At 40.8% G+C, this 72,089-nt stretch overlaps 1 protein-coding gene across 1 annotated transcript; it reads left to right on the top strand.

The window, feature by feature from the left end:
• The first annotated feature begins 22,412 nt into the window (after window positions 1-22,412).
• Window positions 22,413-55,602, top strand: NMS (neuromedin S). Its single transcript, XM_057497522.1, has 10 exons — window positions 22,413-23,300; window positions 45,255-45,601; window positions 47,757-47,812; window positions 48,134-48,172; window positions 51,238-51,261; window positions 52,132-52,478; window positions 53,142-53,247; window positions 53,491-53,532; window positions 54,562-54,611; window positions 55,454-55,602. The coding sequence occupies exons 2-9, from the start codon at window positions 45,526-45,528 to the stop codon at window positions 54,598-54,600; spliced, it is 729 nt and encodes a 242-aa protein (XP_057353505.1). The 5' UTR covers window positions 22,413-23,300; window positions 45,255-45,525; the 3' UTR covers window positions 54,601-54,611; window positions 55,454-55,602.
• Window positions 55,603-72,089: the final 16,487 nt, after the last annotated feature.

Raw genomic sequence — 72,089 nt, 5'->3', positions numbered from 1 at the left:
CTCCCAAGAAGATATACAAATGGCCAATAAACACAGGAAGAAATGTTCAACATCCTTCATTGGTAGAGAAATCAAAATCAAAATCACAATGAAATACCTCTTCACACCAATTAGAATGGCTAAAATAAAAGACAACAAGTATTGGTGAGTTATGGATGCAGCTCTCATACATTCTTGGTGAGAATATAAAATGGTGTAGTCACTTTGGAAAACTTCTTGGAGTTACCACATAACCCATCAGTTTCACTCCTGGATATATACCCAAGAGAAATGAAAACATGTGTATGCAAAAACTTGAACATGAATATTCACAACATCTCTATTTATAAAAGCAAAGATGTGGAAACAACACAAATGTCCACCAAATGATGAATGAGTAAACAAAATATGGTATATCTATACAGTGGAATGTCACTTGGCGAAATCAAGGATGAAGTCCTGACACATGCTACAACATGGATGGGATCTTGAAAATATTATGCTAATCGAAAGAAGCCAGACAGAGGACCATGTAAATGTGTGATTCCATTTATATAAAATGTCCAAAATAGGCAAATCTATAGAGACAGAAAGTAGAGTAGCTGCCTGAGGCTGGAGAGGGGATCAGGAATTGGGAATGTCTACTAATAGATACAGGGTTTCTTCTGGGGGTAATGAAAATATTGTGAAATTAGCTGTGGTGATGGCTGCACAACTCAGTGAACATACTAAATGCCATTGAACTGTACATTTTAAATGAGTGAGTTTTAGGGTATTTTTATTGAATTATATCTCAATAAAAATGTTGATTGTAAACATGGATATGTAGTGATTTAAAAAAATACTCTGACATATACTGTAGCTCACATCATTGTATGTATCCAGTGAACAGAATGGTAGGTGGAAAGAATGCTCAGCTAACAGTTAGGAGATGTGATTTCTATTCTGGCTTTGATGTAGATTGTGGCAAATCACTTAAGCTTCTGGACCCCAATTTTCTAATATGAAATCAGTCTGTTATTTTGAACCACTGCTGTGTTTTTGTCCAGCTCTAAAGGCCTGTTATGCTATGAAAGCTAGAATTGAATCTGTGCAGAGTTGTTTTGGGGAATGTACACTTATATCTGCATTTAAGTCCTTGTAACCAAAGTAGCAAAGTGGAAGGAAAAAAAATGTCAGAAGCACTGTGGGTAAAATTTCAGTATTTCCAGAATCTCTCCCCTGGCCTTAGTACATCTCCATACCAATAGGTGTTTTCAAGGGGTGGAGAGAAGTAGTGCATCTCCGTATCAATAAGTGATTACAGGGGGGGTGGGGAGTGAGCGAGCACCTGGACTGGAGAGGTTTGGTGGGGCCGTTCTGCAGCCAGGTTGCGAGAGACTCGAGCAAGCAGAAGTAGATGACTGCTTGTAAGCAATACACAGGTTTCTCCCACTTTATTTCTCCCTTTGACTGATTTTGGCTTCAAAGGTTTATTTGTCCTGAGCTGGGAACATATTTTCCCCCTGGAGTTGCAAGAATTTATCTAAAAAGAAAAAAATAAGGAGGAGCAATAAGAAAAACAAAAATGAGTAAGTAGATTTTTCTCATGTATGTGGCATATAGTAAGATAATTAACTACCCAAACAATTGGTTGAATATATAATTACTATTTTCTCTGCAATCATGGAAGAATGGAACCTGTTTTTATGTCTCTTGTGGTAAGGAGAATGCCAATTAAAATAAAGTTACTGTTACCTTTTTTCATACAGGGTATGCTGCTCAGAAGGCAGGAGTGGGACCTTTCCTTATGATAAGGTAATGTGATGCTAGGTTGCCACTTTGAAAATTGCTCCTAAATCTCTTCTAATACTGAATTCACAAAGCATGGAAAAATGTATTCTTCTCAGATAAGACCTATGAATAATAGAGCATGAACAGACAGTGTCAGCGAGTAACAAACTCCTATCTTATTGCTAAACATTGTTTTAGGATTGTTATCAGAAAGCTCTACTTCAAGTGGAAAGTTGGAAATTGACTATGCGTGGGTTCTATTTTCTTTACCATCCAAATCTTTCCCTTGTAATGTTAGTGGCAAGAGTGGTGCATTGATTCTTCAGACCAGGAAGGAACCAATTGGTTGCCACCTACTATTGATTCTCAAACCTGGCTTATCATCAGGAGAATGTGTAAAGAAAATGTGGATCCATGGGTCTGTCTCCTAGAGTTTCTGGTGAGGCCTGGTGACCCCAACCTGGGTTCTCACTGGAATCATCGGGCTCCCCAGATGATTCCAGTGAGAACCCAGGCTCGGGATCACTGGTCTAATCAGGTCTTGAATTACTGGATATCCTTAGTATACTCAGATGTCACTGACTATAAGATACCATGTTAATTTAGGAACAACATTTTGTGGGGACAGAGCAGAGAAACACTATATTAATTGTGCTGATACTCTTTCTACTAAGTGAAAATAGCAATCATGTATTCATACAATTACATACTCTTTCTTTTTCATTACCACATTCAAAATTTTAGCCTAAATCCTTTTTGTTTCTAGAGGCTAAAGATTCCCTGCCAATGGTGCCTGGCATTGTGGAAGCAAGCTGACATTATTAACTTGTGCACATGATGTTAATTGCTTGCAAATTCCTGGGACTGGGTGATTCTAAACCACACCAAAGAATATTAGTGTTTTATTTGTATTTTCATTTGGTCAAAATCTGTTTTCTTCCCCCTTCTTCCCTTAATTGAATCACTTATGACTGGATGTCTAAAAGCTCTTCTTCAAAGTTGGCCAGGGGCTTTGGCAGCCAGTAGTTCAGTGCAACAGAATAGACTTGTAAAATATCTCTTAGTTAGAATAACTCTCCCAGCTTTGGAAATTCTGTGACTTGAGAAGTTTGCTAACTCTTCCTGCCATTAAATGACTTTCTTTATATACCCAAAGACCCTGTTTCAATGCTGTGTCATAGTTGCAAACCTTGTCTTTGTTGACAAAAATTAGGAATCCAAATTCAAGTTAAAATTCAGTCATATTTGGGGCCACCAAAGTAATTTACCTTACTAAGGTGGCACTGTGCTGAACACATGCCTTGCCTGCAGGAGCAAGTTTGGACATGCACAGCCAGTGACAACTACAGAACAGCATGTCTTCCTCTGGTGGCTGGCAAAGTGCCTTTGCTGTCAACTGTAAGAGGCAAACATGGGTCTAGGTGATACCCTAGTTTTAATCAGAGTCAAGACAAAGAATGTCTTAAGAGCGGGTACTACTCCCAACTCTCTATTGAAACCACTTTCTTAAAGGCCACTTTCTTTTTTTTTTTAATTCATTTTATTATCATTAATCTACAATTACATGAAGAACATTATGGTTACTAGACTCCTCCCTTCACCAAGTCCCCCCACCACAGACCCCATTACAGTCACTGTCCATCAGCATAGTAAGATGCTGTAGACTCACGACTTGTCTTCTCTGTGTTGCACATCCCTCCCTATGATCCCCCCACATTATACATGCTAATTGTAAGGCCGCCTTTCTTTTTCCCCACCCTTATCCCTCCCTTCCCACCCATCCTCCCAAGTCCCTTTCCCTTTGGTAACTGTTAGTCTATTCTTGGGTTCTGTGATTCTGCTACTGTTTTGTTCCTTCAGTTTTTCTTTGTTCTTATACTCCACATATGAGTGAAATCATTTGGTACTTGTCTTTCCCTGCCTGGCTTATTTCACTGAGCATAATTCCCTCTAGCTCCATCCATATTGTTGCAAATGGTAGGATCTGCTTTTTTCTTATGACTAAGTAATATTCCATTGTGTATATGTACCACATCTTCTTTATCCATTCATCTACTGATGGCCATTTAGGTTGCTTCCATTTCTTGGCTATTGTTAATAGTGCAGCGATAAACATAGGGGTGCACCTGTCTTTTTCAAACTGGAGTGCTGCATTCTTAGGGTAAATTCCTAGAAGTGGAATTCCTGGGTCAAATGGTATTTCTATTTTGAGCATTTTGAGGAACCTCCATACTGCTTTCCACAATGGTTGAACTAATTTGCATTCCCACCAGCAGTGTAGGAGGGTTCCCCTTTCTCCGCAACCTCGCCAACATTTGTTGTTGTTTGTCTTTTGGATGGTGGCGATCCTTACTGGTGTGAGGTGATATCTCATTGTGGTTTTAATTTGCATTTCTCTGATGACAAGTGATGTGGAGCATCTTTTCATGTGTCTGTTGGCCATCTGAATTTCTTCTTTGGAGAACTGTCTGTTTAGCTTCTCGGCCCATTTTTTAATTGGATTATTTGCTTTTTGTTTGTTGAGGTGTGTGAGCTCTTTATGTATTTTGGATGTCAACCCTTTATTGGATCTCTCATTTATGAATATATTCTCCAATACTGTAGGGTACCTTTTTGTTCTATTGATGGTGTTCTTTGCTGTACAGAAGCTTTTCAACTTGATATAGTCCCACTTGTTCATTTTTGCTTTTGTTTCCCTTGCCCGGGGAGATATGTTCATGAAGAAGTTGCTCATGTTTATGTCCAAGAGATTTTTGCCTATGTTTTTTTCTAAGAGTTTTATGGTTTCATGACTTACATTCAGGTCTTTGATCCATTTTGAATTTACTTTAATGTATGGGGTTAGACAGTGACTCAGTTTCATTCTCTTACATGTAGCTGTCCAGTTTTGCCAGCACCATCTGTTGAAGAGACTGTCATTTCCCCATTGTATGTCCATGGCTCCTTTATCATATATTAACTGACCATAAATGTTTGGGTTAATATCTGGGGTCTCTATTCTGTTCCACTGGTCTGTGGGTCTGTTCTTGTGCCAGTACCAAACTATCTTGATTACTGTGACTTTGTAGTAGAGCTTGAAGTTGGGGAGCAAAATCCCCCCAACATTATTCTTCCTTCGCAGGATTGCTTTGGCTATTTGGGGTCTTTGGTGGTTCCATATGAGTTTTTAAACTATTTGTTCTAGTTCGTTGAGGAATGTTGTTGGTAATTTGATAGGGATTGCATCAAATCTGTATATTGCTTTGGGCAGGATGGCCGTTTTAACAATATTAATTCTTCCTAGCCAAGAGCATGGGATGAGTTTCAATTTGTTAGTGTCCTCTTTAATTTCTCTTAAGAGTGTCTTATAGTTTTCAGGGTATAGGTCTTTCACTTTCTTGGTAAGGTTTATTCCTAAGTATTTTATTCTTTTTGATGCAATTGTGAATGGAATTGTTTCCTGATTTCTCTTTCTATTAGTTCATTGTTAGTGTATAGGAAAGCCACAGATTTCTGTGTGTTAATTTTGTATCCTGCAACTTTGCTGTATTCCGATATCAATTCTAGTAATTTTGGAGTGGAGTCTTTAGGGTTTTTTATGTACAATATCATGTGATCTGCAAATAGTGACAGTTTGACTTCTTCTTTACCAATTTGGATTCCTTGTATTTCTTTGTTTTGTCTAATTACTGTGGCTAAGACCTCCAGTACTATGTTGAATAACAATGGGGAGAGTGGACATCCCTGTCTTGTTCTCGATCTCAGAGGAAAAGCTTTCAGCTTCTCGCTGTCCAGTATGATGTTGGCTGTGGGTTTATCATATATGGCCTTTATTTTGTTGAGGTACCTGCCCTCTATACCCATTTTGTTGAGACTTTTTATCATGAATGGATGTTGAATTTTGTCAAATGCTTTTTCAGCAACTATGGAGATGATCATGTGGTTTTTGTCCTTCTTTTTATTGATGTGGTGGATAATGTTGATGGATTTTCGGATGTTGTACCATCCTTGCATCCCTGGGATGAATCCCACTTAGTCATGGTGTATGATCCTTTTGATGTATTTTTGAATTCGGTTTGCTAATACTTTGTTGAGTATTTTTGCATCTATGTTCATCAGGGATATTGGTCTGTAGTTTTCTTTTTTGGTGGGGTATTTGCCTGGTTTTCATATTAGGGTGATGTTGGCTTCATAGAATGAGTTTGGGAGTATTCCCTCCGCTTCTATTTTTTGGAAAACTTTAAGGAGAATGGGAATTATATCTTCTCTGTATGTCTGATAAAATTCCAAGGTAAATCCATCTGGCCCGGGGGTTTTGTTCTTAGGTAGTTTTTTGATTACTGTTTCAATTTCTTTGCTGGTAATTGGTTTGTTTAGATTTTGTGTTTCTTCCTTGGTCAGTCTTGGAAGGTTATATTTTTCTAGGAAGTTGTCCATTTCTTCTAGGTTTTCCAGCTTGTTAGCATATAGGTTTTCATAGTAGTCTCTAATAATTCTTTGTATTTCTGTTGGGTCCATCGTGATGTTTCCTTTCTCGTTTCTGATTCTGTTGATGTGTATTGACTCTCTTTTTCTCTTAATAAGTCTGGCTAGAGGCTTATCTATTTTGTTTATTTTCTGGAAGAACCAGCTCTTGGTTTCATTGATTTTTGCTATTGTTTTATTCTTCTCAATTTTATTTATTTCTTCTCTGATCTTTATTATGTCCCTCCTTCTGCTGACTGTAGGCCTCATTTGTTCTTCTTTTTCCAATTTTGATAATTGTGACGTTAGACTATTCATTTGGGTTTGTTCTTCCTTCTTTAAATCTGCCTGGATTGCTATATACTTTCCTCTTAAGACTGCTTTCGCTGCATCCCACAGAAGTTATGGCTTTGTGTTGTTGTTGTCATTTGTTTCCATATATTGCTGGATCTCCATTTTGATTTGGTCATTGATCCATTGACTATTTAGGAGTGTTGTTAAGCCTCCATGTGTTTGTGAGCCTTTTTGCTTTCTTTGTACAATTTACTTCTAGTTTTATACCTATGTGGTCTGAAAAGTTGGTTGGTAGAGTTTCAATGTTTTTTAATTTACTGAGGCTCTTTTTGTGGCCTAGTATGTGGTCTATTCTGGAGAATGTTCCATGTGCACTTGAGAAGAATGTATATCCTGTTGCTTTTGGGTGTAGAGTTCTATAGATGTCTATTAGGTCCATCTGTTCTATTGTGTTGTTCAGTGCCTCTGTGTCCTTATTATTTTCTGTCTGGTGGATCTGTCCTTTGGAGTGAATGGTGTGTTGAAGTCTCCCCAAATGAATGCATTGCATTCTATTTCCTCCTTTAGTTCTTTTAGTATTTATTTCACATATGCTGGTGCTCCTGTGTTGGGTGCATATATATTTATAATGGTTATATCCTCTTGTTGGACTGAGCCCTTCATCATTATGTAATGTCCTTCTTTATCTCTTGTTACTTTCTTTGTTTTGAAGTCTATTTTGTCTGATACTAGTACTGCAACACCTGCTTTTTTCTCCCTATTGTTTGCGTGACATCTTTTTCCATCCCTTGACTTAGTCTGTGCATGTCTTTGGGTTTAAGGTGAGTCTGTTATAAGCAGCATATAGATGGGTCTTGTTTTTTTATCCATTCAGCGACTCTATGTCTTTTGATTGGTGCATTCAGTCCATTTACATTTAGGGTGGTTATCGATAGGTATGTACTTATTGCCATTTCAGGCTTTAGATTCGTGATTACCAAAGGTTCCAGGTTACTTTCCTTACTATCTAAGAGTCTAACTCTACTCACTTAGTATGCTGTTACAAACACAATCTAAAGGTTCTTTTCTATTTCTCCTCCTTTTTCTTCCTCCTTCATTCTTTATATATTAGGTATCAAATTCTGTACTTTTTGTCTATCCCTTGATTGACTTTGAGGATAGTTAATTTAATTTTGCATTTGCTTTGTAATTAGCTGTTCTACTTTCTTTACTGTGGTTATTACCTCTGGTGACAGCTATTCAACCTTAGGAACACTTCCATCTGTAGCAGTCCCTCCAAAATAGACTGTAGAGATGGTTTGTGGGAGGTAAATTCTCTGAGCTTTTGCTTATCTGGAAATTGTTTAATCCCTTCTTCAAATTTAAGTGATAATCTTGTTAAAGGCCACTTTCTTAAAGGCCACTTATAGGCCATATTCATTCATTCGTAGACATTTATCAAGTGCTTACTGCATCTAGGTTTTGTACAAGTACTGAGGATCCTTAAATGAATAGTAATAGCAATAATTTATATTAAGCTATTATTAAACAATTTCTATATATCATATATTAAACATTTTATATATCATATAAGCTATATATTATATATCATGTATAAGCTATATATTATATTATAGTAATTTATATATAATTAATGTATTAATATAATATATTAAGCAATAATAGCAAACATTTACCTAGTAACTACTATATGCAAGCAATGTTTTGCAAACTGCAGATAGCAAACTCAGTGGCTCATGAGATCAGTTTAGTACTTCACAGCCATCATTTTAAAGAATAGAAGAAAATTGAAATAATAGCGTGCTTCCCTCCTATTAAGGATAAAAATTTTTTCATAAAACTTTTATTTCATACACACATATACTCACACCTCTATATGCACTGGCTCACAATATAAAATGTATTTTCTATTGTTTTGGCCAAATAGTTTTAGAACTACTGATCTAGAACATTATTACAAGAAGTATTAATATGCATTTTTCACAGTTTTAACTCTTCTCAAGCCAGTGCATCTCACACACATTGTAAGAAAGTAAAATTATAGATCAGTATTTCTCCCAACACAGAAATAGCCTAAGTAAAATAATACTAAATTGAATACAGCAATCTATAAAAAAGATAATGCATTATGACAAAGTGGAATTTATTCTGGAAATGCAAGTGGATTTAATATTTGAAAAGCAGCTAATAATAATTCAGTATATTAATGGAATAAAGGAAAAAATAAGACATCATCTCAATAGATGCAGAGAAGACATGTAATAAAACTTAATACCTACTCTTGATAAAATTGTCAGCAAAGTAGACATAGAAGAGAATTTCCATAATATGATTAAGGAAATCTGCAAACAAAAACAAAAACAGGACCAAAAGCAAATACACAAAAATCTTGTAGTCAGCGCCACCCTGACTAGGGTTACAAGGCAAAGGCATACACTAGCACTGTTCCTATTCAGCATCGTTCTGGGGGGCTGAGTTAAGAGAAGAAGAAGTAAAATTATCTTCATTCCCAAATGAAGTGATTGTATGTATAGAAAATCCAAAGGATTATATATATTAATTTATTTAATCTTCATGATGATCTTATGAGGTAGGTAGAGATTTTGTTAGGTTGTTATTAGCTCTTCAAGTGTTTTGAAGACTTCACTAGGGCAGTCTGTTGCTAGTTTTCTTTGTGAGATAGTGTTTAATTATGGATTCAATTTTTTTGAACAGATAAGGCTATTAAGAATTTTTATTTTCTTTCATGTAAGTTTGGGTTAGTTGTGTTTTGGGAGGGGATTTTCCATTGAAGTTTTCAAATTTGTATAAAGTTGTTCATAATAATATCTCTTTTTTTCATATCTTTGGAATCTGCATTAATGTCTCCCTTTTCATTCTTTATATTGGTCATTTGTGTTTTCCCTCCTTTTTTCTTGCCCAGTCTTGCTAATGTTCTTAATTTATTAATATTTTTCAAACAACAACTTTTGATTTCATTGATTTTCTCTGTTGCAGGTCTGCTTTCTTTTTTATTAATTTCTGCTCCAATCTTTATTATTTCCTTCTTCATCTTTTTATTTATGTGTTGTTCTTTTTAATATAGAAACTTAGATCATTTACTTTCAATCTTTCCTTTTCTAATATTTACATTTAAAGCTATAAGTTTCCCTGTAAGTAGTTCTTTGGTGGAATCCCATAAATTATGATGTGTAAGTATTCCAGGTCATAACTCAATGCTTATTCTCATATTTTGACTTGATTTTTTTCTGTCAATGCACAGTGTTTCTTTTTCATTTTGGGGAACTGTGGCAGCAAAATTTTGTGACCATCCAGAGCAATATTCATATAACTTCTCAGATCAATTTAACTTAAAATACATCTAAGGAGACATCTTTTTTTTTTTTTGGTATCACGAATCTACAATTACATGAAGAACATTATGTTTACTAGGCTCCCCCCTTCACCAAGTCCCCCCCACATACCCCTTCACAGTCACTGTCCATCAGCGTAGTAAGATGCTGTAAAATCAATACTTTTCTCTGTATTGCACAGCCCTCCCCGTGCCCCCTCCCACACTATACATGCTAATCGTAATGCCCCCTTTATTTTTCCCCACCCTTATCCCTCCCTTCCCACCCATCCTCCCCAGTCCCTTTCCCTTTGGTAACTGTTAGTCCATTATTGGGTTCTGTGATTCTGCTGCTGTTTTATTCCTTCAGTTTTCCTTTGTTCTTATACTCCACATATGAGTGAAATCATTTGGTACTTGTCTTTAAGGAGACATCTTTTGGCATTGAGTCTTTTGAAAGGGTTCTGATCTGGAGAGCATTATTTTGGTTTTTCCCTGCTTCTATAAAATCTATGAGAAATAGCATCTCAAACTCTTTTAAAAACATTAGCTATTAAGTGTTGCTTGTTCTTAACCTCCTTGTATTGGGGCAAATAAGGATGTTATGATGATGATGCTCTTTTGTCCTAATAAAACTCAAAGTGTTAAGCTTTCCAGAAAATGGAGATGCTAAATATTATAACTAGGGCAACACACTGTTAAGACAACCAATTAGAATTATAGACTACTTAGATACAAAAATTTACTTTCACAGTAACAATTTCTGAAGTCCAGTTAAATTTGCAAGCACAGCTTTATTATGATAAACAATCTGTTCTCCCAGAGGATGGAGAAAAACAAAATCCTTTCTTTTCTTCCTGAGATATCTTTCACCTACTGTTAAGAAGGGCGTGCAGCCCCAAGGCTAACTGGAATTCAATCAGCACTGAGAAGAAAGGGCAGGTCCAGGAGACTCAGAACTTATCAGAATGGGGCCAAATAGAATTACTAACAAATGGTATGTGGGGGCTGATAAAGTTTTGCCTCTGCAATTCTGAATCATTTTCTTATGTCTGAAATATGCCTTAAAGAATAATTTTACCTCCTGATGCACTCATTGACTTATGGCACACAATGGGGTAAAATCTGGCCTTGTTAATTGCAGTACCAGGTTTTTAGGAAGGGGAAGGACATTTTCTTGGTTGTTGGAAGCCTGAACATTTGCTTCAGAAGCGTTAACATTTTGCGATCCCTTGATTCAGCAACTCCACCTCAACAGGTTTGTTCTAAGGAAATAACCACCTGCATGTGTGAAGGTTTAACTATAAAGATGTCCATCATAATGTTGCTTAGAATTCTGTAAAACCTGCAAAAAGCCTAAGTGTATTCAATTAGTTAATATAAGTTTATTATATTGGGATATGATAGAGCAAAAAATAAAGAGATGGTGATGATGAATACTTCATGACAAACACCATTCATACTATAAAGTTTAGAAATATTATGTATGACAATTCAATTTTCATTTTTTAAAAAAGGCATATGGTATATTATTATATATTGAGTACACTGATAAAATACCAGAAGGAATAAACCAAATGTAACAGTGGTTATTTCTTGGAATGGGGATAATAGGTGATTTTATTTTCTTTTGGCTATCTGCAGCTTAAAATAACTACTTAAAATATCCATGCCTTATATTTGTAATATTGGAAAATAGAAGCTATTGCATTATGAAGCTATTGCTTTAGAGCAACCATGAGGAATGAATACGGACCCTTGGTATGAGAATTTCCAGATATCTAAAGTCAGGTAGCTTGGTTTTTGTTTTTCCTCTGCATCTTCTGGATGTACATCTTGCTTCCCCAAACCCTCCCTGAATGGGGATGACCGAGGCTTGGGCAACAGTCACATGCGTTCATTCATTGTCTGCAGGGCTGTCACTCTGCTCCTATTCTCTTTTTTCTCCTGTAATAACTTTGTACGGGATTTAACCTTGATCCTTTTCTGTGGCTCCTTATTATGAAGAGAGGTTTTCTGGACGTTTGGAATGATGGAAAGATTCAGGAAAGTCTTTCTAACTCTATAATTTACCCATTTTCTGATGTTTTTGTGTATGTTCCAAAACAGGGCAGTTTAAATTGGCACAGCCACTGTGGAAAACAGTAAGAATTAAGGGGCTGGCACAGAGTAGCCCTCAATAACCCTCAAAACTGACTTGCTGGGGTTCCCTTCTAGGATGGGGTCCCACTCTTACAATAAATTGTTGGTTGTGGAGTCAAAATTGAACCAGATAGGCATGACAAGGATGCAAGAAAGAGGAGATCCAACCCAAGTGGGGAGGAGAACAGAGCCAAGAAACATCAGAAAGCCACCTGCTCTGTGTTTTTTTGTTTTTATGGAGATATAGTTGACATATAGCATTATATTGGTTTCAGGTATGCAACATAATGATTCAATATTTGTATATATTGAGAAATGATCACTATAATAGGTTTAGTTAACATCCACCACCAGACGTAGTTCCAAGATGTTTTTCTTGTGATGAGAACTTTTAAGATCTACTCTCTTAGCAACTTTCAAATACACAATACAGTGTAATTAACTGTGGACATCATGCTTACATTACATCCCCAGGACTTGCTTATCTTACAGCTGGAAGTTTGTACCTTTACCCATTTTACCCAACTCTGGCAACCACCAATCTGTTCTCTGTATCCATGAGGTCAATTTTGGGGTTTTTTTTTTTAGGATTCCACATACGAGTGAGGTCATACAGTATATGTCTTCCTCTGTCTCACTTATTTCACTTAGCCTAATGCCCTCAAGGTCCATCCATGTTATTGCTTATGGCAAGATTTCCTTCTTTTATTTCACTGTGTGTGTGTATATATATGTAGATATGACATCTTCTTTATCCATTCAGCCATTGATGGACTCAGGTTGTTTCCATATCTTGGCTATTGTGAATAATGCTGCAATAAACAGGGGGATGCATACAACTTTTCAAGCTAGTGCTTTTGTTTTCTTAAGATGAATATCCAGAAGTGGAACTGCTGGATCAATGTGGTAGTTCTATGTTTAATTTTTTGAGGAACCTCCATCATACTGTTTTCCACAGGGGTTGCACCAATTTAAATTGCCCTGTTTTAGAACATACACACACATAAACAAACAGAAAAACAGAAAGAGGGCCAATTATGGAGTTAGAAAGGCTTTCCTGTATCCTTCTGCCATTCTAAAATTCAGAAAAACTTAACTCCTCATAATAAGGAGCCACAGAATAGGATCAAGGTCAAATCCCATACAAAGTCATTGTAGGAAAAAAAAATAGCAGAGTGACAGCCCCACAGACAATGAAAGCATGTCATAAAGCTGTTCCCCAAAATAGAATAAAAGTGCGTGCCATTATTTCAGAATTTCCTAAAGGCATTAAGAAAAGGATATGAGATATGATGGAAGAACAATATCAGAGTTAGAAAAACTCAGAACTGAGCTGACAGAATGTAGGAAAGAATTAGAAATAAAAGAAAAAAGTCGTTTCAGAAATGAAGAATATATTAGAATGAACACAAGAGTAAATAAACAATAAACAAAAAGATAAATAGAAGGTGAAAAAGAAAAAAATTCCTATTAGTTTAGCGCTTTGTGGTTCCTGGTACTGACGCCTGTGCATTCTCATCTGCGAGCCTTGGACACCCTGCAGGCTGGCGCCTGCATCCTTGGGCACGGTCCCAAGGGGTCTGAGCACTCCCTTGCTATCTGGTGGTTAAGATATTCCAGGATTATCCTGTGCATTTCCTGTCCCAGAGTCGTTTTGCTAAGAAGCTCTGGTCTTAGTGATGAATAGCAATGTGAGACCACTGTTTGGGAACCTAGGGATGCTCCTTGCTATGAGGCTGCCCACTGCTTTTGGCCTTTTTCAGCAGAGCTAAGGAAAATATATATATACCTATAATATGTAAAAAATTTTTAATATATAAGTTTACACAGACACTTCCAGTTTTAATTTGAGACTAGAACTTTTACTTATTCTTGTCTTATTACATCTGAATTCCCTTTCTTCTATATTAAAAACCCTGATTGTCACCTTAAGCTAGGAATACACATTTGGGTGACAAAACTATGAAGAAACAAAGATGTGACTACCTTTAAGTCAGAATACTAGTAAGTTATATGGGGTGGGGAGGTTGTGATTGGGATGGACACAGAGAGAGCTTTCAGGGTAGCTGTCAAAATTCTACCACTCAATGTGGGTAGTGTTTGCCTTATAATAATTTACTGAGGTATACATTTGATTTATGTGGTTTTCTATATGTTTTACTCTATGATACAAACATTAAAAAATAATGCAGTGAATCTGCTTTGTTGTTAAAAATGCATGATACTGGAGAGGGGCGGAAGATGGCGGCGTGAGTAGAGCAGCGGAAATCTCCTCCCAAAACAACATATATATCTATGAAAATATAACAAAGACAACCCTTCCTAGAATAAAGATCAGAGGACACAGGACAATATCCAGACCACATCCACACCTGAGAGAACCCAGCGCCTCGCGAAGGGGGTAAGATACAAGCCCTGGCCCCGCGGGAGCCGAGCGCCCCTCCCCCCAGCTCCCGGCGGGAGAAGAGCAGGCAGAGCGGGAGGGAGACGGAGCCCAGGGCTGCCGAACACCCAGCCCCAGCCATCCGGGCCAGAGTGCAGGGCCCTCGATACTGGGAAAACAGGGCAGCAAGAACAGTGAGCAGGCACTGGAGGCTGGGCGACAGAGGACATAAGAAAAGCGCGCGACCATTTTTTTTTTTTTTTGCTTTTTTGCTGCTTTGTTTTGGCGAGCGCTTTTTGGAAGTCTTAAAGGGACAGGGACCCCAATACTAGGGAAACAGGGCAGAAAGACCAGTGAGCAGAGGCCTGAGGCTGGCACCGGAGAATAAAGAAAAACGAACGACCACCTTTTTTTTTTAATTAAAATTTTTTTTTTTTTTTTTAATTAAAAAAATTTTTTTCTTGTTTTTTTTTGTGGTCGTTGTTTTGTTTTGGCGGGTGCTTTTTGGAAGTCTTAAAGGGGCAGGGCGGGTCACTTAATCCAGAGGTAGGGAATCCGGGATCTCTGGGCACCCTAACCCCTGGGCTGCAGGGAGCAGGGAGGCCCCTTACGGAGATAAATAGCCTCCCAGCAGCTCCTGCTCCAACGCGACTCCACCATTTTGGAGTAGCTGCCCGAGCCAGGCCACGCCCACAGCAACAGCGGAGATTAACTCCATAGCAGCCGGGCAGGAAGCAGAAACCCTGTCTGCGCGCAGCTGCGCAGCACAAGCCACTAGAGGCCGCTGTTCTCCCAGGAGAGGAGGGCCACAAACCAACAAGAAAGGAAGTCCTTCCAGCCGTCACTCGTCCCAGTTCTGCAGACTATTCCTATCACCATGAAAAGGCAAAGCTACAGGCAGACAAAGATCACAGAGACAACACCAGAGAAGGAGACAGACCTAACCAGTCTTCCTGACAAAGAATCCAAAATAAGAATCATAAACATGCTGACAGAGATGCAGAGAAATACGCAAGAAAAATGGGATGAAGTCCGGAAAGAGATCACAGATGCCAGAAAGGAGATCGCAGAAATGAAACAAACTCTGGAAGGGTTTATAAGCAGAATGGATAGAATGCAAGAGGCCATTGATGGAATTGAAATCAGAGAACAGGAACGCATAGAAGCTGACATAGAGAGAGACAAAAGGATCTCCAGGAATGAAACAATATTAAGAGAACTGTGTGACCAATCTAAAAGGAACAATATCCGTATTATAGGGGTCCCAGAAGAAGAAGAGAGAGGAAAAGAGATGGAAAGTATCTTAGAAGAAATAATTGCTGAAAACTTCCCCACACTGGGGGAGGAAGTAATCAAACAGACCACGGAAATACACAGAACCCCCAACAGAAAGGATCCAAGAAGGGCAACACCAAGACACATAATAATTAAAATGGCAAAGATCAAGGACAAGGAAAGAGTGTTAAAGGCAGCTAGAGAGAAAAAGGTCACCTATAAAGGGAAACCCATCAGGCTAACGTCAGATTTCTCAACAGAAACCCTACAGGCCAGAAGAGAATGGCATGATATATTTAATACAATGAAACAGAAGGGCCTTGAACCAAGGATACTGTATCCAGCACGACTATCATTCAAATATGACGGTGGGATTAAACAATTCCCAGACAAACAAAAGCTGAGGGAATTTGCTTTCCACAAACCACCTCTACAGAACATCTTACAGGGACTGCTCTAGATGGGAGCACTCCTAGAAGGAGCACAGCACAAAACACCCAACATATGAAGAATCGAGGAGGAGGAACAAGAAGGGAGAGAAGAAAAGAATCTCCAGACAGTGTATATAACAGCTCAATAAGCGAGTTAAGTTAGGCAGTAAGATACTAAAGAGGCTAACCTTGAACCTTTGGTAACCACGAATTTAAAGCCTGCAATGGCAATAAGTACATATCTTTCAATAGTCACCCTAAATGTTAATGGGTTGAATGCACCAATCAAAAGACACAGAGTAACAGAATGGATAAAAAAGCAAGACCCATCTATATGCTGCTTACAAGAAACTCACCTCAAACCCAAAGACATGTACAGACTAAAAGTCAAGGGATGGAAAAACATATTTCAAGCAAACAACAGTGAGAAGAAAGCAGGGGTTGCAGTACTAATATCAGACAAAATAGACTTCAAAACAAAGAAAGTAACAAGAGATAAAGAAGGACACTACATAATGATAAAGGGCTCAGTCAAACAAGAGGATATAACCATTCTAAATATATATGCACCCAACACAGGAGGACCAGCATATGTGAAACAAATACTAACAGAACTAAAGGGGGATATAGACTGCAATGCATTCATTCTAGGAGACTTCAACACACCACTCACCCCAAAGGATAGATCCACTGGGCAGAAAATAAGTAAGGACACGGAAGCACTGAACAACACAGTAGAGCAGATGGACCTAATAGACATCTATAGAACTCTACATCCAAAAGCAGCGGGATATACATTCTTCTCAAGTGCACATGGAACATTCTCCAGAATAGACCACATACTAGGCCACAAAAAGAGCCTCAGAAAATTCCAAAAGATTGAAATCCTACCAACCAACTTTTCAGACCACAAAGGCATAAAACTAGAAATAAACTGTACAAAGAAAGCAAAGAGGCTCACAAACACATGGAGGCTTAACAACACGCTCCTAAATAATCAATGGATCAATGACCAAATCAAAATGGAGATCCAGCAATATAGGGAAACAAATGACAACAACAACACTAAGCCCCAACTTCTGTGGGACACAGCAAAAGCAGTCTTAAGAGGAAAGTATATAGCAATCCAAGCATATTTAAAAAAGGAAGAGCAATCCCAAATGAATGGTCTAATGTCACAATTATCGAAATTGGAAAAAGAAGAACAGATGAGGCCTAAGGTCACCAGAAGGAGGGACATAATAAAGATCAGAGAAGAAATAAATAAAATTGAGAAGAATAAAACAATAGCAAAAATCAATGAAACCAAGAGCTGGTTCTTTGAGAAAATAAACAAAATAGATAAGCCTCTAGCCAGACTTATTAAGAAGAAAAGAGAGTCAACACAAATCAACAGTATCAGAAACGAGAAAGGAAAAATCACGACGGACCCCACGGAAATGCAAAGAATTATTGGAGAATACTATGAAAACCTATATGCTAACAAGCTGGGAAACCTAGGAGAAATGGACAACTTCCTAGAAAAATATAACCTTCCAAGATTGACCCAGGAAGAAACAGAAAATCTAAACAGACCAATTACCAGCAACGAAATTGAAGAGGTAATCAAAAAACTACCAAAGAACAAAACCCCTGGGCCAGATGGATTTACCTCGGAATTTTATCAGACATACAGGGAAGACATAATACCCATTCTCCTTAAAGTTTTCAAAAAAATAGAGGAGGAGGGGATACTCCCAAACTCATTCTATGAAGCTAACATCACCCTAATACCAAAACCAGGCAAAGACCCCACCAAAAAAGAAAACTACAGACCAATATCCCTGATGAACGTAGATGCAAAAATACTCAACAAAATATTAGCAAACCGAATTCAAAAATACATCAAAAGGATCATACACCATGACCAAGTGGGATTCATTCCAGGGATGCAAGGATGGTACAACATTCGAAAGTCCATCAACATCATCCACCACATCAACAAAAAGAAAGACAAAAACCACATGATCATCTCCATAGATGCTGAAAAAGCATTTGACAAAGTTCAACATCCATTCATGTTAAAAACTCTCAGCAAAATGGGAATAGAGGGCAAGTACCTCAACATAATAAAGGCCATCTATGATAAACCCACAGCCAACATTATATTGAACAGCGAGAAGCTGAAAGCATTTCCGCTGAGATCGGGAACTAGACAGGGATGCCCACTCTCCCCACTGTTATTCAACATAGTACTGGAGGTCCTAGCCACGGCAATCAGACAAAACAAAGAAGTACAAGGAATCCAGATTGGTAAAGAAGAAGTTAAACTGTCACTATTTGCAGATGACATGATACTGTACATAAAAAACCCTAAAGACTCCACCCCAAAACTACTAGAACTGATATCGGAATACAGCAAAGTTGCAGGATACAAAATCAACACACAGAAATCTGTGGCTTTCCTATATACTAACAATGAACCAACAGAAAGAGAAATCAGGAAAACAACTCCATTCACTATTGCATCAAAAAAAATAAAATACCTAGGAATAAACCTAACCAAAGAAGTGAAAGACTTATACTCTGAAAACTACAAGTCACTCTTAAGAGAAATTAAAGGGGACACTAACAAATGGAAACTCATCCCATGCTCGTGGCTAGGAAGAATTAATATCGTCAAAATGGCCATCCTGCCCAAAGCAATATACAGATTTGATGCAATCCCTATGAAACTACCAGCAACATTCTTCAATGAACTGGAACAAATAATTCAAAAATTCATATGGAAACACCAAAGACCCCGAATAGCCAAAGCAATCCTGAGAAAGAAGAATAAAGTAGGGGGGATCTCACTCCCCAACTTCAAGCTCTACTATAAAGCCATAGTAATCAAGACAATTTGGTACTGGCACAAGAGCAGAGCCACAGACCAATGGAACAGACTAGAGAATCCAGACATTAACCCAGACATATATGGTCAATTAATATTTGATAAAGGAGCCATGGACATACAATGGCAAAATGACAGTCTCTTCAACAGGTGGTGCTGGCAAAACTGGACAGCTACATGTAGGAGAATGAAACTGGACCATTGTCTAACCCCATATACAAAAGTAAACTCAAAATGGATCAAAGACCTGAATGTAAGCCATGAAACCATTAAACTCTTGGAAGAAAACATAGGCACAAACCTCTTAGACATAAACATGAGTGACCTCTTCTTGAACATATCTCCCCGGGCAAGGAAAACAACAGCAAAAATGAGTAAGTGGGACTATATTAAGCTGAAAAGCTTCTGTACAGCAAAAGACACCATCAATAGAACAAGAAGGATCCCTACAGTATGGGAGAATATATTTGAAAATGACACATCCGATAAAAGCTTGACGTCCAGAATATATAAGGAGCTCTCACGCCTCAACAAACAAAAAACAAATAACCCAATTAAAAAATGGGCAGAGGAACTGAAGAGACAGTTCTCCAAAAAAGAAATACAGATGGCCAACAGACACATGAAAAGATGCTCCACATCGCTAATTATCAGAGAAATGCAAATTAAAACTACAATGAGGTATCACCTCACACCAGTAAGGATGGCTGCCATCCAAAAGACAAACAACAACAAATGTTGGCGAGGCTGTGGAGAAAGGGGAACCCTCCTACACTGCTGGTGGGAATGTAAGTTAGTTCAACCATTGTGGAAAGCAGTATGGAGGTACATCAAAATGCTCAAAACAGACTTACCATTTGACCCAGGAATTGCACTCCTAGGAATTTACCCTAAGAACGCAGCAATCAAGTTTGAGAAAGACAGATGCACCCCTATGTTTATTGCAGCACTATTTACAATAGCCAAGAATTGGAAGCAACCTAAATGTCCATCAATAGATGAATGGATAAAGAAGATGTGGTACATATACACAATGGAATACTACTCAGCCATAAGAAAAGGGCAAATCCAATCATTTGCAGCAACATGGATGGAGCTGGAGGGTATTATGCTCAGTGAAACAAGCCAAGCGGAGAAAGAGAAATACCAAATGATTTCACTTATCTGTGGAATATAAGAACAAAGGAAAAACTGAAGGAACAAAACAGCAGCAGAATCACAGAACTCAAGAATGGACTAACAGGTACCAAAGGGAAAGGGACTGGGGAGGATGGGTGGGTAGGGAGGGATAAGGGGGGGAGAAGTAGGGGGGTATTAAGATCAGCATGCATGGGGGGGTAGGAGAAAATGGAGGGCTGTACAACACAGAGAAGGCAAGTAGTGATTCTACAACATTTTGCTATGCTGATGGACAGTGACTGTAAAGGGGTTTATAGGGGAGAGCCTAGTAAACATAATATTCGTCATGTAAGTGTAGATTAGTGATAGAAAAAAAAAAAAAAAAGGGCAGTTCCTGTGTGGTAACCTCCAACGAGTTCTACACAAGGGTATAAAGGGCATATAAAAGTGTAGGCAAAGGGTCTGTTTGTGTTTATACAGAGGATCAAAGCCTAATTGGGCTACCCCGAAAATGAACTAAGATACGATATGAAAAAGAACTTCCAACATCTGCACTCTCTGGAAGACTCATGCCAGAAGATGATCATCAAAAAACCCCAACAAAGATCCACGCACTGCTACAGCTGTAGATGCATTCATCCCACCAGTTCCTGGACTTGCCATGGGAATGAGGAAGGAGATATCTAAGCTGGCCTGTGCATACAGTAAAACAACAAAATTGGACTGGATCTATACTGTTGGAACTCAACCAAGAATTTGGAGAAGTGCAAATTGTAGCGCTCCAAAGTCTTACAACTACAAACTATTTACTGTTAAAAGAACATATGGCATGTGAACAGTCCCCAGGAATGGGTTGTTTTAATTTGTCTGATTTCTCTCAGACTGTTCAAGTTCAGTTGGACAATATCCACCATATCATAGATAAGTTTTCACAAATGCCTAAGGTGCCTAACTGGTTTTCTTGGTTTCACTGCAGATGGCTGGTAATTACAGATATGCTTTGGTTATGTAACTATACTCCTATTATGTTAATGTGTGTGTGCAATTTAAGTAGTAGCTTAAAACCTGTACATGCTGAAGTTACTCTACAAGAAGATATGTCAAAGAAATAATCAATCTTCCCATGTTTTCTTCCACCTGCTACTTCTATAGCTTTTCTTCTTCCTTCCTAATTACAACCCTTAAATAGAATTCGTGCCTCATATCAAATTTACCGAGTATCATAATTCTTCCAAGTGGTAAAGATACCTCAAGACAAATGCTGGGCATAGAAGCCACAGGGCATAAATATGCAAAGAAGTAAAAAGCTAACTTTTTCAAACAATAAGGCTTCTCTCTCACTTACCAACTTCACATTTCCCTGTATGGCCCCGGAAGATGACTGGTTAGCCAGAGACGGGTAAGATTCCTCAAGGGAGGAACAACCTAAGACAGGCACAGTCGCAGGGGGGCCATCAGGTGAGAAATTGGGGATCAACAGAGGTGAGGCTTAGAACCTCACCCCCCCTGTTCTGAGAGAAATGTTCTGCATACGTGGATGTTTTATTGCCCTGGTCTAGCTTGGATTAACACATAGTCTACAGGCACACACCTGATCATCTACATGTGCTCTCTTACAACACTAAACTATGTTTTCTACCTTTATCTTGTATCTACCTACCACTTCAGCATTTTATTAAAAATAATAATAATAAAGAGAGAAATGTGGTATCCACATATAAATCAAGTATAAAAACCAAATGAGTATTCATATTTGAACTGACTGTTTAGAGTTCATAATGCATGAGCAAAACCGAAAGTTTCTGTGATGACTGCCCTTGTACTGTTCACTATGTAACTTATTCATTATGTAAGAATTTGTTCTACATGTAAAAACTTGTTTGTTGTGCCTCAGAAGATTGGAGACTGACAAAGGTTGGGCTTGGGGTGGATTAATGATTGTGCATTGAGCATTGACTCCCCTATACAGAATTTTATTGTCGTTAACAACCATTTGATCAATAAATATGAGAGATGCCCTCACAAAAAAAAAAAAAAAAAAAAAAAAAAAAAAGGACAAACTTCCAATGGTAAAATAAAAACCGGGATGTAATGTATAGCATAAGGAATATAGTCAAGATATTGTAACAGCCTGGTAGGGTGATAGCACACTTGAAACTCATGTAATGTAATACTGTGTGTCAACTACCCTTCAATAAAAAATATTTAAAAAAAAAAACAGAAGAGGAGAAATTTAGCATAGAAATGATGCAGGAAAAGTTCCTAAAACTGCATTTCAAATTGATTGGAAAAAAAAAAAATGCATGATACTGAACAGTGTCCAGAAAACAATAGATAATGAATCTCTTGTGTATGTACGTAAAACACAGACATACATTATAAAATTGTAGACATAGCATGGTCCCATTTGTGTTAACTGGAGGGAGATTTTTAAAGAACTGAACTTTCAAAATTATATGACTCAGACATTAGATTACCCAGGAACATGAGACTTCCTATGAGAATATCTAAAGATTTCTTGTTTGTATCACATCTTCTCACAGCTTTGTAGAAATGGAGATAGCCAGACATTTCAACCATTGACAGAGATATGCTGCAGAGAGTCTGAAACAATTTACCACCATGTTACCCAAGACACATAGAATGAGCAATTACAAAATTATAGAAACAACTGTGACAATTTCTTTATAAATTTCTTTTAATTATATATTCATCTATAGTCTCTTTACTGAGTATACATTTTTAAAAGTGATTAATTGGCTTTCAATTACTCTTTCTGTAGGCATAGACTATCATAAGAAGGTATTCAACAGAGTGCTAACCATGATTATAGTTATGAAAGATGGCAAAACCTGGATATTTCCCCATGGTCGTCAGAGTTAAATCAGCAGAGCACAACCACTAGGAGTGATAGAGAATATAGGATTTATTATAGGGATCTGCTCTTACACGATTGTGGGAGCTAGTTAAACAGCTTATATTCGGTTGTTTCTGCATCTGGAGATGAGCCTGACGTCCATAGGGCAGGAGTCAGGAAAAAGTAAAGTGCATGAAACAGAAAGCAGGGCCCTACACATGTGAACTAAAACCCCCACCCGTCTCCACTGCCCAGGCCTCTGACTTCAGTGATGTGGGAGATACTCTTGCCCTTGTCACAGAGCTGATGTGCGCCTGGACCAGGAGGCGGAAGTCCCAGAAGCTCAAGAACTCCAGCTGGAGCTAAAAGAGTTACGGGTCCAGCTACTGCCTCACACCAAGGTGGGTAGCAGATCTGCAGCAACGCTAATGACCTGCAACTACATCTGACTCTCTACAAGCCAAGTAGAAAGGTACAACCAAGAGTCAAGGTATACTTCTGAGTATAACTAAACATGGCTGCTGCATGTCAAGCCCCACACAAGGGTCCTGTGGCCACATAAGAAATGAAATTCTAGCCATAAGCTTAACTAAATTAATATAGTATAAACCACTACGTCCTCTTTATTTGGTACCTCTCTTCTCAAAGTTTACAACGGCACCTAAAAAGGTCCATGTAGTTTGCTCCTAAGGAATAAAGTTGTGAAGTATGTGCTTTTCATACTAAATAGATACCAAGGTACCAACTATAGGTCACACAAAAATAGATCATGCCAACCCTGACACAGGAGTACATTCCTAACCAGGATCTGCATAGCCCAAGTCCAGCTCCCTCCCTGGCCCAGCACCCACTTTTCCTTCTCCTCCCAACCTGGCTGCCCCCGCCCTGATGAGCCTCTGTGCTTCCCCAACTCCAGGGCTCGCTCCTGCTGCTTTCCCCACCTGACATGTCTTCTCTCCACGTTTGCTCTTGCCAAAACCTATTCATTCTTCATGTGAAGTGTCAGCCATGACACATCTTTCCTGATACATCTTGGCTAGAAATTCTAAACCCCAAAGGACATTATTTTCTCTCCTTTAGGGCACTTACCACTTTCTGTCTTGAGGTAATATTTATCTAAGACTTTCTCTGCCCTAATAGACTGTAAATTCCCTGGGCAGGATGCTTGTCTCAATATTCAAGTATCCCTCACAAATGCTTAATACAATACCTGCCACCCAGTTTTCAATAAATAGTTCAGTTCTTCCTTCCTGGCTAATAGCGTTAAACGTTTTTCATGTGCTAAATTGGCATCTGCATATCCCCTTCATTGAAGTGACTTTTCATGTCTCTTGCGCATTTTCTAACTGGATTTTTTATTATTGAGTTTTGAGAGTTTTTGTACAGGTTAGATCTTTTGTTATCATCTCACAGGTCCCTAAGGCTCTGTTCCTTTTTCTCAGTCTCTTTTCTTCCTGTTGTTCTGATTGCCTCATTTCTGCTGTTCTGCCTTTCAGTTCCCTGATTCTTTCCTTTCTCCATTCCATTCTGCTGCTGAGCCCATCCACCGAGTTTTAAATTTTGATTATCACATTAGTAAGTTCTAAAATTTCCTTGCTGAGACTTTATATTTCTTTCTTGAGATTTATTTATTTTTTCATTTGTTTCAGATGTGTTTGAAACTGCTTTTTAAAGCCTTTTTATGATAGCTGCTTTAAAATCCTTGTATGATCATTGTAACACCTTTGTCATCTTGGTGTTGTATTTACTGCTCGCCTTTTCCTTTCATTCAGCTGAGGTCTTCCTAGTTCTTGGCATACTGAGTGACTTTCAGTTGAAACCTGAACATTAAAAAAATCATTGTAAATCTCTGGATCTTCTTAAACCTTTCATTTTAGCTGGCTTCTCTGACGTTACTCTTGTGGGAGAAGTGGTAGCATTACAGTTACCACCAGGTGGGAGGAGAAGTCCAGGTTCACTACTTGGTCTCCACTGACATCCCAGTAGGCGTGGCTCTTCATTTCTGCTGGGTAGGGTAGGAGTTCTGGCTTTCAGCTGGTCCTGCCCCAGCTGGGTGAGTCAGGAGCACTTTGTTACTGCTCTTCATGTGGCCTCCGCTGACACCACACAATGAGGTGGTGATAACTTTCCCCTAGGCCTCCTCTGATACCACCTAAGTGAGGAATGGGAGGAGGGCCTCATTTCTGCCAGGTGGAGTGGAAGCCCAGGCTCCTCACACAGTCTCCACTGACACCAGAGGAGGGTGCTTTTTACCACCCAGTGGAGATGAAAGTCTTGACTCCCTACTTAGTCGTGTCTGACGTCACCACGGCAGTAGGGCTGGGCATCTTACAGCCTGGCCAGGGTAAAGTGCAGGCTCCCACTCAGCCTTGGCTTCCAGGGCTTGCAATGGGGCAGTAATATTTCCAGTAGTGTTTTACTGCAGTAGAGTAATTATTTTCTACACATTTTCTGTCTTTTTAGGCTGACCCTTCTGAGGTTCTCTGGGTATAGAGAGCAGGCTTTTGTGGGAGCTTTTTTGTTCTGCGCTCATTGGTGTTTCTGGATTGCTGGCTTCTCGAGCACCCAGTCTGAGATATCTGAGGCAAAAGGGAAACCCAGAGAACTCACTACTGTGTTGTTCTTTGGGTCCTGAGTCTCTGGTAATTCTGCCTTTTCATTGCCACCTTTCGGAGTCTTCTTATATTTTATATATTATGTTCAGTGTTTTTTGGCTGTTGTACATGGTGCAAAAAATAGGAAAAGTACCTCTGCTCCATCTCTCTGGAAGAAGGCATATCTTCCTTTTTCACTCAGCATTGTGTTTTTAGATCTACTTATGATGATATATTTACAGTGAATTCATTTATCTAATAAGTCCTGTATAGTATTCCATTGCATAGCCAAACCTCCATTATTGACCTATTCCCCTAATGATGGACATTAATATTGTTTCAAACATTTTGTTGTAACAGAGCTTCATTGAACAATCTTGCACATATCTTCTTGTGTACATGTGAATCTCTCTAGAGTGCATACCTACATGTAGTATGAAGTCACAAAGGAGGTATGTCTTCTCAGCTTTATTAGATATTCCCAAATTAATTGCAAAGGGGTTGTACTAATTTACTCACCCACCACTTCTTTGCCACACACAATGTAGTCAGACTTTTTGACTTTTGCCAGTCTGATGTGTGTAATTAATTGTTTTAATAGTACTTAATTGTTTTCATTTCTACCTCTATAATGCTAATCTACTGGTCATTACATTTCTCCTCTAGATTGCTTGCTCATATCCCTTCCTGAGTCCTGGCTCAGGGCATTACCAACTGTGTAATATTGAGCAAGTTATCTAAATTCTTTGTCTCTAAATTTTGTTGTCTTAGGAATGAAAAATATATAATAAGATTAATTTATAACTATAGGGTGATTACTAGGGTAAAGTGCTTTCGTTTGTGTTTAAAACGGTGTCCAGATTATACTAAGCATTGTATAATTGTTAACTATTATTAATTCATAGCATATGTATTAATTTGTATCTGGATATAAATTCCTCATCTGTTCTGTTATAAATATGTTCTCTGTGTGTGTGGCTTGTTTTTAAATTTAGTTTATAGCATATTATAAAAGTGTTTAACATTTTTATGATAATATATATCAGTATTTTCTCTAGTGATTTCTGTAGTCTTTATAAAGAAATCAGCTTCCCCCCAAAATGATAAAATATTGCATGCTTACTTCCAGTTGTTTTTAAATTTTGAATTGCACATTTAGATATTTAGTCTGTTTGGAATTCATTATTATATATTGTGAAGAAGTATATGCCTAATTTTCTTTCCATGTAGAAAGCTGAGCTAGGCCAGAACACAAGTGCTCCTCTGGGTCTGAGGGCTGGTGAGGATGGAGGCCTCACTTAGCCTGGCTTGCCTTCTCTGTCACTTACCAGTGAACCAGTCAACAGCCAGGGCAAAGGATCACAGAAAGTCAAGGGCACACAGGCAAAGAAACAGCTTTCCAAAATTTCCTTTGTTCTTGTGGAAGTGCAACTAAATATTCAGTGGTCTTAGCAACCCTGTGAGAAGAGAAAAGTGCAGAGTCTGCAGTATCAAGACAGCCTGCCTTTTCTATCAGTCTTGAAGGTTGAGAGGGTCAGGAGCATCTCATCAACACTTAATGATGATCCTGTGATTTCAAGGTGGTATTGGTATAATGCATACCTTTCATTCCATTTCTTATTGGGCCTCCTTGAGATTTTGGTGCCATGTCTTGATGCACCTCCATTTATTAACCAGTCTTTCTCCGTGATTTCCTGCACCAAAGACCCCTGAAAGGCCAAGGTCTCTCTATGAATACAATCGCTAATATAATCACCTATGTAAAACCAACAACTTCAAATGTTGGCCATCCTGATTTTGGTTTGTGGATTCCAAATGTCCAAAGTCTGACTCTTCAGAGATGAAGTCAAAGAACAATAAATCCTCACTTTCCTTGTGTTGACACATTCCAGTTTTTAAAGGTGATAACACAATCCAGAACCTTTTTATACAGATGCCTCATGGTATGGCATGGAGTTACAACTGGAATTTGTGCTTTCTGATAGATATGGTAGTGCCAGATATTATAGCTGGATAATTTTGGTTGCAAGAATTCTGTAGCCTTCTCACAGTAGGAAGCTGAATCAATCCATGAACTGATCAGCAAACTCACCAAAAAGAAAATTACTAACATTAGAAGTGGAGGAATAAATATGTAGTTACAGTCCCGTTCTGTTTCCTGTGAACCAATTGCTCACTCAGTAGTGGGCAGTATGTCTGCCTCCGGGCCTTCGGGGAAGCTTGGTCCTATGGTGTCATGATGGATAATAAAGGTGCAGAGTCAGTCCTGAGAAAGAGCATGGCTACATGGTATTAAAGTATGGCCCTGGGATTGAAAAAAAAAACAGAAAAGAAGCTTGTGACATCTGACTAATCAGGAGATGGAGTGTTGTGAGAATTATTCATAGTGGGTCATAAAATGGAAAGGCCAGAATGCCCACAGAGCAGCCAGCAGGTCTCCGTGTTGTTTGCATGCTGCTTCTCTGAATGACAAATTCTAATCATCAAAGCCTTCTCGGAACTTCCCATCCACCGGGGCTGCTTAGGTGAGTGTGCAAATGATATTTTTACACATACAGATGACTGTGCACAGATCATATGGATACCAGCAGCTGTGATGGAGTTGGGCAGTGGCATGAACCACCTAAGTAAGACACTCCACATGGGCTCTGGGGAGGCCTCTTTTATTTATTTTGGGTGTAAGACTATCTTTGTAAGTATTTTTCCAGAACCACTATACAAATACCTTTGCATGTCCTGAGTATCTGTGAGGTGATGGCAAGAGGAGAGCAGGATCAGGCAGACTGGGGACAGAAGGCAGAAAGAGCCCCAGGCGGGCTGAGAGCGTGCTGCCGAGTAAAGGAGAAACTGCCTGGCTCTGCTTGAGCTGTGGTTCTTTGCCTGGGGTCTGAACCACAGGCGGATCTCAAACTCAGATTGCTGTGGAATCTCCGGGAAGCTTGTTTACAATGCAAATTACTGCATCCCACACCTGGCAGTCCTGGTTCGTGGGGCCCATGAACCTGCACACCTCAAGTATTTCTGAAGATGATCTGGAGGCTACATTCAGAGGAACCCTCTCCTTCGGGTGGGTGGTTGTCATGGGGGCTCATGAAAAAAAATTGTGGAAAGGGCCTGAACCCCTGATATGGTTTGAAAAATTGGGCATCCAGACATGCCTGTGCATCTTTCAGAGATGAGGATCCACACCTTTCCTTACATACTCAGAGGGGCTTACTTCCCCTCAGAAGTTACACCCCACAATGGCATGTGGCACCCAGAAAGCTGATGATCGCATCACTGTTTCTACAGGGGATGTTTAACTTCTCTCCACTTCCAACCTCACATCACCCCCCCAAAATCCATCCAGCATCTCATAGAAGTATGACTGTACTCGGCACTGAGAAAGTACTGGTCAGGCAGAATGGCTGGTTCCATGGGACTCAACCTTCACTACTGAGAAAGTGACTCAAACAGGACATCCTACTGGGATGGTTAGGCAGCTCAGCTCTGCAGACAAAGGTAGTGGGGCAGTCTGTGCCCCAGGCAGCCTTGCTATGCTTCCAAACAGCCTCTTGGAGCTGGTTCCCCTCAGCCAGCCCCTGGAGATGACTCTTGGAATTGGTCCAACTCTCCATCAAAGGTCTGATTAGAACGAGGCCTCATCAGTCCTTTGGCTCCCATTCCAGAGCCCCTGCCACAGCTCCCTGAGTGTTCAGAACCTTCCTCTCCTGCCTCTCAGGCTATGCAAAACTGAAAAACAGCCCGTTATGCAAGGTGTCCCCACTGACCATGCTAACCTTAATCCTGAACTTGGCCATTTTTTTTCATTTGCCACATGGCTTCTCAATCATATAGTACCATTCATTTACATGAGTTATTCTTCCAAACTCTTTGTTTAAACGAGAGTCGTAGGCCTTGGTTATTTATTATTGTTTTCCCTTTGCATAAGTGGGAGATAAAGGAAGTGTCCATAACCCTCTTCTGACTTAGAGAGAAGATTTACAAATAAGTATTCCTTTCAGAAAACAGATCTGAAATGGAACATTATCGGAGCAACACATATTTAAGCAAGACCAATGAGGATTGCCACCTTGGTGGAAGCTACAGTCACATCCACAAGCCATGGCCATGTCTCTGAAGTTCAGATGTTTTATGACCCCCGAGTTAGAAATAAAATTGACAGGCATGGTTAAATGAGGTAAAAGAACATTTCTTTTTGTTTTCCTTTTGTTTTGCTTCAGTTAGGGAAAGAAGGATATAGTTTCTTCCCCTAATTGGTAAAATTTATCTCACCCGCAATTAGAAGTGTCTATTATTCCGAGGTCTGGATTTCTATTACTTAGCACTGCAAGGAATGAAACAAGTCTTTTTTATTAAAATCTTTAAAAACTTAAAATATAAACTGGAAAAAATGGAAAAGAACTTAATAAATTGAATATGGAAGTGTGATATTTTGCAACTTAGTGACCCTTTCTAACTCCCTGCTGCTTTGCACCAGCCCCAAGTCAGCAATTGAGCCTCTTCTTCATACAGAAAGTAGAGGCTCTGGTCATGTGACATTGCTGGAATTTCTTCCCACCACCTCCAGACCCATGTGTGTCTTTACCCACCTCCCTCCTATGTCGGAGGCGGAGGACTCATCCCTCCTTTGGCTTGTGCCTCTGTTCCCTGCCATTACTCCATGACTTCGGCTCCTCAGTTTCATTCCATCTCCTTGTCTCTACCAGTCCATCTCCTCTGCCTGCCAACATTCTCAAGTCTCCCCACCCTTAATTTATTATAAAGCTTTCCTTGTCCCCATGTCCTTCACTTTCTGTCCCAAAAAGTGAATCTGCATTTACCTCCTCTACAGACTCCCCGTCACACACTCCCTGCTGATATTGCTCATCAGTGACATTGTCACTACTGAATCCACTCTTCTGCAGGATTCTTTCCATGACAGTTCATTATCCGAGGGTTTCTTGGCTTCTGTTCCTCCCCTGCCCTTGGGCACCGATCCCCCCTCAGGATCTCGTCATCTGTCTCATGTCCTTCACTCCATTTACTCCCAAAGAGATCTCATCTTCTCTAGTGACTTCAGCCACCACTGTGCTCCCGGTGATTAATCTGCACATGTGATTTAAGCATGAGGCACTCATTTCCATCTGCATCTTCTGCAGGCAAGAATCTAACACAACACCCCATCGTCTTCTGTCCACACCTGCGCTCCCACTGTTGGTCAAAACTGCCAGTCTCTGTTCTGCCTCGGAGGCCTCACCCGCAGGCCTCCAGCTCCTTCCTTTCCTTCAGCCTCCACAGACACTCATCCCCAGTTCCTGGCAGTTCAGTTAAAATGTCTGAGCCCATCCCCTCCTTTCCATTCCTGGTGACACCACCGTGGGCCTGGTCCTCACCATTTCTCCCCGGAGATACTTCCTGACAGACCCCGACCCCGCTTCCGGTCTCATTTTCCACATTAGTTTCTCTCTACAGCCACCACTGGGTCAGAGCCCAACATCCTTGCTTTCAAACCTTGGTGACTTCCTGATATTAACACAATTCACCCCCTTCTGAAATGGCACATCAGGCTCTTCAAATGCAGCATCTATGCCAGCGCCATCTTTCACCAGCCTGTTCCTTCCACTTCCCCTTTCCTCCCCCATCAGGAGTGAGGCCAAGTTCTACCCTGAAAGGAGGCAGGCAGCGCTGTTGGCAGATGGGAGAGGGAGCTTATAAAAATGACACCTCTCTACTCTCTCTTCAAGTCTGCAACCAGACAGCCTGTTGCCACTGCACTCCTCATTCTGCTTCCATTGCATCTTTGTCACCATCTCAACAATATTCCCAAAGATGCCACGTCTACGTCCCCTCCCACCCCAGCTCTCAGCCATGCTTCTCTCCCCAACTTCTGGAAACAATAACCTTTGCTTTTCTCTGATGTTTCGCACGTGTGTACCATTCATATTGCTCTTCTCCGTCCCCTCCCTGCTCTGCTTGGCAGATTCTCACTAGTCCTTTAAACCCCTATGCTAAAGCCAGCTCCACTGCTGAGTCTCCCCTCTCCTTTGCCCTGCAGTGGGTGCCTCTTTTCCAGCACTTCTCACAGGCTCTCCTAGGGAGCTGCTGATGTCTCTGCCTTTTCTACTACACTGTGTCCTTAAGCTCAGGGATTGTGTTGTACCATCTTCCTCTCTCTGGTGTCTGGTATATAGTAGGAGCTCAGTACCTATTGTTTAAAGAAATGAATGAATAAGTGACTGAATGTATTACTGGGCATATGGAAGAACACTAGAACTAGAAAACACAGCCCCCATCGTCCTGAGGGTTGAAGGTGCTTCAGCATAAAAATACAGCAAACCCCTTAAAACAGATGATTCTGCATAATCAGCTAATAATTGGAGGGGCTGAGAGGAGGAGACACTGTTCCAGGCTACCCCACATCCCAAGTAAGAGTCATGCCTTCTTTCCCAGCCCGGGAGCACCCCCTTCTCCTCCAGCTCCTGAATCAGGAGGAACTCATGTGCCCGCAGTGAATTGCCTCCTCCCACCCAGCCAGCCACCCGTCTGGAAGGCAGAGGCTGGAGAAGTCACTTGAGTCCGAGCCTACATCATTGTCAGATCCAGTGCTCATGTCACCTGAGCCTGTCCTGGGGCATGAGGGCTGCTCTCAGCCTTCATTTCTCTACAGTCTGTGCACTTTGCTGATAGACTGTCTGGAGTCTAGTGCAAGCTGTTTATGCTTTCCTGCCTTCGGTTAAACTCTTACCCTAATTGGTCCCCAGGAAGCCCCTCCTTCTTATTTGGATTTGTCCTTACATAGAAGTCCATTCCATGTGAGTTGTTGTCTTTTCTATTTGCTCTTGCTTGCTTGCTAAATTACCGACTGTCATCTATACTCTCCTGTTATTTAGTCTCTATTTCCAAACACTGGCAATTTGCTGTTCTCTCCTGCCCTTAAATGTTTCCCATCCAATACCTCTGAACCTTCCCCTCTCCATCTGCTAGATATACTTCTCCTGGTTTTCTCCTTTGCCTGTGCTTCAAATAGAGTCCTTGTATTTTCATTTCATCATAGTTTCTGCATGCCTAGACATGATTCTTTATATTTTTATTTTTAATTGAAGTATAATTGACATGTAGTATTATATTAGTCTCAGGAATACAAAAGAGTGATTCAATACTTATCTACATTATGAAATGCTCAGCATGGTAAGTGTAGTTACCATGTTACCATACAAAGTTATTACAATATTATTGACTGTATTCCCTATGTTGTCCTTTTCATCTCCATGACTTATTTATTTTAAAACTGAAGTTTGTATCTCCTAATCCCTTTCACCTATTTCCCCTATACCCCCACCCCCTCTCCCCTGATAACCACCAGTTTGTTTTCTCCATTTATTCTGTGTTTTGTTTCTGGATTTGTTGTTGTTTGTTTGCTTGTTCATTGTTTTGTTTTTTAGATTCCACATAGGAGTGAAATCAGATGGCATTTGTCTTTCTCTAACTTCACTTGGCATAATACCCTGCCATTTGCAACCACACAGATGGACCTAGAGGGTATTATGCAAAGTGAAGTAAACTAGAGAGAGAATGATTCCTGACTTTTTCTCCTTTCATAGCCCTGAGAGCTTTATTCTCAATAAATCATTCATTCATTCATTCATCAAACACATATTGAGTCTTGGGTCCCTTAATTCTTGTACTGAGTCAGCATCCACTTAGGAAAAAAAGAAATCACTCTAGGTATTTTAAACAGAGGAACCTTAATTTAGGGAATTGATTACAAAGGTGTTGGGAGGAGTAGAAGTCCTAAAGTTATAAACATTAACCATACCAAGTGATGACAAGGATGTGGGGCAACTGGAATTCTTATGCACCCCTGGTGGGAATGTAAAATAATACAACTTTAGAAAACTACTTGGATGTTTCTTAAAGAGTTAGACATACAACTACCCTTGATACAGTCATTGCAAGCTTAGGTATTTACTCAAGAGCAATGAAAGCAGATATCCAAACATAGACTTGTACACAAATGATGATAGCAGCTTTATTTGTAATAGCTCAAAACTGAACAAATGTCCATCAAGAAGTAAATGGAAAAACAAACTGTGAGATGTGAGATGTGTGTGTGTGTACACACACACACACACACACAGAATATACATACACATATATGTACACAATGTGTATACATTTATATATACATACAATGGAATATTATTCAGCAATAAAAAGGAATAGATGACTGAAACATGCAACAACATGGGTCAGTTTAATTATGCTAAGTAAAATAATTGAAATGATTAAAGGAGTATACACTATATGATTCCATTTATATAAAATTCTAGAAAATACAAGCTATAATGATGAAAGCAGATCAGTGGTAGGGGAATAGGAGGGAGAGATTCCAAATGAGAAACTTGAAGGTGGTGGATAATGTTTGTTATTTTTATTGTGATGATGGTATCACAGTGTATATTTGGTTAAAATTGATCAAATTATACCGTTTAAATACATGCTGCATATCTCATCAAAACTTTAAACAAATAATCCTGCAAGAAGGCTGAACTTGCATTATGCTCAGTGAAATAAGCCAAGTGGAGAAAGACAAATACCGAATGATTTCACTCATATGTGGAGTATAAGAACAAAGGAAAAACTGAAGGAACAAAACAGCAGCAGAATCACAGAACCCAAGAATGGACTAACAGTTACCAAAGGGAAAGGGACTGGGGATGATGGGAGGGTAGGGAGGGATAAGGGTGGGGAAGAAGAAAGGGGGCATTACCATTAGCATGTATAATGGGGGGTGGTGGGGGAAAGGGGAGGGCTGTGCAATACAGAGAAGACAAGTAGTGATTCTACAACATCTTACTATGCTGATGGATAGTGACTATAATGGGGTTTGTGGGGGGGACTTGCTGAAGGGGAGAGCCTAGTAAACATAATGCTCTTCATGTAATTGTAGATTAATGATAACAAAATAAAAAATAAAGAAAAAAAGAAAAAAAAGAAGGCTGAACTTGCAAAATGGTAAAAGATGACATTACTCGGAGATTAGGAACTAAAGAAATCCCATCCACCCCTAGGGCTGCAGGACCATAAGGAGAAGTGGAGTTCACAGAGCTCATGTTCCTTGGCCAGTAAGACTAATGTGGTCCCTCCCAGGGCTGCTGTTTCAATGACCATTTCCACTTCTCTTCAGGAGCCAGGAGCATGTGCTCCCTACACCGTGGGACCTAGGAGCATGATGTCATGTATACGTGTGACTGCTGGCACTGAAGCTCACAGTGCTGCCTCTGCTGGAGGCATTGCCCCAAGCAGAAAAAATGGCTCCCCCACCTTCCACATTCCTCCCAGCCTCCTCTCCCCTGGATAGAAACTTACAAGCAAACAGCTGGGAAGAAAGTCTATTTTGCAGAGTGTTCTTCTCTCCATGATCAGAGGGGATTAAGGAAAGGGGTTTATGGAGCTGAAGGCCAATCAAGAAGCAAGTGGCTCAACTGTCTGACAAGGGAAAATAGGAAACAGTAAGCCAGGGGTCTCATATTTGTGGATCCTGCCTGTTAGCACATCCTAGTTCTCCTGAGATTCCGTGGCTTTCCTATTCCCTGTATAAATAGCTCAGCATAAAACCAGGTGAGAAGGCCAAGAGTAAAGTACAGGGTGCAGGCACAGAGGTGGGAGGAGAAGATAGTGTCTTCAGGTGAGTGAGGACTGTTAGCACATGGGAAAGGCTGGCCTTTTCTGCCATGAAAAGCTTTTGTTGATTTGGCAGCCATCCTCTGAAATAAACTGATTACTGCTTCCTGTGAAACCCTGCTGTATAGCTAGAAGTCATCAAACAAAAATTCCCATACTTGCATCTTAATTTACTGAAGACTCCAGTTCTTGAAGGATGTTGGGTGCCACTAAAGGACTCAGAAAGTTATACTTTGAACACAGAAACTTATAATCAATTTTAAAATTACATTTTTAATATCCTACAGGTTAAAGTTCAGTTCCTTGAAAGCCTGCTGAGTTTCATCATAATAACTATTTACAAAGCAGAGGCTAATTTAGTGTGGGAAGAAGGAGGAATTTTTAGTGTAATTTTCAGTACTCGTTTCTGTTTCAGATGGTGGGGAAACTCCACATGGTGAATTCATTTATTTGAAAAAAATAATGTCTTCTTAAACTGGCTTGGGGTTGACAAGCCACTGGCCATAGACTTTTCAATAATGCCTAACAAAGGAAACACTTTGGAAAAATAAAGGCACTGAAATACATTAGGAGTACATGTAGGAGTTACTCTTTCATATATATATATATATATATATATATATATATGTTCAGATCTTTAAATATGGATCCATATACTCATAATAGCACTTGGAGTTCATTCAGTTTTGTAAAACAGTTTTGTTTCGGAAAAACCCTAAAAACCTGGACTGGATCGCTGACAGAAGAACCAAGTGGCACTCAGAGGTCTTGGAGTGTTGAGGTTTTATTTTACACCAGTGGGCTCAGAGGGGAGTAATCTACCAAGGTCTGAGCCCTGAGCACAAGCAAGGGGAGCAATTTATATTATTTTGATATGTGGCATTTCGGCATGTGCAGGGCAAAAGAGGAGCCCGGGGGAGGAGAGGAGGGAGCTGGGAGGGCTTTGCCAACTGGAGGAAAAGAGCAGTTTGCTGACCTTGATGGCTGTGTTGAATATTTTCCTTATCAGTTTTACATATAGAAGTAGTTCATAGTCAATTTAATGTTTCCAAACTACAGAAAACAAAGGTTGTTATGACCCCTCACAATCCCATTTCTCTAGAATCACTGCTATTTGTGTATTTATGTACCATCCTCTCTTTTTCTTTGCATTTACCTACTGTTAGAAATGGCATAAAACTAAATGTGATTTATTCCCAGAGGAATTAAGATTTAAGCAAAAGGGTATTGACAAGAAGCCTACATGTCAGAATGTGTACCAGGGAGTCACACCTGTTGGGAGCAGGAGGGAGATTGAGAAAGAGTGGGCTCTGCATCACTTCAGAAAAATGCAGAAAAATTTTGAACCAGCCAATAAAATTAAGACAAATGTAAAGAAAGCCTAATATGGATATAACTTGGTTAGACGACATCCAGGAAAGAATGGGAACCCTGTAGTACTTAGCCAATGAGCAACCAGGGGAGGGACTTGCGTGCTAAGGAATAAATTGTTTGTTGTAACCCCCTGAGTGTGCCTGCTCACCAGACACTCAATCTTGCAAGACTGCCATTAAAGCCTCACTCCACTGTTCTCTGTCTCCATGTCAGCTTACTGAGTTCGGACCAGTGAGCGCATTTCTCACACCTACATATGTACTTATGGAATTTTAAATGCTATTTTTGAATAAACTTGTACATTAGTGGAAATTAGATTGCAAAATTGGACATACCACTTTTCAGCTCCTCTCTATAAGAGATGGAGTTTATGTTCCCACCTCTTGAATCTAGCCAGCCTTGTACCTTGCTTTGACCAGTATAATGCAGAAGTGATTGCCAGTTCCAAACCTAGACTGAGACGCTGCATGGAGAAAGGTTCTAGGCGCACCAGTGTATTTACCAGATGAATAAATGCCTAAGTGAGTCCACCTGAGATTAGCAGAGTCCAAACCATTAACAACTGCCCAGTGGAGCCCAGCTCAAATTACTGACCTACAAATTTTTGAGATAAATAAGTAGCTGGTTTTGAACAACCAGCCTTGGGAGTGGTTGTTATGAGCAGAAGTAAAATGATCCTAGACCATATGGTATGTAGTTTTATAACTTTCTTTTCCCTTTACTCATTGTGTTATAAAGACTTTGTATTGACTTATCAATACAGATAGCTCTATCTTACTCTTTTTAACTGTTGCATAAATGTTCATATTATGGATATTCCACAGATAATTTAATATTTCTTCTATGATGGTCATCAGGTTGTGCCTGCCTGCCTTCTTTCCATCCTCCTCCCCTGTCCCCTTTCTCTCTTTCTGTATTCTAAGTATCTCTATAGTTGTAGATACTTACACTGCTCTGTCAATATTGCTTAAGGTATCTTTTTCATATGAGATATTTTTAAAATATAATCAAATTTATTATTCTTTTCTTTGATGGCTTCCCTATTTTGAGTTTTGAGCAAGAGCAATCTTCCAATCAAACACATATTGTATGCTTCTTCCAATACAGAATTTTTATAAAACTGTGTGTGTGTGTGTGTGTGTGTGTGTGTGTGTGTGTGTGTGTGTGTGTTAGGTTTAATTAATTAATCCTCTGGTACTTATGTTAATTCACAGTGTGAAATAGAGAATTTTTTTGCCCAACAGCCAATTGTCCTTAACACCATTTATTGAGTAGTTCATCATTCTGCACTGATTTGAAATATCACCTTTATTCTGTATTAAATCAATCTGCTTCAAGACTATTCATTTCATTCCATTGACCCATTTGCCTGTTACTGTATCAATAACAAAATGACTATTACAACAGAACAATTACTACTGCTTTCTACAGCATTTTGACATTGGCAAAGTATTGTTCTTTTTTCAAAACTTTTTTGAATATTCTTGAATATTTTCTCTCCCAAATTAATTTCAGAATCAGTTTTAAAATTCTGTGAGAAGTCATTTTGGAATTTCAATAAGGATTACAATGGCTTTATAGATAAATTTGCCATCAGTTGAAACTTTAACAAGATTAAATCTTGTTAAAGATCATGATATGCCTTTTCATTTATTCACATATTTCTTTATGTCCTTCAATAAAGTTTTGTAGTTTTCTTTTTTAATATGTTACACATTAATTATTGTGTTTAGTCCTCAGAACTACATAGTTGCTAAAACTATTTACATTTTCTAATATATTTTATTTTATTTATTTTTTTAAAGAATAGTTGACATGCAATATTGTATTAATTCAAATGTACAACAGTGATTAAATAATTGTATACATTACAAAATATTCACTGTAAATGTAGTTAGAATCTGTCACCACACAAAATTAATATATTATTGACTATATTTTCATGTACTTTTCACCTTCATGACTTATTTTATAACTGGAAGTTTGTACCTCTTTATCCCCTTCACCTATTTCACCCACCCACCCCGCTTCTCCTATGGCAACCACCAGTTTGTTCTCTGTATTTGAGTCTATTTCTGTTTTGTTTGCTTATTCACTCATCTTGTTTTTCAGATTCCACATATAAGTAAAATATATGGTATTTGTCTTTCTCTGTCTGACTCACTTTGCTTAGCATCATACCCTCTAGGTCCATCCATGTTGTCATGAATGGAAAAATGTCCATTCTTTTTTACAGCTTAATAATTTCTTATATATATTCAGAATATATATACATATATATACATACCACATCTGTTTTAACTATTCCTCTACCTATGGATGCTTCCATTGTTTCTATATCCTGGTTATTGTAAATAATGCTGCAATAAACAGGGATGCAGATGTTTTTTCAAATTAGTGGTTTGTTTTCTTCAACTTAATACCCAGAAATGGAATTACTAGGTTGTATGGTATTCCTATTTCTAAGTATTGGGTAACCTCCATACTGTTTTCCATAGAGGCTGAACCAATTTACATTCCCACCAATTGTACATGAGGGTTCCTTTTTCTCTATGTCCTTGCCAACACTATTATTTCTTGTCTTTTTGATAATAAGTATTCTAAGTAGCATGAGATGATATCTCATTGTGGTTTTCGCTTACATATCCCATCTGAGTGTCTTCTTTGGAAAAATGTTCAGTTCCTCTGCCCACTTTTTAATCAGATTTTTTTTTTTTGTTTTAAGTAATACATTTAAAAATTTATTTTTACTCATATCTGTGAGAAACACAGTCACTGGTCCAAATTCAGTAAGTGGACACGGAGACAAAGAGAATAGTGGAGCGAGGCTTTAATGACGGTCCTGCAAGATCGGGTGTCTGGTGAGCAGGCACACCTGGGGAGTTTGGCGCCAATAATTTATCTCCTAGTGCGCGAGTCCCTCCCCTGGTTCCTCATTGTCTGAATACTACAGGGTTCACAGTCTTCCCCAGAAGTCCCCTAAGCCCATTATATCTTTCCATTTGTCTTATTCTTATTGGTAGGTTTAAAAAAACTCAAACAGGTATAGCCAGGCCCTTATCAATTCCCCCACCCCCACTCTCAGCTCGACCAGCTTCCACCACGTGGCCTTTTGTTAATACCTTACTGTTAAAATGTTTAAACATCCTAGTGGGAATAAATCACATTTAGGTTTTATACTCTTTCCTAACAATATCAAGTAAATTATTCCTGAAAACAGTTTTCTTTAAATCAGGCCATTTTGGTCAACTCTTATTCATTCTAATAATTTGCCAGTTGGGGATTCCTTTGGATTTTATGGGTAGATAATTGTATCATTTCAAACTGAATGTTTCCGACTTGTATTTTACTTGTCATTTCACTATTTTATTTTTATTTGTAGTGAATTGCCTAAAAACCTCTATGGGTTTGTATTAGTCAATTCAGGCTCCCATAACAAAATACAACAGTCTGGGAAGCTTAAAGAGCAAAAATTAATATTCTCAGTTTGGAGTCACGAAGTTCAAGGTTAAGGGGCCAGCTGGATTGTTTCTGGGAGAACGCTGTCCTCAGTTTACAGACAGTGCCTTCTTGCTGTGTCCTCTTGTAGCCTTTTTCCTGTGTGTGCCCAAAGAGTACTGTCCCCTTCTTATAAGGACAACAGTTGTATCATATTAGGGCCCCATCTTTATGCCTCATTGTGAGTAAAATTGCTATATCTCCAGAATCTCTCACCTGACTTTGGTGCATCTCCATATCAATAGGTGTTTCTAAGGGGTGGAGAGAAGTAGTGCATCTCCATATCAGTAGGTAATTACACGGGCCAGCAAGGCTTATCTGTACCAGAGAGGTTGGGTGGAGCTCTCTCTTCTGCAGCAGGGTGGAGATAAGTGGGAAGACTGCTTGTAAGAAATAAATGGGTTTCTTAAACTTTATTTCTCCCTTTGACTGATTTTGGTTTCAAATGTATTTTTCCCTAGTATTTTACAAGGAAAAAGCAGGCAAAAAATCTGTCTTGATACTATTCAACAACATTGTTATTAACTGAACTGTGTCCCCCCCAAATTCATATGTTGAGGTACTAATCCCCAGTGTGACTGTATTTGGAGAATGAGGCACTAAGGAGGTAATTGAGGTTGAATGAGTGTAACTCCGGGGGCAGGGGAGAATCCCAGGGCAAAATAACTTTGAAACCGAAATCAGTCATAGGGAGAAATAAACCCATTTATTTCTTGCAAGCAGTTGTCCCACATCCCTCTTGACATGGCTGCAGAAGAAGAGAGAACTCCACCCAACCTCTCCTGTCCAGATAAGCCCTCACTCACCCATATACTTACCTATTGATATGGAGATGGATTACTTCTCTCCACTCCTTGGAAACACCTATTGATATAGAGATGCACTAAAGCCAGGTGAAAGATTCTGGAAATATTGCAATTTTACCCACATTCCTTTTTCACATTTCTGAATAGCATTAAAAAATAATATTTTAAAAATACATCAAAAAGAGCATCCATCATGATTAAGTAGGATTTATTCCAGGGATATAAGGATGGTACAATATTCAAAAATCCATCAACATCATCCACCACATCAATAAAAAGAAGGCCAAAAACCACATGGTCATCTCCAGATCCTGAAAAAGCATTTGACAAAATTCAACATCCATTCATGATAAAAACTCTCAACAAAATGGTTATAGAGGGCAAGTACCACAACATAATAAAGGCCATATATGAGAAACCCACAGCCAACATTATACTTAACAGTGAGAAGCTGAAAGCTTTTCCTTTAAGATCGGGAACAAGACAAAGATGCCCACTCTCCCCACTTCTATTCAACATAGTACTGGAGGTCCTAGCCACAGCAATCAGACAACACAAAGAAATAAAAGGCATCCAGATTGGCAAGGAAGAAGTTAAACTGTCCCTGTTTGCAGATGACATGATATTGTACATAAAAAACCCTAAAGAATCCACTCCAAAACTACTAGATCTAATGTCTGAATTAGGCAAAGTTGCAGGATACAAAATTAATACACAGAAGTCTGTTGCATTCCTATACACTATTGATGAACTAGCAGAAAGAGAAATCAGGAAAACAATTCCATTCACAATTGCATCAAGAAGAATAAAATACCTAGGAATAAACCTAACCAAGGAAGTGAAAGACCTATACTCTGAAAACTATAAGACACTCATGAGAGAAATTAAAGAAGATACCAATAAATGGAAATACATCCTGTGCTCATGGATAGGAAGAATTAATATTGTCAAAATGGCCATCCTGCCTAAAGCAATCTACAAATTCAATGCAATCCCTATCAAAATACCAATAGCATTATTCAATGAACTCGAGCAAATAGTTCTAAAATTCATGTGGAACCACAAAAGACCCTGAATAGCCAAAGCAATCCTGAGAAGGAAGAATAAATCAGGGGTAATTATGCTCCCTGACTTCAAGCTCTACTACAAAGCCATGGTAATCAAGACAATTTGATACTGGCACAAGAACAGACCCGTAGACCAATGGAACAGACTAGAAAGTCCAGATATAAACCCAAGCATACAAGGTCAATTAATATATGATAAAGGAGCCATGGATATGCAATGGGGAAATGACAGCCTCTTCAACAACTGGTGTTGGCAAAACTGGACAGCTACATGCAAAAGAATGAAACTGGGTTATTGTCTAACCCCATACACAAAAGTAAACTCAAAATGGATCAAAAATCTGAATGTAAGTCATGAAACCATAAAACTCTTAGAAGAAAACATAGGCAAAAATCTCCTGAATATAAACATGAGCAATTTTTTCCTGAATTCATCTCCTCAGGCAAGGAAAACAAAATAAAAAATGAACAAATGGGACTACATCATGCTAAAGAGCTTCTGTATAGCAAAGGACATCATCAGCAGTACAAAAAGGCATTCTACAGTATGGGAGAATATATCTATAAATGACAAAAGGGGTCAACATCCAAAATATATAAAGAACTCACATGCCTCAACACCCAAAAAGCAAATAACCCTATTAAAAAATGGGTGGAAGCAAATGATTTCACTCATATGTGGAGTATAAGAACAAAGGAAAACTGAAGGAATAAAACAGCAGCAGAATCACAGAACCCAATAATGGACTAACAGTTAACAAAGGAAAAGGGACTGGGGAGGATGGGTGGGAAGGGAGGGATAAGGGCGGGGAAAAAGAAAGAGGGCATTACGATTAGCATGTATAGTGCGTGGGGGGCACGGGGAGGGCTGTGCAACACAGAGAAGACAAGTAGTGATTTTATAGCATCTTACTACACAGATGGACAGTGACTGTGAAGGGGTATGTGAGGGGGACTTGGTGAAGGAGGGAGCCTAGTAAACATAATGTTCTTCATGTAATTGTAGATTAATGATATCAAAATTAAAAAAAAATGCAGTTAGTACAAAAAAAAGGGGTGGAAGATATGAAGACACTTTTCCAAAGAAGAAATTCAGATGGCCAACAGGCACATGAAAAGATCGCTAATTATCACGGAAATGCAAATTAAAACCACAATGATGTATCACCTCACAACAGTTAGGTGGCCAACATAGAAAAGACTAGGAACAACAAATGCTGGCAAGGATGTGGATAAAGGGGAACCCTCCTACAATGCTGGTGAGAATGTAAAATAGTTCAACCATTGTGGAAAGCAGTATGGAGGTTCCTCAAAAAACTAAAAATAGAAGTACCATTGGACCCAGGAATTCCACTTCTAAGAATTTACCCTAAGAATGCAGGAGCCCCGTTTCAAAAAGGCATATGCACAGCTATGTTTATCACAGCACTATTTACAGTAGCCAAGAAATGTTAGCAACCTAAGTGTCCATCAGTAGATGAATGGATAAAGAAGATGTGGTACATATACACAATGAAATATTATTCAGCCATAAGAAGAAAACAAACCCTACCATTTGCAACAACACGGATGGAGCTAGAGGGTATTATGCTCAGTGAAATAAGCCAGGCGGAGAAAGACAAGTATTAAATGATTTCACTCATCTGTGGAGCATAAGAACAAAGCAAAAATTAAAGAAACAAAACAGCAACAGACTCACAGAACCCAAGAATGTACTAACAGTTACCAAAGGGAAAGGGACTGGGGAGGGTGGGTGGGTAGGAAGGAAGGGAGAAGGGGAATACAGGGCATTTTGATTAGCACACATGGTGTGGGGGTGATCATGGAGAAGACAGTGTAGCACAGAGAAGGCGAGAAGTGACTATAGCATCTTAGTATGCTGATGGACAGTGACTGTAATGGGATATTTGGTAGAGACTTGATAATGGGGGAATCTAGTAACTACAGGGTTGCTCATGTGATTGTATATTAATGATACCAAAATAAAATAATAATTATATTATTATTTTTATTTGACTGAGAAATAATGTGTATAAAATAAGCAAAGGAACCAAAGTTAACTTGATACAATCAGAGTTATTACATAGGTTTATTTGAAAAATGTATTTTTGTGAATAGAGCACCTAGTTCACTGACAGATACGCATCAGATATTGAAGATGTACTTGCTGATTGATACTTAGTAAAACAGCCACAAACTTTGCTAGTATGTGTGTGATGTGTGTCTAAAATGTTTATAAGTAGTTGTGTTTAAGACCATGTAGATGAGTAGTTTATGTTCAAAAAGCAATCATTCATTTTTTTTTCATTCGGTAAAGTCTTGTTGTTAGGCACTGGGTATATAGTTTAATAGAAAAGACATAATCTCTACCTAGTGTTTAAGTTTAAAGACCAGGTTATTGTCTTTGAGCCAAAATGGTAAATACTGTAATAAATACAAATCTCTATTTCTTGCTAGCTCAAGGAAATGGGCAAAAACCTGTGGCTATAAAGTAGTTCATAATTTACACTCTGTTATGAATTAGAAGTTGTTTGCAAAATACCACATTTTAAGTCATAAATAAAGTCCCTTCCTAACAACTCTCACCCAAAATTAATCTTAAAATTTTTTTGCAAGAAAACAGATTTCATTCTTAACTTTTCTTTTTTGTATCCCATATCTAATCACAAGGAGGCTCTTTTTAGAAAAAATTAAGATATCCATTAAAACACTCTCTTACAGATATGACTGGGCTCAAATACCCTTGGGCCCAAATCCCTGCTCTGTATCCTTGATGGCTTGGTGACCTTTGGCAAGTTCTTTATTTTCTCCCAGATGCAACTTCTCCATTCATAAAATTAGGATAATAATACATTCCTATGGGTTTTCTGTGAGAATTACATGAAATAACTCATGTGAATAGGAGTTCAGTTGATGGAGTCATTTTATTACTGTTGTTGATGGTGGTGGTTATTAAACAACACTGTCATATTTTCTTGAATATTGATTTAATTTGAAATATTGAACTTGTTCATAGAAATGAACCTGGAGAAATCCAAGGAATCTAATTTCCCACCATGATTTAAAAAAATAACTGTATCTGAACTTTTGAGTCTCTTGTAATGTTATATCCAGGACTCCAAATTTTGCTCCCAGATGCACCAAAGACTATAAACATCCTTTGTTCATGGTGGAAAATATGTAGCTTCTCAAGAAACATGATTTCATCATGCAAGGGTTTATAGATTTCTATCTAGTTCTTTGATTAAGAGAAGAGAAGCCTTTTTTGTGAGTCAGAAATGTTTCTCAGACCACTATAGGATAACAATTATGACTCTCTACTTTTTATTTTTATTGCTGGGTTGAAAAAGATGTCTCTGTACAATGCCTGCACCAGGAGGATATTGTTCTACAAATAAGGGCCCAGTGTGACATTTATGAAAAAACAGGGTCCTCCTGCACACAGCTGATTGGTGCTCAGCCAATGGGCTCCAAGGGCATTGCAAAAAAAGGCACCTTCTCCACTGAGCTGATCAGATGCAGGACTGCGACTCTCCTTTGCCTGTGGAACTTCAGGAAATGCTCAACTTCTGTCCTAGCAGCACACATCTGTGACGAGCGAAGAGCAACCGGACTTTAAAAATGAAACATCTTCTTCCCCAATTCCCTCCTGTCTTGGCTCTCTATTGCTTCTGTGTGCTCCAGATTCCCGCCTCAGGTAAGGCTTCCTGAGCTCTAACGAAGACTGAGAAAGACCTTAATCTTTCAGGGTGGCACCAGAGAGAGTCAGACTATTCCCTCACCTATCCCCATTTCTCCCTTCTTCAAAGGCCTTCCCATCTGTGTCTGTTCTTACAGAGGGTTAACAGAGCTAGATGCTGCAGCCCTTTACCGAAGGAGGCAGTTTTCCCCAGTGGACTATCTTTGAACAGATTCGACTCCCGGGCTGTCCCAGGGATGTGCCTCTGAAATTGTGAGGGATATCGGGGGACGACCCCAGAGTCTTAGCCATTTGTTCGTCTGAATACTGAAGAGACAAGAATCGAGACGGTAAAAGTGAGCTTATAGTCCCAAAAGTACGAGGGACAGCTGGAGAGGAGCAGGTGGGAGGAAAAAGGAATCCTTCGCAGCCTCTCCAGCGGGCCCCGAGGGGCAGGGTGCCGGGCAGCGCCGCGGAAGACCTAGGTCTTGGCGGGCTTAGGCGCTGTCCGAGGTACTGACCTGACGCGGGTGTTGCTTCCCCAATTTCTTCGAACCAGTGCATTCTTAGTAGGGAACTAGAGGCGGGGTATGGGGTCAGCAGGCGGAGTCCGTTGCCCATATCCAGGTAGCTAGCCTTAGGATGCAGGGAAGGATGTCGTGGCAGCTCTGGTTGGAAGCACTCACTATTTAAAAATTTTAGATTTTTCCTTTAGAATTTTAATTTGGAGGAGTAGGAAATCTTTGAAAATATATTCAAACAAAAAACATATTTCAAACAGTATGTTTGTTTTGCCATATCCTGTAGTGTAATCACAAAACCTAGGTATTGCAAGGACCCGTGGAGGTCGTCTAACCTTTCACGGAGAGTTGGGAGATCGCCTCTGTGATTTCTCTATTTGATTCCTTTCATGACATCCAACTCACTACCAGCCTAAGACAACCTGTAGCTGCCTCCTCCTTTGGACTCCAGTAGAATCTTGCTTATATTACACTTTTGGAAAATTGCTATTATTTATCTGTCTATATATTTATATCCATCTCCCCCTTTTTCCCATTTAATTTTATGTTCCCTGAGGGTAGGGCATCTGTGAGTTTTATCATTGTATTGTTAACATAGAACTTCTTAATAAATTGTTGCAGGACTGATATGCATTTGCATTTTTTAATGGCTCAATAATCAAAAACTTCTTTACACTAAGATGAAATCTGGTCACCTGTAACTTCTAACCATTAGCACTATTTCTATACTTTGGGGATATACAGAGTAAAACCCAGTATATTTTATGACTATTCTCAAAATATTCAAAGGGAGTTAACATACACTTCCTTATTTTCCTCTTTGCCAAAAAAAATTATGCTCGGTCCTACCAACGCTACCACATATCCTATCATTTCAAGCAGGACTATATTACATTTCAAGACTTGGACACTATTATTTGAATATAGTATAAGAATGCTTTAGCTTTTTATTGGTTCATAGAGAAATTGCAGGGAACAAAATATAACTCAGTATTTTTAAAAGTATATTTTATATATAATTTATTAAAATATGTATCTTACTCTTGAATCAGATACTCCCTTTCCTACATTAAAAAAAAAATCTATGTTCAGGGTTTTATGTTTATCCCATTTAATTTCATTTTGTTAGTTTTGAACTATTGAACTGATTCCTTCAATTACAGTGTTAGCTATTCCTCTAAGTGTCATATTACATACAAATGAGATGAAGATTTCACTTAGGTCACATAAAGGTTAACTGACATAGGACCCAGCTGCATGCTGGTAGCAACCTTCCCCAGAATCTACCCCCAAGAGAGTCTGGTGAAGCAGAGAGATAGGTATTCATATTTTTTAAACGTTCCAAAATGATTCTGATGTAGATACTCTATTGACACCATTTCCTGATACTCTATCCTCATAAATTCTATCAGCATACAAATTTTGGTATTTTAAAAATCCAGGTATTTTTTTCTTTTTCTTCCCTAAGTTGCTAACTCTTCTGCTGCTAAGTCCTAGCAAACAAGCAACTATGCTGTTTTTGATTAATTTTGTATATCCTTTTAACAACATTGTATTTATAGAATCTCTGTACATTTTTCATAGTAAAGATTTAAATTTAATGCTATGACCTCTTTTCCCCTAAGTGATGTTTTTATGATTTCTCACAATAGGATTTCCACAATCTTTTGCTGATCCTCCAGATGGCTTGGATATTGTGCAGCTTGAGGTACACTGTCATTCAGTAATGTGAGATTTTTTATTTAGTCTTGGTCTTGAAAATATCATGTGGATAATGTTCACTTACAATTATTTTAAGATTAGATTCTTGGCTGTGGCATGAACTCGCTATAGCCATTTCCATGGCCTCATTTAAGGCATCCTGAGGGTTGTGTTAAAATTCACTGCTGCTGTCTGAGAAGATAATGCAAGGTTCATAAATGGCACAATTTTAGACTTTTATATGTGCTGTAATTGAATTCTATTAACTAAGGAATTTATAGTTACTGAATAATGAGTGAAACTGATTCATTTACCTTATTTTTTTCAGAGGCTGGCCTATTGGGCAACTCTTCCTACGCAACCTAAGGTAAAAAAAAATTTAATACACATATGATAATTCTTTTAGTTTTACCCATGCCCATGTTTCCACCATAACTGATATTTGTATTAAGCATACTTTTTTGCTACCTATAGGAGAATTCTGTGTGTATGTTTCAGTGTATGTATAAGAATATAATTTTAAGAAATAAAAAATGAATCTCTTAAATATAAATTACCATAAAATACTGGTAATTCATGCATATTCTTACAATTATCATAATCTATATACATATGTAATTACATTAATTGTATATGTTATAATCTATCATAACACACATTTGCAAACTGATATACCATGATATAATAGTTCTTCAAAACAATGGATCTCATGTGAAGGACCTAACAGTAACTATAGTAACCACAATAGAAATGTTCCAATAGATATAAGGCAAATGCTGATTCAGTCAAAAGTACCAGAGGACAGTGTCAGGGTACAGTCCCTGATTCTTAGCGCAGACTATCTGTTTTCATCTTGGGCCACAGCTCCTTTTTGTCCCTCTCCTCCCCCAACCACAGCATACCACTGAACTTCATACTATTCATACCCACAGGCACGTTGGACTTCTCACTATTCCCCACACGCATGAGGCCCTTGTGTCTTTGCACAGGCAAGTCCTCAGCCAAAAATGCCTTTGCCTCTTTTGCAGGCTGTGGTTAACAGTTCAGTCCCTAAAACCAAAGTACTGGATTCAAAATCCAGATCTACTTAACCTTGGAAAGTTTCTTAATCTATGTCTCAGTTTCCCCATCTGTAATATGGGAATAATAATCTTACTAGCCTCATAATTTATTATGATATTATGAGTATTGATCCCTTTTAATATATGTGAGGTGTTTTCAACAGTGTCTCAAACATGGTAAATGGCAGCACTTAAGAGCTAGCTGTTACCATTGTCTCTTGACACAGCTTATTTTCATTCTTCGAGACTCAAACATCACCTCTTAAAAATCGCAAACATATCATGCCTATTTCTTCTTATTTTCAGTTTACCATTATGCATATGGCTGAGGACAATTGTCATCTCTCACCTTTAGAATTAATTTTACCCCTTGGTACCCAGAGCAAACCTTCAGGGCGAGAGCTCAGAGTCCTCCATCTCCTTGCCACTTGTCTTCACCTCATGCGGAATGAGCTTCCCAGCTCCTCGCATGAAGGTTGTGAGGATGCCCCCTGCACAAGCAGAGGAAGTGGACGTGGCTGTCGTACATATTACCTACAATACAAAATCGGGTTGTGGCATTCCCCAGATGGAAGGGTCCACGTGAAATGAATTTCCTTCCGCCTTCTCCATTTTCCCAAAGCTGATCCCGTTCATCATTTCCAATTGCAGAAGAGCAGGGGATTGTTCAGTCAACAAAACTACTAATATTTTAAAGCTATCAATAGAGGGAGTGTGGCTCTTACTGGTCTTGCTTCTGCACTGAAATTCAATCTTTGGTATTACACTGCCTCTCCTGGGCTGGGGCCCTGGCTCCATGAACTACCCAACATCGGAATGAGTTACCTGGGCTTTAAGTCCACTTCATCTGCAGAAGAGTCCAGGTCTAATTCAGAATGCAGTGACATTCTGCGAATGATGACACCTGCAGAAATGCTTCATGCTTTGTGTTGCTGGTCACCATATGGGATCAGAAGAAGTTTAGATGGGAAAAGGGGCAACAGATTATAGTGAACACAACTCTACTATTCATCCATTCAAAAATGATATGAGCAAGCCATGTGCCAGGTGCTGTGGTACAGTAGTGATCAGAACAGACCAAACTACCTGCTCTCATGGAACTTATGTTCTAGTTGGGGACATAGGTAATAAACAATACAGGGAATTAATTTAAAAAAAATTTATTTTCAAAGAAAAAACTAAGCAAGGAATGTGCATATGAAATGTTGAGAGTAGTGTTTCCAGAAAAGTATCTCCATATTCCTTCTTATTTTTTGGACTGAAAAGTAACAATATTAGGTTGATGAACAAAAAAACAACTGTTTGACTAATGTGTGTCCAGAACACACACACACAGCACAGATACACACACACACACACTCCCACTGCTGTGAAAAGATGCAGACAAAGAGACAAGGAGATGTAAAGAGAGTGAATACTTTCTGCTGATTTAGAAATGCCGATTATAAGGAAATAAAGAGCCTCTGCTATCAGTAATGCTGCTTGATTATAATGTGTCTGGGTGTGTGCCCATGTGCGTGTGCATATGCATGCACAACAGAGAGGGAAAGAGAGAGAATACATAGGGATTGGGTGCTTCCACTGCAGAAGGTCTCCACAAAGTTTGTAGGAAGATGTATTCACAGCAATAAAATTGGAAATGTTAGTAACAACTTTAAATTCTGTCTTGTTTGATGTTTGAGCTGATTCAAGAATGTTTAAATGTGAATGAGATGTGAATGACCCATAGGAACTAGCTCAGCATATTTAAAAGATCATTTGCAGTAATCATCTCTAGTAATTTTACAATACACAGACACCTGTGATTTCATTTTAAAATATACCTTCCTTGAGTAAAATATGCTGCCTACAAAGATTTTCTGGGCTATCATCCATGCAAATAAGGGCAAGGTGGTGCTCTAATAGGGATCTGGGATGAAAAGCTAGGCTTTCTGCAGGAAGAGTAAAGATTCATGTGGAAAGCTTTTGTGGAAGAAAATAAGTTTGGTCAATTTGAACCAACCCTAGGGTACATCCAGCAGTAAATTAAAAATTGCAATTATTATTTTCTTCCAACTCTTAGTCAGATGGTTATCTGGGAATTGACTAGGGTACTGCTTCTATGCATTACAGGTATGTTTTCCCCTCAGAAATTGAAAAGGTGAAATGAGATTAAGCTTTAAAAGAATGATGTATTTCTGGCAACTTGCTTTTTTGTAAGATCCTGCAAGAAATCCAAGTTTATGTATTGGATTTCTTTCCAGAGTGCCGATTTATTTAATAATATTTGGATAAATCCAGTAAGGTCTATGATGCAATTTATAATGAAACCTTACCAATTGCCTGCCCTTTTAAAATTTCATGTAATTTATCCTCACAATTCTCTTTCCAGGATAATCAAGACATACAGAAAAGGGTGAGTACCGCCCAGCCCAGTGACAGGGCATGTAACTTCCACATTTCCTCCAAGTGACACTTAGCACTAAAATCAACTTTTTTTTTCTTGTTCAATAGTTTCTATTTCACTACTCCAGAACTAGGAAGCCAACACATCCAGTTAAAACTGGGGTCAGTATTTTGATCATAATTATGTGGAAAAGCCCCTCTCCTCTGCATGCCTTTTATCCTTTCCTACTTAGCAGGTGCAGATTAGTAGAAAAGCAGGGGCCTGCAGACACTCTAATGGGGATCAGGTAAAGATGGGGGTGTTATCAAGGAGTGTCATGGGCACTCAAAGGGAGAGAGGATGATGGAAAGGGACAGATAAACTGTCAGTGACACAAATTAGCATTCACTCTGAGCCAGAATACTCAGGGAGGATTCACACAGAGGAGGTAAGACCTGGGTGGGCATGCCTGTGTGTGGGGATAGCCACAGACAGGAAGTAGAGGAAAATAAAATGCATCCAGGCAAGCAGGCAATGGATGCTGCCCTTCCACCTCATCCCTTAGCTTAGGAGGAGAGCACAGCTGGGAGCAAAAGGGATCTGCGTGGAGATGCTTCTCCAGGACAGTGCCCTCCACACTGGAAGGATGGAATGCTCAGGGCCAGTGCAGACAAAAGTCTGCTTTGTCCTAAGGGAGTATTTTTAAGTGATGTGCTGGAACTGAAACCTGCTATAAAGGCAAGCAGTTCTTTATTAAAAACATAAAATTTCAAGCATCAGCTCAGAAATAGGTTTTATTCTGAAAATTAAACCCATTTGTAAGGGAGTGAGTGGAAAGGAAAATGCACAGCTCGGGGCGATGTCCCGGAGCCTGCCTGACGCTGGCCACCTCGGTTACAGTTCCCTCCCGTGCACCCTCTAATGCACCTGGCTGCCAAGCTCGCCAACCGGATGATGAAGAGATTTCTACAGCGAGTATGTGCTTTTCTCTTTCATGATATTTCTATGCCACTAAAAGTTCATAAAACCATCATAAATGCATGTGGCTGCCTTGCCTGCATTCTCTCCTTGATTCTAAGTTTCTGCCTTGGGAGGGAGCTCTGGCCCTTGACCTTGCACGGATTCCTTAACCTCCCGAGCCTCGGTCCCCTCCACCGTGACCCCATAGGTGACTGCAGGGTGAGGGAGGGCGCATGGTCCTCCCTGGGGCGGCCTTTCCTGTCCTGCTCTCTTCACCTGTATGTCTTGTTTTAGTTTTGGTATTGTTTTTCACTTTCTCTGTCCATTCCTTTCCTCTTGACAGGTACATTCACCTTGGTGATATACCCTCTGCTTCCCATTGCCTCATCTGCCCCTTTGTCCGTACCTCAGAACTTTGTTTCTTTAAAAAAAAAAACTTTTTTTTCATCTAGAAATGACCAGTTTCAGTAAAGGCTGAACCTGTTCAAAAATATTAATCAGAGTTTTGTCCCATGGTAGAAAACAGAAAGAATTTCTTATGGCCACTGAGCCCAAGCAGGGTGAGTCATTCCTCCGAGCTTGCTAGGACTTTCTGGTTTTAGCTCTGAAAATCCCAAGACTTTCAGAAAACTGCTCAGTTCTTTAAAAATCACTTGATCATCCTAAGCACAGGGAATAGTTGGTCTGATCTGCTGCTGAGCAGAGCCTTCCAGGTGGAGTTTGCCTACACCAGGGGTCAACTTCAAGTTGAGGCTGGTGGGAAGAGCAAGCAAATCTAACATTGTCCTGGACACAAATGGTAACATGATCAAGAAGATGTGCCCCCCTTCTCCAGCAGGAAGTTCTCTTTGGCTACACGGTCAGCATGTAAATGGCCTGGAACTGCCTTCTTTGAACCTGACTTCTGGTGGCCCAAGTATGGAACCGGGGAGGTAGATGAGTCACCTCAGGGCACCTGCTCCTGAGGATTTGCTTTCTTTGATTCACATGCCAAAGGGGCCCACATGCCCATTGCACAAACCTGGGAAGAGATACTGCAGGGGACACAAACCCCAGGTACCAGCACTTTTCCAAGGTGACCAGGAATCATAAACACCTGGGAACCTTGTTAAAATTTGAGTGGCTGGGCCGGCCCCAACTCCAGAGATTCTGTAGGGGCCTGAGAATTGGCATTTCTAACAAGTTCCCAGATGTTGTTAATGCTTTTGGTCTGGGGACCACATTTTGAAAACTGCTCCCATCTTTGGAAGGCTTTTGGCACAAAGTGGTTGGTAACAGTTTTGTGTTTTTATGTTGCAGGATGACGCTGCCACCCTGGGACGACCATTTTTCCTTTTCAGGGTATAACACATTTCCTCTTACCTGTTGTTAACCCCAATTCTCTCCCGCTACCCAGTTATGGAGCTCCTGCAGAATGGGGACAGCCAGCATCCAACAGCTAGCTGGTGAATAATTGTGGGGACTCTCTCACCCTTAACTTAGGGATTGACTCTCAACGTCCCCTCCTAGAAACTTGATGCTTGTAAAGGAAAGGGTCCAGCAGGACACAGGCATCAGGGCTCTGGAACCCCAGAGCCAGGAGGTGGGACTTCTGCTGATGGACACTTGGGGGGCCAACCAGAGTCACAGTCCTTAGCATAAAGGTTCAGAATCGTGGCCCCAAACACATCTGGAAATAAGAACCTAGGTGTCATCCTCTCCTCCTTCCCAGGAGACCTCTTGCAGAGGTCACCGAATCAGAGAACTGTCCTAGTTGTGATCAGTCACTCACCAGCGCTTCACCCCCTAGATCCTCAGTGTATGCAGCAGAAAAATGTGCAAGTCAGACTGGATTTGTGCCCCTCAAACCACATTCTGTGGGTCACTGGTGCTGAGATGCTCTGCAAAGTCAAATAAGCTTAGAAAACACTACACCCAACATTCTCAGAGGTTGACAGGGCACATCAGCAGGTCCTGCAGGAAACCACCTGTTTAACTCAGCTTAATCATAGTTTCCCAGACTTACTTGAACACGGAAATGCTTCCCACTCGCATGCTTCCTCAGGTGTGCTGTTGAATCTGCCAGTCAGTGGTTGTTCTCTAGCAAGTACTTTGAGAAACAGTAGGTCTCCATGATGTCTTTAGGGTAAGAAAGATCATCTTGCCACATCAGCAGAGGCTAAAGGGTGGAGTGTCAGGCTGCGGGAGCAGCAAGGGTCGTAGTGCACTGCCACAGGGAGGGCTTACCAGGTGGACCTCATGGAGACTGCTGACCTCCCAGTTAGGAGATCGAGGCCTTAGGGCCTAGTAGAGAAAGGGTCTGAAGCCAAATTGGGTTCCAGGCAGTTTTGTCTCAGTATCCATAAGCTGCTCCATTTTTTTTTTTTTCAGCCAAGGAATGGAAGAAACACTGACAGTGACACCCAGTAAGACATCCCAAGGTCAGTCCCATCGGGGCTCTTCTCCAGGCAGATGTTATGTGTCTGCCTGGGGGTTGTGTCAGCAGCCAGGCGGGGGGATAGTTCAAAGAAAGGGGGCCATGTGGAGCCCTGAGGACCCTCCACCCCTCCCTTTCCCGCTCCCAGCACCACAGCCTGGCAGAAACAGGCTGTCGCAGGAGAACAATGCAACTGTGGCTTGCAGGCCGGCCCCTTGCGGGTGTGTTCTCTCCCGTGGCAGCTGTGAGTGGGTGGAAGCCCCATGCGGCCCAGCTCATCCCAGGGCTTCTCACCCGCCCCTCTGATGAGGCAAAAACCACCCTACCATTCTTGGGGACATTTCAGAGTACAGCCAGGCAAGGCTATTCCCTCCATTCAGTGGTGCCCTGAGACCCAGAGTTTAAATCTGGGGAGACTGCTTAGCCTGTAGGCTGGTGGAAGCAAAAGTCCATGCCCAAGGGAGGCTCTGGGCCCCCTCTGCCTCTCTTGACGTGGTCCCAGGGACAGGGGCTTGCTGTCTTTCAGAAGTGTTGCAACCTCCCTCCGAGAGCTCAGTCCTGACCTGCTGGCGGTGGCCAAGACCCTGGAGGGCCAAGGTGCTGTCCACAGGCTGGAAAACAATGACCCAGGGGAGAGAGTGGAGCTGTCCCCTGAGGCCACCTGCTTACCCAGACCTTATGGCCATTAGACACACCAAAAACAAACAAGTACCAATTGGGGCATTTATGATATGTCAAATTGAGGCATCATTTTTAAGTACGTTATATAATAACGTGCCCATGGACCTTGTCTCAATTCTGAGAATGATTTGATCTGAGCTGTACAGTTTTTTTTGTCTCTTTCAGAATTCAATGCAAAGGGAAGGTGGATCAGATGAGGCAATCGAGCCATTATTGTGAACAAATGTCAAATTCCTTTTTGTGAAGAGTCTTTAAAGATAATTGTTGTGCTCTATATTCACCAAGATATTTAGTTGTATAAAAAATAAAGTAGCATTGACAACATTTTCATTTCTTATTGGAAAATCTTGGGAGAGGGATCAGGCATTTTTCTAAAATAATAGGACATACCTTTTTAAAACATGCTTTTTGGTATTATTTTAGCATGCTCCATCTCTTGTTATTATTGAGAACTGAGAGTGTAGGCTAGAGATAAATAGACTGGCTGGCTCCAAATCCTGACTCCTCCACCTTGTAGCTGGGGGACCTTGGGCTGGTCACTTCCAAACATCCTTGTGCCTCCGTCTCCTCCATGGCAAAACGGGGTGTTCATAGCGGCACCGTCGCATAGACGTTGTGATGGCTGAGGACACGGTCTAGGTAAAGGGCTTCGTGTGGTGGTGTGTAGTGAGCACTTGGTGTCTAGTTATACTTCAGGGATGATTTTCATTCCACAACAGGACCAGATGGCCTTGCCCTGCTGAGAGCTGCTTCTAGGTTGCTGAGCAGGGCCTTGGGGTTACAGCTTTAAGTTAACACGGAACAACTCCAGGCTCTAAGAAACCATGAAGCCCAGGATTTTATCTGCTCAGGCTCTCCCTCAGTTAATTCTTTGTGACTTCCAGACCCCCTGAGAGCTCCAGAAGGGGTGGATGAGGCAGGAGATGGGCGGTTCGACAAGGAGGACCCTAATAAGGACCCTAATGATGGATGGGACGGACTATGCTGCACTGAACCTTCCTCCTTTCAAGCTCCTCGAGCTTCTGGTCAAATGTAAAAGTCCTTCTAAAATGTAATATAGACATCACATGTTAGGATTCATTTTTATTTTAGCATTTATAAGCCTCTGTAATTGTTTTCTCAAATAGACTATTTTAAGCCCCCTCTGTAGACCTCGCCATGCAGAGGGGAGATGAGCAGACCTAATTCCACATGACATTTTGCTGAGCCTGGGTGGCAGTTGGAGGCATCAAGGGGCCGACCTGAGGCCTGGCAGTGGGTAGGGAGCAGCGGATGGCTTTGGCCTACAGGTGGCTCCCAGATCCTTTGAGCACCTGCTGCCCTAAGAGAGCCTTGCACTTCCACAATAGGTGGGGCGTTAGTGGGAGGTGCTGTCGATGCACATCTTCAGAACTGATCTCCAGAAAAAATGATGGTGGATTCCATCCCAAACCAGGCCCCGGAATCCTCTTTGCTAAACCAGTGATGATGAATTCCACCCCAATGGAGGATCATGCACTTGGCAAAGGCCTGCCACACACCTACCTGCCTGCTGGTGATGGCTAACGAGGAAGAGAGGTGGGCAAAAGGACCACTGCTCCTAAGGAACTTCATCTGAGCTAAAGTCTCTACCTTTGCCAAGCCAGTCTCTGATGATGGGGAGATGGAACAGACTTTGCAATCTCAGACATCACCTGACTCCTTTTCCCCATAGCAGTGTCCAGCAATGCACTCCTAGGGGCCATAAGTCCAAAGAGGAAAGTGACTCTCATTTACAGCATCAGACTGTGAGAACTGGTTCTCCCTACATGCAGTGTGAGGCTATTTTTAGCCTGGTCTCCTATGAAAAGGGGCCTTATAAATTCACTGTACCCAGGTGTCCCTTCGAGTAAGGCTGAGTCCTAGGTCCAGTATCAAGTCACTAGGTGGAGAATGCCTGTCTTCTCAGCGCTGATGGGCACTTTGTAGGGAAAGGTCATTCCTCAGCCCGTTGCACAGAGCCACTGAGGGCCTCAACAAGATTGGCACCAGAGTCCTGCTAGGACAGAGCTGTGGACTTTTAGAACCCTGCAGTGGGCAGGGGCCTCATTAATTACTCAACTCCACCTTTCATGGGCTGCCAAGGAAAGCCATCAAACAAGGCCAACTGACTTGCTCAAGGCCACACAGCTCCTGCTCAAGGCCTAATTGCTCTCTTCACTCTGATGTTATTGTTGTAAGATAAATTCTAGCCAAAATAAGCAGGCAAAGAGAGGCAACAAAGGGCCAGGTAGTTTATTTGAGTGCAACTCCCGGGTAATGTTCCGCGGTCTGGGTATTACAGGCCAGGGAAGTCACACCTGGTCAGGGAGGTGGGGGCTTATAAGGGATTAGGAGGGGGGGAGGAGTGGGAAGCTATTCTAGGGGGCATGGAGAGGTATGATTGGCTAAAGGTGACATAATAGACAACTAGAAACTTTTTTTCCTTCCAAGAGGGAGGAGGCTGACATCCGGGTCTTAGTTGGCACATCAGAAGGATGGAATTCAGGAAGAGCTGTCCCCTTTCCATATAAGGCATGGACCTTGGGGTCTGGTCTGTTCTCCCCCTATGGCATCTCTCCGTCTGTTTGCATGTCCTTGTTTTTCCTTCCTCCAACCTAACAATTGTCCTGTATTAATTTTCTAGGGCTGCCATATAACAAATTTTCCTAAGCTTAGTGACTTCAAACAAAAATTTATTCTCTTAAAAGTTCTGGAGGCCAAAAATCCAAAACAACGGCATCACCAGGGCCATGCTCCCTCTGAAGACTTGAGAGCAGAATCTTTTTCTTGGCTTCTAGCTGCTCATGTCTGTAGGCCTTTGTCTTGGTGTGGGTAAAATTGCAATACTTCCAGAATCTCTCACCAGGCCTTAGAACATCTCCATATCAATCAGTGTTTCCAAGGGGTGGAGAGAAGTAGGCCATCACCGTATCAGTAGGTAATTATGTGGGTGAGTGAGGGCAAATGGAGACAGAGAGGATGGGTGGAGCTCTCTTCCTCTATAGCTGGGTCAAGAGGGACGTGGAATGACTGCTTGTAAATGGGTTTCTTAAACTTTATTTCTCCCTTTGACTGATTTTGGTTTCAAAGGTATTTTGCCCCTGGATTTCCCCCCGGAGTTACACTCAGTTTATGGCAGCATCTCTCCAAACTCTACCTCTGTGCTTATGTGGCCTGTGTTTCTTTGTCTTCACCCCTTTTCTTCTCTTATAAAGATATTTGTCATTGGATTTAAGGTCCACCCTAATCCAGAATGCTATCCTAATCTAAGATGATTAAGGATGAGATCCTTAATTATCTCTGCAAAGACCCTTTTCCCAAATAAGGTCACATTTCTAGGTCCCAGGGGTGAGGACATGGACTTATCTTTCTCAGGGGCCACAACTCAAACCATATCCTCAGGGGCATTCTTTGTCGTCCTCTTCTGAGTTTCAGAGCCCTTTTGCTGGCCTCTGTTCCAAATGCTTCCTTGCAAGCCCTCACATTCTGGGTCTATTCTTCCATTCTCCTTTTCCCAGTAATCCTGCACAGTTCTCACTTGTATAAACATTTAAAGCTTATTTACTTGTTCAGCACTTGAATGTCTGCCATGGGCCAAGCTCTGGCTGGGATAGTAGAATTGTATAAGATATAATCTATGCAAGTGTCAATCAAGGTAATCCTGAATAAATAACTAATACTTTTCATGAGTGAGTGCTGTTCTTTCTCTCCATTATCCTCAGGATCATGGGCTCCTGTAATGAGGAGAAACCTTGCAGGCCTTTGCAAGTCCACACCCATGGCCAGTGTTGCTGGTGCTCACCCGTTCTAATGGGACTTTTCCATACCTACTTCAACACTTCCAGGAGCAGGAAGCTGACTGCTCTATAAGGCATCCACTTTGTTCTTGGACAATAAAAGCAATGGGACTGAACCCAGGAACCAATATGGCCATAATAATCACTTGGTTATTTTTGAGATTTGAGAACACAGGCTAGGGATAGACTGGCTGGCTTCAAATCCTGCCTCCTCCACCTTGGAACTAGGGGACCTTATGTTAGGCAGGAAAATAGATATGAGCAGGGTGGAAAGAGAAAAAGGCCAGTAAGTCCACTAAAAAAGACCCAAAATTAATCAATTAAAGCTCAAAAAGGCAAGTACAACTTGGCCTGGAATGTTTGAATATTTCCCAGGTAAAGGAAGGTACCTCAGCATAGCCCATGTCTTTACTGTGTTAATCATGCAGGCCCAGCTTGCTTTCTTTACCTATGTGCTGTTTTTTTCTCCTTCAGGCTCTAATTAAGTAGTTTGTAACCTAGGCAACTAATTTAGCATGCAGGCCCAGCCGTAAACAACATAGTAAAAGGCTGGAAAGATTCCATTTTAAAGATTGTACTTTAATACTCAGGAAGTGAAAAAATGTAAGATTCTTAACTTACTCCTTAGCAAATAGACAATAACTCAGCCCACCTTGAGGGCTGGGCAGGCAGCCTGTTTGATCTGCAACCAGACCTAGTCACTGGTATCCCAGGGAGAAATCAGAGCAGGAACTTCCTTGTGTTAATTCTAAGTATTTGAAGACCACTTAACAAGCCTGCACCCCCAGCCCTTAGTCACATGCCTAAAGAATCCTTAAAAGGGGGAACCCCCAACCTTTCGGGGCGCTCCTCTCCCTGAGGTCGCCCACATTTTCCAAGTGTGTAACCTTTTAATCTTAAACTTTCTCTCTCCAACCTTTCAGGGTGCCTCTCCTTGACCGTACTTTTTCTCTCTTTAAGTAACTTTAAGTAAAACTTTTACTCTGCTTCACCACTGTGTCTCCGCCCTTCAATTCTTCATCCCATTGGAGACAAGGATCAAGGAAAATACACAACATTCCCCGAACACTTGGGCTGGTTACTTCCTGCCTCTGTGCCTCAGTTTCCTCCATGGTAAACTTTCCACCTATTCACACATGTGTTGTTTCATAATTCATCTAGAAAATATATTTTAACAGGGTACTCCTGAGCCTTTGGGTAAATCAAAGCAACGCTTTGGAGGTGCTATGAGAAGCCACAGTGGAGGCACTTAGGCAGTGTGCATGGCCTGGCAGCCAGACTGCCCGGCTCAGGTTCCAACCTGCCTATATTCTGCACATCACTTCACCATTCTTGTCTCAGTTTCCTTACCATTAATGTGAGCACAATAACAAAACTCACCTCACAGGGTTGTCCTGAGGAGTAAATGAGCTAATACTTGTAAGGAATTTAGAACAGAAACTGAGGTCTCCTCAGTATTCTCTCAGTATTTGATATTTATCTTCATTATTGTTATTACAGCATTAGCAAAGGATCTTCTACCTCAAGGACAGTCTGACGCTTGTTGCCAAGGAGATTACCCTGCCTGGGCTCTGAAATCTCCCTCTCTCCTTCATCAGATCAATGACTAGCCTTTTTTCTCCCCCATAGATTCCTCCTTTCTGAATTTTTTTAAATGCAGTGACTAAGACCTGGGTTAAGGGCTCAACTCTGCCCCTGACTACTACCTGTGTATAATATCTTCTTATAACCTTGGATAACTTACTTAACTTCTTTGAGCTTTTAGTTTATCCATCTGTAAAATGGAACAAGTGAAAGAATTCACCATATAATAGTGCTTTTATGGTTAAACAAAAGAAAACATGTAAGTGTGGGGCACACATAATGTACACATATCCACGGATGCTTTATATTAATCTCCACAGTTCTGCAAAGCAGGATATTAGGATAAAGCTAGTTACTGCAACCGGTAAGTCTCAGAATCTTGATGGCTCTGCCCAGGATGGGCTCAGGGGCCTCCAAGCCCTCTCTCTTCAGTGAGTGGGTGGGGGAAGATTGGAGGCTGACAGTCGGGAGGATTTTCATGGGTCAGGCCATTCCATTTAGTAGAGCTCAGTCATATGACCAGGCCTTGCTGGAAAGGAGACTGGAAATATAACCTGTCAGTGTGGCCTGGGAGAAGCTGGTCAGTTGCTGCTATAGTACAAGTAACATCCTGAGGGCATAAGAAAACTGATACTTGCAGAAATTAAATACTTGCCTGAGGTCTTCCCCTAAATGGCAGAGTCAGAATTCAAAGTCAGGTGCAACTGGCTCCAGTATCTACACTCCCCACCAGCACAGGCTAACTCCCAGGGACAGGGAATCAGCCCCTGACAGGTGTGCAGGATGGGGGCACGGGGCTGAGTTGTATACAGAGCTGCAAAGCTACAATCTCTGCCAACAGAGTCCTTGACTTAGTAGGTAGTGAGTTTGTACCCACAGCACAAGAATGCAGCCGAGGTTCCCCACTAGCAAGCAAGGCCAGGGCCATGTCTGGTCTGGGGCCAGGGGAGGGTTCTGCGGGAGCTGGGGGAGGTTAAGCAGGGACCCTCCCCCACCTCCAGTTTCAGATTCTTTTCCAATTCAACATGCTGGCTTTCTCTGTCTTTTCAAAGCTATTTGTCTTGCGTATCTAAAAACCTGAAAGAAACAAATATGCCTGGCCCAAACAAGCCCCTTCAGAGAGTTGGAAAAATTCCACTCTGGACAATTTTAGTTTTTGCTCAATTCTGTGATCTCTTTGTTGACATTGTATTTCAGTCTAATATTAAAACCATCAATTTGCCTCAAGAGATTAAGTCGCAATCAATAGAAACCCTGAAGGAGAAGGTAATAGGCCTTATTTTATTTATTCTCTCAGTCTTTGTCATCCAAACATTGGTGAACCAGAAGTTAGGGAATTGCTGTCATGACGCAGAGCCCAGGAGAAGAGGCTGTGCTGTGGGCAGCTATAGGGATGCTGGGGCACTGGGCTGCTGGGCAGTGGATCAGGGGGCTGCAGACTGGGAAAGAGAGGTGGCTAAGGGAAGAGTTGCCATTCAGCATCATTCCCCAGGGAAAACTTGCCATGACCTCAAGCAAGTAAAGAGTGAGGAGCGTCCAGGGAAGGAAAACCACAGGAGAGTCACTTAAGTGATGGTCAGCACTGTAAATGTACCTTTTTATTGGGGGACAGGGTCCCCTCTCACTCAACAAGAAAACAGAGACATTCTGTTAATGAGACTCATATTACAATACTGTGGTTTGAAGAACAAATAAATGTTTCTCTCTAGCTTACAGTCCCAGTGTGAATGGCCCAGATCAGTGCAACAGCTCTTTTCAGTAAGCCGTTCAGAGGTACTGGACCCTGAAAATCACAGCCCTACTATACCCCCACCTTCAAAGCAGGGTTGCCACCAGTCAGAGTGGGATCTGATGAGCAGAGTGGCTGTGACCTGGAACTGCAGGCCAAGGAGAGGAGGTGGGATCCTGCGACTAGACCACACAGAAGAGGAAAGAGCGACGGTCTAACGGAGAGAGGCCTGTGGGCCAGTGCCCGCGAGAAGGGTTGGATGTGTGAAGCTGCCCCAGAAAGCAGAGGGGAGGGAGGGCCCGTGTCTGCCGAGGGGATACTGGGTGAGAGAAGACAGACTCCACTCCTGAGCATTCCTGTGAATATTCTCTGGCAGAATGAGAGGGCATGGCTGGCACCTGAAGTGAAGAACTGCTTTGAAATTCTTCCAAGTCCTGAGTGCGTGAGTGCTGCGCTTCAGTGGGCTGCAGCCCCTGTTCTGTGCGGGTGGTGAGAGCGTGCCCTGAGGATGCACTCCTCCACTCCAGCTGAGAGGTGGGGTTCCAACAGGGACTCACACAAGGCCCACACAAGGCAGATTCCCCTTGATGTTCTCCTCTAGGAAGCTTGTACCCCTCATGACTCCTACCATTCTTGGTTTAATGCCTGTCTTCTCCCAGACATGGAAACACCATGGGAGCCTGAGGGCCGGAGGGCATGGATCCCAACTGTCTAGGTCAATGCTATAGATAAAGTTCCTACCATGTGCTCAACACATAGTAGGTGCCAATTAATAACTATAAATTGGATTTCTGTCAGGTCCTATGGCTTGCTGCCAAACAGGACAATGGCTTAGCGACAATGCTCATGGAGGGACTATGAATAATGCTGTTGAGACCCCTCCCAGGACAGCCAGAACTCTCCAGGGGGTTCTGAGTCACCTCTGGCCTCTGCCTACATCAACCTTGGGATTTTAAACATGGCATCTGATGTTCCGAGGCCTTGGGCACCCAGGCCAGTCACTGCTAGCTGTTCAGCTGACAGCCCAGCCCAGCCCAGTGCCTCAGTCATTAGGTTTCCTCAAAACAGCCCAACCCAATGGGCCCAGTCACTTCACTCAAACATGGCCCCACGCACGCTGCCCATGGCTACAGCCCCACTGAAGGGGAGGTAAGCACCATGCTGTCTGCAGTGCTCGTCTTCCAGCCAAGCATGCATTGCCTCTCTCCTCTCTGCGCCACCCTCCCTCTGGGCCTTTGGACCAGGATAAAACCCCCTCTTCATCTGCAGTTTCTTCCCTGAATGCTGCACCCTCATTTCCTCTCCTTCCCTGAGGACTTCTGGGGGAAGGGGTGGGTGGGGAGGCCACTCAGCATCCAGCACAGCAGGTATTCCGGGTCACCTTGAGAGGAGACACTGTCCTCCACCCTCCCCTAAACTGCCGTACTTCTCGGCGGCTCCCTTCTGGCTAAGCTGTCCTACCCCTCCTCAGCTCTGCTACCCACAGACGTCCTGGCTGCACGCCCTCCTCCCTCAAGGGATATGGTCATGTGCTCACGGTCTTCCCCACCTCATGCCCTGTCATCCAGGTTGGCCTCAAAGCCCTTGGGACTTCTGCCTGACACCCTGCACTTGGAGTTCCTGAACTCATCCCCAGGGTTTTTCATCTCTCCACTTGGGCTGCCCACTGGTTTCCTCCCCAACCTCAGTGCAAGCTTTCTGAAAGCAGGGGCTGTGTCTAATCCACTTTAAGTTCTGAGACTTAGGACGTGTTCTGCTTACAGGAAGCTATTGAAAAATGTTTGAGTAAATGGATGAATAAACGAACATGTAAAAGATAAGTGCCTAGGCCAAGTCGAGATACTGAAGTAATATACTAGCTTAATGATTCAGAGAAATGGCATTTAATCATCTCAAAGCTCTTAACTCTAGTTTGCCATAATTATTCCTCAGGTGGAGAATGCTGGTATTATAAATGACTTTAAAGACTGTAATTCAATTAAATGAAAAATTGCTATGCTTGATTCATGATATGGGGAGGCAGGGGTAGAATCTGATTTGAAATGTGATGAAAAGTATTCATTGACAATTTCAGTCTTTTGGGTTCTGTTCTGGACCTGGGATCTAAAATTGGTAATCAAATATAATACAAGCAAACATCAGCACTTCGTCCTCCCCCAAATACAGGGCCAAGGGACCATTCCCTCTCTATTAAAGCGTAATCAGACAAAGACCACCAGGGACAAGACTGTGCTCCAACAAAATCAGATTTATCGACTTGATGCAGTGAGGGAGGCACTTGGGAGGAGCCGAGAGTGCTGCTGGGGAGAAGAGAGGAGATGTGTAATGTCAAGCCTCCTGCTGAAGGATCTGAGGAGGGACTAAAGGAAGCAGGAATCATTTCTGTACTGGCTGCAGTTTCTAAGTTATGATTAGGAGCAGTGGTGATCGACAGGGGTTGAGTATCATCATGAGCAAGGAGGCTTAGCATTTGGGTATCCCTATCCCTAGTGAAAGACGGGTGTAGGAAAGCAGATCAAGGGACATTATTAGTAAGAAAGCAGAGGTCATTCAAAGTGGGGATTGTCACAGCATTTTTACAGCTGCAGTCAGACCTTAGGAGAAATGCTGTTTCCTGAAACTTGGCATTTGGCTCTGCCTGAGTCCGTCCTCTCAGGCTGATTCACAGCAGGCCTCCTTAATTTTTTTCAGTCCAAGCTAATTTTCACTTTTTCAGTCCCAGACAATCATGCATTCAGCTAGTAATAAATGGACGATAACATCTGAGTGTGACACTAATAGGAACAGATTCATCAGAATCTTAATGGAAGGATCAGGGAAGGAAAAAATTAGAGAGCCACCTTACAAGAGGTATTCGAGTATGTACTTCAGACTGAGCAAATGATACAAGACAGAAGTTTGAATACACACACACACACACACACACACAAAGAGTGCTGGTAAACACAATTAGTAAATAATTATGAAAGACAATATATTTGCATGTTTCTTCTTTTAACTGATTTTAAAGGGAATTGTATCCAACAATATTATATAATAGTATTGATGAATCTATAACATATAGGAACATAATATACTTAACAATAATAGCACAAAAGAGGTGAATGGGAACAAAGCCATATTATTGTAAGGAAATGACACTAGATGCTAACTTGATTCAGTATAGAGGGATGAAAAAAATCAGAAGAGGTAAATAACACGATTGACCACATCCTGGATCATAAACACATTTAAAAGATTTCAAATTGTACAGAGTATATCCTGACCATAATGAAATCAAACTAGAAATGAATAATAAAAAGACAAAAAAAATCTCCAAACACTTGAAAAATGAACATGTTCTTTAATAGTCAATGGGCTAAAGAAGTCTCAAAGGAAATTTTGAAAAGTAGATAAAACTGAATGACAATGAAAACAACATATCAAAAATTCTGAGTTACATCTAAAGTAAAACTAAAAGGAAAATTTATAGCACTAAATGCTTAGATTTGAGAAAAGATCTCAAATCTTTTCAAATTTAAGTTCCCACTTCAAGAAAGTAGAAAAATAGAGAAAGTATCAAAAAATAAGCCCAAACCAAGCAGAAAAGAAGGAAGTGATACAGATGACAGATATCCATAGGATTTAAAACAGAAAAACAGAAAACTAATGAAACAAATAGCTGGCTCTTAAAAAAAAAATCAGTACAACTGATAAACTTCTACTGCAACTGGTAGAATGCATGATGTTTCCCTGAGAGACCAGATAGCAAGAAAAACGTACTGAGAATTTGTTGGGTTAAAGTGAAAAGTACACACTCTAGCCAGGAGTAGGCTGTCTGGAAACCAGAAACAGCCCTGCTATTAGAGTTAAGTGGTCTGTTTTTTCTCAGGAAGTCCTGCCCTGCCTCTCATGTCCTTTGATTGATACGTTGAGTGACAACTCTAGATTATATAAACGTTTTCTCAGGGTACAGGCACCTTACCCATAAGTACCTAAACAAAACCCACAGGGGGGCCAAAAACACAATGCAAATTAGATTTAGATGTTAGTTTAATGAAGTAGGGTTACTTTTGGACAAGGTCTTCAGAGCTCACCCATGCCTTGTGTAACTCTAGGGGGAAAATATATTCCCAGCCCAGGGCAAATTACCTTTGAAGCCGAAGTCAGTCAAAGGGAACAAAAAAGTGGGAGAAACCTGTTTATTGCTTAACAAGCAGTCTTCCACTTTTGATTGCCCGTCTCTCATGACCCAGCTGCAAAATAGGGGCCCACACAACCTCTCCTGTCCAGATATGCCCTTGCTCCCCCTGTGTAATTACCTATTGATGTGGAGATGAACTACTTCTCTCCACCCCTTGGAAACACCTATTGATATGGAGATGCTCTAAGGTCTGCTGAGAGATTCTGGAAATATTGCAATTTTACCCGCACCTTGTAATCAGGAAAGTTCCTGTGGTCCTGGGCCTCTTGACAATCTAGGCGTCCTTGACTGAGGATCTGGAAACTAAGGTGGGCTTAGGGGTTGGCCAGGGAGGAGTCTTGTTTGGCCCCTTTCACCTGCTAATGTCTAACAGTCTACTCTGACACTACCAATGTTAAAAAAATTTTTAACCTGGGAATTGGGATTTTTAAAAACTTCCCAGGGGATTCAATGTATATCCAGGGTTGAAAACCACTGGTAAAGGATTTCAGGCAAGCATTTACTAGCTCCTTGGGCTATGAGAAAAGAGACTAGGTGCAGAGAACCCATTGGTATGTCCAACAGCTCCACCCTTGCTAAAATACTGAGCGTGTCCTAAGACCTGGAGCCTTCCCCATAACTACAATACCAATTAAATTCTGTAAGATATACTTACGGCTTATTCTTCTCTGGTAAAATGTACAATGGACACTTCTTTACTGTAAAATGGACATACTAGTACTTATCATGAAGAACAATGGTAAGGATTAAATTATATTATGTGTACAAAGTGTCCAGTCCAGTGCTTGGAAGATAAACATTTTTGACTGTCAACCAACAGAAAACCCAACACAAAATACATTTGTTGTCTCACAGAAGGGTCATCCCAAAGGTTAACCGCAAGGCCCTGGGATCTTCACAGCTTTGGGCTCTTTTATGCCCAGCATTTTGAGACTTACCCCCTGGGTTCATAAGATGCATCAGAAGTAGCTGGGACAATGCTGAGATGAGAACAGTCTTTCCTCCCCTGTGTTTCAACACCACCACCCCTCTGTTCCCCACATGAATCCTGAACCAATTAAGAGAGAGAACAGGAGTTAGGAAGATGGAGGCCAAAACATCATCTTGATAGCACACTTAGCATTTGTGATTCTGTGTGCACATGGGTGAGAGGTGTGAATCCAAGGGGCTGATTTCTGAAATAACCCATATGAATATGACATTTTAGCTCAACAACCAAACCCCTCAGAAGTTATCTTGTGCCTCAGTCATCTTGTAGGATTATCATGCTCACGAGTTTGTAAATGTCAGCTTTTACCCTATTTTGTCTTGTACCCAAACCTTCTGATCTCTCCTTTCCCACTCACTCTGCCCACTGCTGCCAGCCTCATTTGCCTTAAAACGTTGTTTTAATAACACCATTTCCCTCCTCAAAAACCTTCAGTGGTTACTTTGGAAGTTTCAACTCCTAGCATCTCAGGTCTTCTCACACTTTCAAAGCTTTCCACCATCAATCCCGATCCACTCACGACTCCGGCTCCCTTCCCGCCCACTCGGCTGTGCACACCCCCATGGAGCTCATCCCCGCATCAACCCTATTCCACTTCCGCTTCTCCTTACTTGAGTCTCCTCTCTTGAGCTTCCACACCCTCCCTGTCTCTGAAAACTCAGATCTGGTCCATTGACTTTCTTCTGCTTTAAACCCAGATGGCAAGTTTACACTCTGAGAAGTACATTAGCCCCTATGTGCTGTCATTTATTGCTCAGTCCCTTTTCTCTCCCAGTAAATCTCTGAGAGTCAAAGCCGTGTCTTCGGAAAGGTCTATCCCCCATTGCAGAGGACATGAAAGATCCCTAATTTGCTTGGTGATTATCCATAAACTTGTCTCACCAAACTCAGGATCAGGATTTGATGTAGATTTGAGCAGCACATCTAGATTCTCCCTATTTCTTTGCTTCATGGTGCATATTTATTTTAATGTCATGCAGTTTTCATGAAAGCTGCCATCATTTATTGTGCCAACTAATGAACTAGAACCAGACTGGGCACCCTACATTTATTGGCTCCTGAGACCACACTGCTATTAAGACCTAAACCCAGATATTCTTGCTCCAAAGTCTATGATCTTAACTATGAGATGTATTTGCTGTCATCAGTACAGTATGAAAGAAACTGAAGCACATCAGTTCTTAAAGTGTAACCTTTGGGGTCCTAATAGATTTTATGTAAAATCAGGATTCCATGGACAAATCAGTTTGGCAAACACTGAATAGAACAAAAGTGATTTCCTTTACTAAAGAAAAGCTCGGCTCCATTAACAGACTAAAATGCATTGTAAATAGAAAAGGAACATAGGGGTTTTAAATGTATTTTATACGACTTTTTTCATAGAGCATCTCGAAGGATCAGATGTTTTCTGGAATACGCTTTGGAAGCAACATTTGACAACGTCCTTATATTGTCAGCTTTTTTCCCCTCCTGGATTCAATTCATTTCCATGGTCTTTCTTATGGGGAGTGCCCAGAACCCCATTAGGCACTTCTGTTAAGATTTTTGATGAAGTAAGGGTGACATTTATCTCTGATTTTTAATATCTTTCTCAGTGATAGACATGGTGCCAACTATTGGCCTTTGGGGGAAAGTCGCACACTTGGGCTCAGGGTCTTTGAGCAACCGGCATCTCCAGCCCCCACTCTGGTCATCCCTGGTGCTTTATACTCATTTGTCCCCTTGTGCTATGCACCCACTGGGAGCTGGGGACCAGGAGGCACAGGGCGACACAGTGCCTGCCACAGAGCAGAAGACAGACAGCAGGTCAGTCTGCCTCTGAGGAGCTGTGGGCAAGGATGGACAAACAGCCAGGGGAGTCCTGGGAAGGAAACTAGGAAAGGACCTGAGGGCAAGCTCAACATTTGGTTTCTTCTAAATCAGTTAAGTTATTGTTGCCCCAGTTGAAACTCCGTGGGTAACTTCAAGTTCACAGCCAGCCTGTTTGTCCTGGAGGGCAGCCAGAGCGCTGGGGCTTTACTGCTTCTCTGGGTCTTGGTCCCTGTGGAGGCACAGCTTCACAGCCTTAGACTGTTCCCACCCCATGGGTCCTGTGGGTCAGCTAGTCTCCCCTCCAGAAACTAAAGCCTTGCTGATGCCTTCCTGACTGACATTTTTGATGTTTAGCGTGGTTATAGATTTACTCATTTATTTAGTCATTTATTCAGCATATTTATTGAACACCAATTCCATGCCAAACTCTGTGCTTTGTGCTTGAAGAATAAACAGAAGCCCAGACTTTGCACAGAAGTAACTCCCATTTCAGTGTGGGAGACAGATACACACTACATTGCAATGGTGCTGAGATAAGATGTGAACTGTAATGGAGAGAAGCACAGTCTTAGCTTTGGTGGAGGCTTCTGGAAGAGTGGACAGGTTGTGCAGGCATGGACCAAGCAAAGGTGGAGAAGCAGAGGTGAGCAGTAGGGGGTGGGGAAGTTGAGGAAGGTGTTACTGATAGAAAGGTCAAAATAAGCCCAGTTTGGAGGTGAAAAAAAACCCAGGATGTATACAGAAGTAAAAGACTTGGCTCAGCTTTAGTAAATCATTTAGCAGCTCCCACATGCACACGTATTTTTAAGGGAAGGCTGGGAGTAGAGGTAGGCCCCCAGGACTGCATTATCTCCTGTTGCTCCTATTTCTTTACTGGGTTTTAGCTGTCTGGAAATAACCACAGGGTCCCAGTGATCTGTAAGTTTTCTCAGGACTCATGAGGGACTGTTGTTTTCTCCTCCATTCATAGATTAATGCACCCTCAGAGCTGAATTCAGCCACTTCTGTGGTTACACTGGGAGAAGGTCCCTTTTCAGCAGTTATGAACAACAGTGTCATTTTTCAGGGCCATGTGCTTGAGTTGAATCAAGGTGCCTCCATTATAAAGAAAGTCTTTGCAGTACAAAAATAAAAAATGCTTTTACCACTTGAAATTCTATGCAGTGAAATATACATGCCACAGTAGAGTCAAATAGTCAGTAGAGTCAAGAAGACAGTCTGCTTTTCAGATGTCAAATGGTAAACACTGGCCACATGCATTCATCAGCGCTCTTAAGGAGGAACAACTCTTCCACCAAAAGGTCAAGATGATTCTTAAAAGTTCTATTCATTTCTTGCGATGCTAATAGAATTATAATTCCCATCATAATCCTGAGAAATTACTGGACACAATGTAAATCTAAGCATATGTGAACCAAAACCAGAAACAAACATAGACAATTTAGAGGTGATGTGAAGTTCTTTCTGATTAACTTGAATTAAGCCAATATATTTCTGGGCCTCTAGCACCTCTAGGTACCAAAGAAAAGATAGGATGGTAGAATGGAAAGAGCCCATGTTTCTGGTTTTAATTTTTCCAGCTTTATTGAGATATAATTGACATACAACACTGTGTAAGTTTAAGGTGTACAATGTGCTGGTTTGATACATGTATATGATGTGAAATGTTTACCGCTATAATGTTAGATGACACCCCTTCACCTCACACAATTATTATTTTGTTGTCATTGTTATGGTGAAACATTAAGGCCATACTCTCAGAACTGTCAAGTATAGATACTGTATTGTTAACTATAGTCACCATGCTGTTGCACATTACCTCCCTGAAACTTATTCATCTTATAACTGAAAGTGTGTACCCTGTGACCAACATTTCTCCATCCCACAGCCCCCTAACAACCATTCTACTTGGTTTCTGTGACTTCTATGTTTTTAGATTCTGCATATGAGGGAGATCATACAGTATTTGTCTTTTTTTGTCTTATTTCACTTCATATTAAGCCCTCAAGTTTCATCCATGTTGTTGCAAATGGCAGGATTTCCTTCTTTTTATGGGTGTGTAGTATTCCATCTTTATCCATTCACTTAGGTTGTTTCCACGTCTTGGCTATTCTGAGTAGTGCTGCCATGAACATGGGGTACAGATACTTCGTCAAGATAGTGATTTCATTTCCTTTGGATAAATACCAAGAGTGGGATTAACAAGCCTGTGTTTTAGCTCCAGAAGACATGGATTGGAACACAGATCTGCTCAGTCATAGTGTGATCTCAGGAGTGTCATTTGACCCCTCTGTGCCTCAGTTTCTTCATAGGCAAATGGAGGATAAAAATCACTTGTTTTGTACAAATAACCACAATGACTAGTTATTTGTAAAACACATAAACTAATACTCAGCAGATACTCATAAGGAGATCATTCCTAAATTAGGATTGCACCCCTAACTATCCAATGTATGTAATTACTTTTAAGTAGACTTGTGAAATAGCTATGTCTCCCCCTCACTCCTATGTCTTTAAGATAAAAGACAATTTTGCTTTTATTTTACCCTTAGCTGCATCTAATTCCCTATGGTATCTTCAACAGAAGACAGACTGTTTTATATTAATTCCTAGGAGGTTTTCATCCAGGTTCTCTGTACATTAAGAGAAAATGAATCTTTATCCCTCACTCATTTTAGAGAATAGAATGATCTCATTAAGGCTGTGTG

Source organism: Manis pentadactyla, chromosome 2 (genome assembly GCF_030020395.1).
Source record: "Manis pentadactyla isolate mManPen7 chromosome 2, mManPen7.hap1, whole genome shotgun sequence".
In the NCBI taxonomy this organism is placed as follows: Eukaryota; Metazoa; Chordata; class Mammalia; order Pholidota; family Manidae; genus Manis; species Manis pentadactyla.
Note: the sequence above shows the minus strand (reverse complement) of the source record. Positions and strands in the feature narration are given on the sequence as shown.

Excerpts from the sequence above, each read along its gene's own strand:
- NMS (XM_057497522.1), top strand. The coding sequence starts at position 45,526 with ATGAAACATCTTCTTCCCCAATTCCCTCCTGTCTTGGCTCTCTATTGC. Across the intron at positions 48,173-51,237 it reads CTCTTCCTACGCAACCTAAG|GATAATCAAGACATACAGAA; the intron begins GTAAAAAAAAAT and ends TTCTCTTTCCAG. Across the intron at positions 51,262-52,131 it reads ATCAAGACATACAGAAAAGG|TTCCCTCCCGTGCACCCTCT; the intron begins GTGAGTACCGCC and ends CCTCGGTTACAG.